The sequence below is a fragment of the Salvelinus fontinalis genome, chromosome 2, assembly GCF_029448725.1.
Source record: "Salvelinus fontinalis isolate EN_2023a chromosome 2, ASM2944872v1, whole genome shotgun sequence".
In the NCBI taxonomy this organism is placed as follows: Eukaryota; Metazoa; Chordata; class Actinopteri; order Salmoniformes; family Salmonidae; genus Salvelinus; species Salvelinus fontinalis.
In genome coordinates, this window is record NC_074666.1 from 84,671,492 (window position 1) to 84,731,527 (window position 60,036).

The 60,036-nt window shown below is 42.6% G+C and overlaps 2 protein-coding genes across 6 annotated transcripts; both read right to left on the minus strand.

Moving 5' to 3' along the window:
• Nucleotides 1–3,238: 3,238 nt before the first annotated feature.
• Nucleotides 3,239–30,879, minus strand: LOC129829668 (signal transducer and activator of transcription 3). Of its 4 annotated transcripts, none has more exons than XM_055891530.1 (23): nt 30,645–30,879; nt 20,244–20,393; nt 17,411–17,747; nt 17,229–17,310; nt 16,900–17,000; nt 15,898–16,049; nt 15,494–15,652; nt 15,164–15,256; nt 14,968–15,027; nt 14,820–14,849; nt 14,605–14,698; nt 14,470–14,517; nt 14,222–14,305; nt 13,069–13,167; nt 12,750–12,885; nt 12,514–12,566; nt 12,313–12,407; nt 8,053–8,192; nt 7,669–7,887; nt 7,446–7,488; nt 6,582–6,644; nt 5,188–5,285; nt 3,239–5,068 (listed from the first exon to the last, which is right to left on the minus strand). In XM_055891530.1, the coding sequence occupies exons 2-23, from the start codon at nt 20,369–20,371 to the stop codon at nt 5,016–5,018; spliced, it is 2,367 nt and encodes a 788-aa protein (XP_055747505.1). In that variant the 5' UTR covers nt 20,372–20,393; nt 30,645–30,879; the 3' UTR covers nt 3,239–5,015. The 4 variants fall into 4 exon arrangements, with proteins under 4 accessions (XP_055747505.1, XP_055747495.1, XP_055747517.1 ...); XM_055891520.1 differs by having other exon boundaries at nt 16,900–17,033; XM_055891542.1 differs by lacking the exon at nt 6,582–6,644.
• Nucleotides 30,880–32,247: 1,368 nt separating this feature from the next.
• Nucleotides 32,248–57,532, minus strand: LOC129829706 (caveolae-associated protein 1-like). 2 transcript variants are annotated; one of them, XM_055891578.1, is made up of 3 exons: nt 57,262–57,532; nt 56,637–57,221; nt 32,248–36,499 (listed from the first exon to the last, which is right to left on the minus strand). In XM_055891578.1, the coding sequence occupies exons 2-3, from the start codon at nt 57,144–57,146 to the stop codon at nt 35,648–35,650; spliced, it is 1,362 nt and encodes a 453-aa protein (XP_055747553.1). In that variant the 5' UTR covers nt 57,147–57,221; nt 57,262–57,532; the 3' UTR covers nt 32,248–35,647. The 2 variants fall into 2 exon arrangements, with proteins under 2 accessions (XP_055747553.1, XP_055747545.1); XM_055891570.1 differs by having other exon boundaries at nt 56,637–57,532.
• Between the last annotated feature and the right edge of the window lie 2,504 nt (nt 57,533–60,036).

Here is a 60,036-nt window from a genome sequence, read left to right on the forward strand (position 1 = left end):
GCAGCTAAACGATCACTGCAGCTGTACATAGCCCATCTGTAAATAGCCCACCTAATCTACCTACCTCATCCCCATATTGTTTTTATTTACTTTTCTGCTCTTTTGCACACCAGTATTTCTACTTGCACATCATCATCTGCTCATCTATCACTCCAGTGCTAAATTGTAATTACTCCGCTACTATGGCCTATTTATTGCCTTACCTCAAACCATTTGCACACACTGTATATAGACTTTCTTTATTTTCTATTGTGTTATTGACTGTGTGTTTATTTACTCCATGTGTAACTCTGTTGTTGTTTGTGTTGCACTGCTTTGCTTGGCCAGGTCGCAGTTGTAAATGAGAACTTGTTCTCAACTAGCCTACCTGGTTAAATAAAGGTGAAATAAAATATTTTTAAAAAACGAACGAGTGCACTCACATACTCCCTTAAAAGACCTTCGCGTAAAGAACGAGAAAAACGTGGCAATAGTACTGTTTGTCCTTTTTGAGACGCTGTAGCCACTTCCTCAAAATAGTTCGAATTAATCTAAGGTGATTCAATAAATCTGTAATTAATTGTTACTGTCGAGATCTTACTCGCGCAATTTTACATCTTACTAAAATATTTGCTGCAGTATTCATCAATGAAAAAATGTGCATGAAAACGAATCGTCTCTCGTTGAGTGACAACAAATACTACTGTTGACCAATCACCGACGAAGGGACGTAGATTCCGGCTCCGAACTTCGACTTGCCTCACCAACAAATGTGTGTGGCCAAACAGCTGAAAAACCCCTCACCGAAGTCCAAAACGTCACAAAATATCGTCATCATAATAATATGCACGAACTCTACCTTACTGTTTCGGCTGGGAAGCATGCGGACGCTTTAAGCATCAAGCAAGATGTGTTTTAATAGCTTGGTCATACTCAGCAGTGTTGCCAACTAATTTTCAGGGTATGTTGCTAGAGGCAGGTTGATTTGTTGCTAAAAGTTGCTAAATGACGTTGTGATGTCATTGCGTGATAACGTAAAACTGCGTCATTACGTTGAATACACATAACGTTACTCAAATTGGCTGTCATAAATATTATCCTGCCAACCACTATATGAAGAAGCTTAAGGAAAACATCAACTAAAATTGCTCCTTTTGTAATGACCACCCAGAAACAGTGTTGCATCTTTTTTTGGTATTGTATACATGTAAGAAAACTGTGGCAAGACATCAGTAGATTTATAATTGAACACATTTATGAAGATTTTACACTATTGTGGAGAGATGTACTGCTTGGATTCACATACGATAAAAAAATAAGCTGAAACAGTTATGTAATTCATTTCATTATTCTTTTGGCCAAATTTCATATACACAAATGTAAATTTACTAACAAAAAAAACACATTTTCTTACCCTACAAAAAAAATTGAACTGTATTTTAAGACTGTTAAATACTCTACTAACAGAAAAGCTGTTAGAATTGTAAGTGTATGTATGTCCCTTAAGGTCCTTGTGTAATTGTAATGTGATATTGTCCCCCCTAGCTCGATTGTCCATTATATATAATCTATAAATACTTGTGTTCCCTTATGTACTTTGTATTGATTTGTTGTTAATAAAAATAAAATTAAAATAATTACAAAAATACTCAAATTGACTGGCCAGCTCGGCGAAAAATATGATTTGACATTTGTTCAGGTACAGACTCCCACTCTTGTCTACAATTTTGATTGAGACATGTTGATTGATGTAAGTTCTGTTCAAGATCAAACATTCGTGAGCAACTATAGACATTGGGTTTGGCTCGTCGAACCAGTACTACTGCTGCTGCAGTCAGCCAACAATGATTTGCAATTTGCTGAAATTGCTGCTGGCCTGCAGCTGACGCCACTCACAATGCACTTTTGCAGCCAGGCACGTGTGTGTGACAGAGAACATCGTTTTTGTTCCATTTAGAGGGAAATTGCATGCATTTTAGCATTTGAGTCACTTTTCAAAAGTTCAATATACATTTTTAAAAGTAGCTAAATTTGTTGCTAGGTGCAGTTTGAAAAGAAAGTTGCCAAGGTAGTCTGAAAAGTTGCTAAATCTAGCAACAAAATTGCTAAGTTGGCATCACTGATACTCAGAGGATATGCAGTCAGGAGACAAATGATGTGTAGCTATATAATTGTCCTTCTGCATATTCATGACTTGCATGTTTCGTCACAATATTGTTTTGAATGTTTGTTTTTGGACTGATGGCTGACTGAGCATTCTACTCAATGCCTTGTCATAAGGTGAATGCACCAATTTGTAAGTCGCTCTGGATAAGAGCGTCTGCTAAATGACTTAAATGTAAATGTAAATGTTGTCAATGAGCACTGATGAAGATTCTGTCAAGTGCATTAGTGGCTTGGAAATACAATGGCATTCAAACTAATTAGTAGGAAAACCTTTTGTCATTGTGATGTCACCAGATTGACTTTAGATGCAGTATAATGTTAGCTAGCCAAAGTTGATGGGAGGCCACCGGATTCTAGCTAGCTAACGTTAGCATCATTGTTAGCTATTTTTTATCAACTACTAGCAAGTGACAACATTGCCTAAAGTAATGCTGGCAAAATATTAGACTACTTTTGCAATGTCATCATATTTTCAGACACTATAGCGTAATTTAGACTAAACAGTAGTTAGCCTCCGTCCAGAATGACTGGGCTTATCACCACTTTGGGGCACCACCAAAGATTTATTACAACTAAACCAAGATAGAAACGACAGGCTGTGGTCTAACAGGAACAAATGAGCCAGGGGGCAAAACAAGCAAGGTGGGCAGAGCTAAGCACGAGCTAGCGAGATCCTATTGGCGCGTTCTACCATCATCTGCATATTTCCTTTAGGGAACGCCTACTTTGTGAAGTGCTTGTGTGCAATTCACCTTTGCACTCTAAATAATTAGATCCATTTTTTTTTTTTTGGCAAAGGTTAAAGTCTAACCTTTGTTCAAAACAGATTTTAGTTTTGGGAACATCAAACTGTATTGAGATCAAATGTTTAATTGATGAGAAAACTTGCAGAACGTCATCCAAAATCCATCTCGTTCCATCTTCTCACTACCATATTCGACCAAGTGACAGAGCTTCAACGTATGAGAGCTTGTTTGCAAACACATAGGTAAATATACATTTAAAATATGCAACTGGCTCACGGGTTTAAAAAAAAAAATCACGAAGACCTCAATCACAGGGAAAATCAAATAACAAGATAGGCAAACATTAGTCCATGAGATATACATTTTTTTGTTTTTATGATTTTTAAACAAATAGAAGATTAATTACAGCATAATTTACAGAAATCTTTTTTCAAATAACATCTACAGAGTGAACTCAATTACCGATTCAACTGAGCACTTAAGTCAGGAAGGGATGGACAAGTGTGGTGGTGTGTGTGATGTGGCATCACATCATGCGCATATACAGTCAAACAGAATAGTGAAATATCACTTGAAACTGATACTAACATTATGCAAATTACAAAAAAAAAACAAGATCAACACATACAAGAAGTGTTAGCTTAAAATAAATCATTCATACGGTATGAGAAAGGCACTACATAAACCATTTAGGCAAAGACTAGTGCAGTACTGTGGCAATGATCATCTCTATTGTTATGGTTTACTGAAAACAACAAATGGTATTCTCATTATGACAAACTATGAAGGACAAGGGGGTATGTATGAATTCAAAACACCAAAGAATAATGTACATTTCTATCTACAATAACAGGTTGGCATTCATTGTCATCAATCTTGTCCTGGAGGGAGCTCTGCAGTGGTCACAAGCTGGCACAGCCAGTCATAAAATCAGATTTTAATCCCAACCCTAACCCACACTGATAACCCCAACCTTAAATTAAGGAAAAAAATTGAATTTTTCTTTTCATACATTTTTACGTCGCCAATTTTGAATTTGCAGCTGGTCCAGCTAGTGGAAATTGCTCAGGACAAGATTCATGACAAACGTCAACGTGCTCTTACAATCCAGGGAAGAAATCAGTATCTTCCCTTCAACTGAGACATGCTGCCTGCCAGCTGAGAGCAGGGCTGAGCCCAGGCTGAGACAGGAGAGAAGGTCAGAGAAATATCCTGCCATTATCAATGCCATTTCAGACACCTAAAACAAGTGCCATTCACAAACTACCTATATGAATGAATGTTCAATTAACAAATTCACTAGTCACCTTGGTTCTCATCTCCTTGGTTTTTACAAACACATATTACTGACTCGTGTTAGTGAGATTCTAGATGCAGGTTTTTTGTAATATGTAATAAGGAATAAGATACAAATCGGAAAGAATGGACCAGGATATTTCTCAATCAAATAAAAATAAAGATACAGGTGTCCCCTTCAATAGAGAATGACATGGGACACAGACGGACTACCAAAAAGGTTATCATATAATAGGTAATTGAGAACTATGAAGCTAACAAATAACTTATCTTTGAAAAGCTAGACAGCAATCTTCCTCTTTAGACATTCTTATAAAAACAAAAGCGCTGGTTCATAAATGAAGGTTGAGATCAAAACCATTTTAAAAGAAAGTCAAGGGAAAAAATATATACTTTTGTATAAAAAAAATTCTACAATTTAAATAAGGTACTTTGTGAAACACCCACAGGGACTGAGACGTGACTTTTCGAAACGTCATTGCATTTTGGTACACCTAAAGTACATTCCTTTCCAATGGAACGTTACATTTGCCTTTATCTAACATATGCATCAAACTGTATGCGTCGATGGCTTGACAGAAATGGTAGCAGAAGGTGAATGTTTAACTTTTGATGCACACATATCCAGATGATTCTGCGTACCATTTTGCGCAATGACACTAGGTGTGTTTTTAGGCGTTAAGGTGAAAGGTAAAGAACAAAACAAGTGGCTAAATGTAATGTATCTTGTTCCCTTTCACAATATGGGACAGAGGTACCTGTGGATTATATATATTTTTTAAAACGGGGAGTTAAAAGATTTAAAATTAGTCTAGCTCATTCGTCTCTTCACATGGGTGACGCCACATCAGAACTCAACTCCATGTCCAGAGTGAGGGAGTCTGGGAAGACAGAAAGCAAGAGGGCTGCCATTAAAACAAGTTAAACCTTGCCTCACATGCAAGCACAGTACGAGTATGTGCATGTGTGTGTGTTTGTGTGCGTGTGTGTTAGGACTTACCAAGTGGGCCAGGGTTGGCCTCAGCCTCATTGTGCATCAGCGAGTCCAGGGTGCGAGGGGACATGGGAAACAGGTCACTGGTGTTACCAGAGTTAGTGCTGCAACAAGACAATACAGGAGAAGAGAGAGACACCAAGACTACATGTTAACACACATACAGTCACACACAGACGTCATAGTGATTAGACCTCTATGTCCTTTTTACCACAAGCGATAAGCTAACTGTCAGTCTACTTCCAGTGCGCAAGTCATTTTCATCATAATCACTGCTGTTATGTCACCATAGAAAAGGACAATACTCCACATTATTACAGGTTTAAATACATGAATCAAGTAGTTCAGTGTTGACAGGTTAGGACAGTTCAGCCATGATGTGTCAATGTGCTTCCCAGTAGCAAACGAATGACTGAAGTTAGACTACAGTAGCAGAAAGAAAGGGGGAAAGGAGAGCAGTAGATGTGTGAATGAGAGAGAAACAACTTCTCCTCTTGGGGGCAGCACTGAGCACATTGTCACATAAGGATGCTGGGATTGTTAGTGGGAATGTTAATGACAAGTATTCTAGACAATCTAGTTTGTTAGAGCAGGCCAGTGGGCAGAAACACACCAAAACCAGAGGGTTTTCTGACAGACATTCCATTCTAAAAGTGCAATGACGTCTCACAACATATGTGGAGAACAGTGGAGGCTGCTGAGGGGAGGACGGCTCATCATAATGACTGGAACAGAGCGAATGGAATGGCATCAAACCATGTGTTTGACGTATTTAATACCATTCCACTGATTCGGCTCCAACCATTACCACGAGCCCGTCCTCCCCAATTAAGGGGACACCGACTTCCCGCGGTGGAGAACTAAAAGAAGGACCAACGTTAGGGCTTTAGGAGTTCATCTCCACTGAAGGCACTTCTAATGAGCCCTTCAGTCTACAGCCTATCAATCCACAGCCTCTTCTCCCCTCCTGCTGTTCTAGCCCGTTCATAATGACTGTGAAGTGGGGACCGTTTTGATACCATTATCAAGCAGTAAACTAAACATGGCCAGTGTGGACTGATTTTAATGGAGTGGTCATGACACCAGTACGTAGACTTAAAATGGAGTTTGAAAGGTGAATGATCTACTGAGGATGTGATTGGGAAAAGGAAGCCATCTTTGAGTAGAATGAACCCAACTCAAAATGGCTGCATATACTATGACTGGAAGATGCTGTGGTGTTAGAACCAAGGAGAGTGGCAGTGAGGTGGAAACAAAACGGTGGGGGGGAAGGGGGGGGTCTAAATGAGGAGGCCGAGAGACTTATTACTCCATTCCTTGTCTGAGTCTCACCCACCCTCTCACACACATACGTAGAGAAACACACACACAGCCCTACATGCCATCCCCCCACTGCCTACCCAGGGAATATCCCGTTCCCAAGCAGCTCGCTGTCCGGAAAGTCCATGAACACGGAAGGGCACCTACGGAGACAGGTCAGGATCTCACTGAGCAATTCTCTCCAACACCCCCCCTCCACCTCTACCTATGTAGTACACATACTCATCTAATCCTACAGAGACAGGTCAGGTTCTCACTGAGCAAACCTCTCCAACGCTGCTACACCCCCTGAAAACAGTACCTCCACCTCTGGGTTAGCCAGTATACACACCCTTCTGATCCCTCTGCTAAACTCATACACACCCTCTCCGTCCCGGAATAGAGAGCACTGCATGGGCTTCAGAACACCTCACACACACTCGGTCTGTTCCCTTAGATGTGCAAGGAAAGCTCTCTCTTTGGTTCTATTAGTGGTGTTGTGTTGAGCGATTCGTATCAGGGATCTGTATGCTTGTCTGGGGATCGTTACTTGCTTCCTCCACTCTGCTTTGTCTAGAGAGATGTGTACACTTTGCTCCTGCCTGCCTACAGTCCTGTGCTTCCTGTTCTACTGTCCCGAGGCCAGACCAATGACTGTATAAATAAGGGAAAGACACTGACTAATAGTGAATCCGTCTGTCAGTTTGTTGGTGATGACTATATAGGAACGATCTGGGAACCACTCTTCCAGGGTAAAACTCCCCCCCCCCTCTTACAAGAAGCCAACAAGGGGATGTTGTGGAGGACCCTCAAAACATTTCGTAGAAGAAAGAAGAGTTAAACATTTTGCAACATGACTGTCCCAGTTTCCATTACACAACCTAGTGTGAAGTCACTTAGGAGCATTAACTAACTCCTATGAGGGAATTGAACACTAACAGCTCTCAAGGAAAGTGGATACTTACGGGGTTACACAGATGAACTTTGTCTTTAAGTATGGTTGAATGGCTGTGGGAGAAAAACAAAACACCTTTTAAACTTACACACAGATCAAAAATATTCCCCATCTCACAAAGCACCAACCTCCAAAACGGTAAAGAAGTCTTCATTATGGAGGTACTTCCACATCTTCTTCCATTAACTCCCACAGTTTTCATGACAATACGTTCAACTTCCTGATTGACTTACTACTACACGGGTCTCCGAGTTCAGCCTCTGGAGCAGCTTCCGGTCGGCAGTACTTCCCGAAGGCGTCCTCCTTGGGGATCTCTGGGAAGAGGTAGACCAGCGGAGACACCAGGATGTTGGTGGCGTCCATGATCTTGTATCCCATAATGATCTCCGCAAAGGACATGCTGTTGAGCTGCTGCTTGGTGTAAGGCTCCACCGACTGGATCTGAGTCTTCCCTACAGACACACAGAGAGAATGAGAGGGATATGAAACCATGTCACGAGAGCAATAATGAGATTATGTTGCACATTATTTAGTTCAGACAAAGACCAAATGACATGCACAATAGAAAAGCGAGAAAGAGACAGAGCGCCAGCCAGCCCAACACACTGTCCTCTTACCACTGATGTCCTTCTCCACCCAGGTGAAGGTGATGCCTCCCTCCTTACTGCTCTCACTGAAGCGCAGAAGGAAGGTGCCAGGAGGCTTAGGGCTCAGGATGGCCCTCTCCCTCTCCTTACTGATAAAACCCAGAATATACCTGCAGAGAGAGAGAGAGAGCAGAGAAAAAAAAATATGATTTTTTTTTACTGTCACTTACAACGTATAAGTGACAATTTAACTGCATTACACTTGACACTTGCGCATTTACCCTAAAACCTGTACTCCTCCTCAATCCAGTTTCCCGCTATCTAGGTTTCAACGGCTCAGTATTACAGTTCTCAGTGTTAAATTCATGTTTTAAGTATCCCTATATTTCTGTTATTACGGGGCTATCACTCAGTTAAGAGTGCGCATGCGCAGGAAGTTTAGTCGTTGTTGGACCTAGCCTCGAGTGTGATGGCTACTTGTATTGTGTTCATATAGTATAGTAAACTTTGTTAAACTGGAACTTTGTCGTTGTGTCATTTCGAGTTAACATTGGTAGCAGAAGATGGCTTCTAACTACAACGTGCCACCTCGCTTCGACGAGAAGAGGTCGTACGAAAGTTGGAAAAATGAACTGGGAATCTGGATACGCGTTACTAATCTGGACGCGAAAAAGCAAGCACTTGCGGTGGTATTATCGCTCGAGGGAAGAGCGAGAGATACAGCACTGGAAATATCCATTGAGGATTTGAACAAGGATGACGTATGGGAACTTTGATCACAGCACTGGATTCTGTATTTCTCAAAGAAGATAAAGACCGTGCCTACGAGGCATATTCAAACTTTGACAGTGTTACGAGAGATTTTTCGGTTGCAATGGCGGACTACATCATTGATTTCGAACAGAGGTACAATAGGATGCACAAGTACGACATGGTTCTCCCAGATGCAGTGTTAGCGTTCAAGTTGCTAGAAACTGCTTGTCTAGATGGTAGGGAGAAACAGTTGGCTTTGACTGCTTGTACTGTGCTGACTTTTGCATCTATGAAGTCGGCACTAAAAAGAATATTTGGTGAGAAGACGTCTGTCGCGCCAATAACAGATGGAATGCAAGCGAGTGACGCAGCATATTACATCGAGCATTACAGAAAAGGCGCCAACAAGTCACGTTCTCAAGACAACCAGAAGAGGGCGCCATTTCCAGGCACAAATCCACTGGACAAAAATGGAAGGAGATCAAAATGTGCTATTTGTCAAAGCACTTACCATTGGGTTAAAGACTGTCCTCATAAAAATGAACAAGTTAAACTAACAGAGGAAAATGTAAACACAGAGATAGAGCAGTGTAACATTACACTGTTTTCAAATGAATCTGCTTTTGATACTGAGATTTTTATAGTTGAATCCTTAGGATCTGCTGTGATTGATACTGCATGTACACGGACAGTGTGTGGTGCAAAATGGCTTGATAGCTATGTCAGTGAACTAAATATGAAAGAAGTACAAAATATGATTGACACACCAAGCAACAGAGCTTTCAAATTTGGAGATGGGAGAATTGTCCATTCTACCAAGAGAGTTAAGATACCAGCAAACATTGGTCAGACTAAGTGTCACATTGAAACAGAGGTGGTCCCTACAGATATCCCCTTACTATTAAGCAAAGCTTCCCTCAAGAAGGCAGGGGCTGTACTAGACATAAAAAATGACCAGGCAGTGATGTTTAAACAACCAGTGACTCTTGAACTTACTACCTCAGGCCACTATTGTGTAAACATTTTAGACAAAGACATCACACAGACTCCATGCAAAAATGAGATTCTGACTGACACAGAGAACATGACCACTAAAGAAAAACACAAAGTATTGTTAAAGCTTTACAAACAGTTTGGACATGATACAGTTGACAGACTTCAGAAGTTACTCAGCAGTTCAGGGAATAATGATGATGAGAAGTACGAAACTGGAAACAAAGTGTACTACAAACGAGTTGACTGTCAAGAGTGGAAAGGACCGGGAGTAGTCATTGGTCAAGATGGTGTGGTGATATTTGTGAGGCACGGAGGCATGACTGTCAGGGTGCATCACTCAAGATTGCGGAAAGTAAATGATCAACAAGATAGAGGGGCTGTTGCTGAGAATCAGTCTCCTAATGAAAATGACAAAAAGGCCACAGTAACAGACACAAACCTACCAGATGTCGCATCCAATGATATGGACACTGAAACTGACACAAGAAATGGAGCAGAGACCTTCAACCATGCCACAGGTAATACTGTTGAGCGTTCAAATGAGGAAAACATTCAACAGCCACATGTGTTAAGAGAACATGGTTGTTCCAATCTGAAAACTGGACAAACTGTTAAATACACGGACAGAGAAAGTGGTATTCCACATACAGGAACCGTCATTGGACGAGCAGGAAATGCAAGACACAAGAGCTGGTACAACTTGCAGTACTCTGAACCAGCTACACTTTCTGGTACAACAGGGTCAGCTGACCTGCCACTTGTAGATAATATCAGAATTGAACCAATGGGAAATCGAGAAGAACAGCATGACATTCAAAATGATGATGTACTTGAAACAAAGGACGTGTCATTTGACTCAGCTAAGCTAGATGAGCTCAGTAATTGGAGGAGAAATGGAGTGTTTGAGGAAGTCAAAGACATTGGCCAAAAGTGTGTCTCAACAAGGTGGGTGTGTACCCTTAAAGAATCCTTAACTGGAATAGTGCCCAAAGCACGTCTAGTGGCTAGAGGTTTTGAGGAGCTGGCTGCTAAAGAACTCCCAAAAGACTCACCGACATGCACCTCAGAGTCACTCAGATTGCTGATGTCAGTGATCTGCCAGAAAAAATGGAAACTTAATTCCATAGACATCAAATCTGGATGTTTGCAGGGAACAGAGCTGTCAAGGGACATTCACATCCGACCTCCGCCTGAAGCTAAAAGCGAAGGAACACTGTGGAAACTAAAGAAGTGTGTGTATGGACTGGCAGATGGATCACTCTACTGGTACAACAAAGTCAAGGCAACAATGCTGAATACAGGTGGAAAAATGTCACAAGTGGATCCTGCAGTCTTCTATTGGCTTGAATGTGACTGGAGTACTTGCCTGTCATGTTGATGACTTTATCTGGGGTGGCTCACAGACCTTTGCTTCAACTGTGATTCCACACCTCAAAGCTGTTTTCTAGGTTGGCCGTGAGGAGCATGATCATTTTTGTTATGTTGGCATAGAGTTTATTACAGTTGATGGAAAAATACTGATGCAACAGGAAAGCTATATCAAGAATCTTCAACCTATCCACATGGATTCTTCAAGAGCCGTACAAAGGAATTCCCCTCTGTGGAATTGAAGCTGGTCAATTGAGGTCAAAGATAGGACAAATTTTATGGGCTGCGAGACAGAGTAGACCTGGTTTGATGGTTGCAAATTGGCATCTAACACAAAACACGCCACTGTACAAACCATTCATGAGGCAAACAAAGTTGTTCGTAAACTGAAATCACAAAAAGTGACTTTAAAGTTTCAGCATGTTGGAAAAGATGACTCTTTGAAACTAGTTGTCTTCAGTGATGCTTCGCTAGGTTAACACTGGTGGGACAAAACGGCACTTTCTACCTGTAGTTTGTGTCACTGTCAACTACTCATTAGTTGATGCTGTGAAGTCAACCAAGTCTGTCAGAGAAAAGACTTTGAGATTAGCAGCATCAAGGAACTTATTCAAGCACAGAGAATCCAGCGGATTCTGTGGTCAACCACAAAGGAAAAGCTTGCTGACTGTCTGACTAAAAAAGGAGCATCCGGTCTTGTGCTCCTACAGGCTCTCGCTCCTACAGCTCTCAGTAATGGAAAGTGGCAGCTTGAGTAATACAAATAAAAACTGTCACACAACCCATTTGTAATGGGGATCTTGAATAATACTTGGACATTTAATTATGTTGTTGATGTTTTATTTGTCTTTAAAGAAAAGGGGGAGATTGTTAAGTTCATGTTTTAAGTATCCCTATATTTCTGTTATTACGGGGCTATCACTCAGTCAAGAGTGCGCATGCGCAGGAAGTCTAGTCGTTGTTGGACCTAGCCTCGAGTGTGATGGCTACTTGTATTGTGTTCATATAGTATAGTAAACTTTGTTAAACTGGAACTTTGTCGTTGTGTCATTTCGAGTTAACACTCAGCAGTGCTCATATGAACTCAATGTCATGAACTCAACTCCCTTCAACTGGGATTTTGCCCAGCTGTTCCAGTAACAAGTCGGTAAACAAACAGAAGCGACCTCTCACCCTTCATTCCACAAAGCCAGGATGTACTTCTTGACCAGGTCAATGATGTTGTCCAGCCATACCCAGAAAGAGAAGCCTTTACCCGCCATGTTCTCCTGAAGGACAAAGGAGGAACTAATCAATTCAAACTGTGAAGTTTTTTTACGACAGATAGATAGCTATAACAACACATCAATAGAGACTGATTGGGCAAGGACATACTTTGCAGAACTTGGCCCAGGTGATCTGGCAGCCAGAGTAGTTCACACACGGCCCTAGACAAACAACACAAACACATTTAGTAGGCATTGACGCCATACAGACCATCCATAGAAATATATTTACTGGAGTTGGACACTCATTCCGACTCTCATTCAATGTTCTGTGATAGACATTCTATCGCTATGGAGCCATCCAATCCAGATGAAGGTAGAGTTGCAGACAGAAAGGTTCCTCGCCTAGTAGTTTCTCAGCCAGGGTGGTGAGCTGCTCGATGGTCAGGCCTCTCTTAGTGGTGGAGGAGAACTGCCAGCTCAGCACCTCCGCTACCTGATCCCACGTCCCCACCGGTGGCTTGGTGAAGAAGTTCACATTCTACAGGACATGACAACAGGAAGAGGAGGTCAAGCTGGATTTCACACACATTTTAACCCTCTTCAAGACAGATGCCAATGCAAAGAAGGCATGACACAGTAAAGATGATATCAATAAGACTTTATTTGGGGGACAGAAGTTACAGGACAGCGGTCTAACGCGAGGTGGCGCTAGCTGTCTTACCTTGGGGTGGTTGGTCAGCATGTTGTACCACAGGATGGAGGCCCAGGCGTTGGGCATCTGGCAGATGTTGGAGATGACCACCACTGGTAGAGAATGGGTCTAATGGACCATAGAGAAAACGCATGAAGAATGGTTAACCTGGACGTAGGCTCGATTAAGATATACGTATGGAGCAGAAGCACCTTTTGCCAGGCTTTCAAAACTAACCTAGGTTGTTTTGTCATTCTATTCAAGTCTGACATGAAATGCCATTTAATACATTCATTTAATACTATTATTCTTTGGATTGCTGTGACAAAGTAGTCGGCCGTACGGGAGGAAAAGCTGTCCGTGTCCTGAGTGAGATGGCAGAGACATGGAGTGCTTAGCCCCTCACTGAGAATTAAGTCTTCAATCACACAGCAGCACCCCTCGCCTCGCTAAATGGTGTCGTTTATAGAAGACGGAGTGTTGTGATCAATTATTTCACAACGTGGGAGTGCCAAACCCTCTCACTCAAACGCACGCACGCTAATTTCCCTCCATTTCTCAATGCTAATGTGTTAATTATCCTGGCTAATGCATTTCCACACTGCTGTGTTCAGGGCGGGGCATCGCCGCAGTGTTGAGCTCAACACAAAGCACTAAGCCCTGCAGGACATAACCATTAGATGAATGATTCCTGTGTCCCAGCAGGGGGCTTGGGCTAGCTACGGTGATATCAGAGGGAGGTGTAGAGCGGGCCAGAGACGGATTACCCCTGGACACGCTCCACCGGCCGGGGGTTGAGGGGAGGGATGATGGGGCGAGGAGAAGCAACAGTAGGGAAAGCATGGAGAACAAGTGTGATTACTGAATCAGCTCATTGGTCTTCTGTGCATGGGGAGAGCAGAGCCAGGCCCCTGGAAGCCTAGGGCACCATCAAGCTAATGATAATGACTATTTTTGTCTATTGGCTCGCGTGTGTGGCAGAGCTAACTCGTGGCCTTAAATATCTAATCTCCATGCAATTACCGCTGACGTAGGATTAAGGTGGAGTTAGGGGACTACGTGCTGAGTGTTTGGTGTCGCCATAATGAGACTTGACAAAGACCACCTGGGAGTCAGGAAGCACAACAGCAACTCCCCCAGGCCGCCTGTGTGCACACGGGTAGAGAGCGGAGCTAGGTCTCACCTCCAGGTCGATCTTCAAGCCCTGGTGGTAGACCTCGGTCTCAAAGGTGATGAGGTGGAGCTCCTCTGTAACGATCAGGGAGGCCTGGGGAGGAACAGGACAGTCAGGGTTATAGGTCGATTTGATGCTACTATCAATACTGATGACAATGGTACTATCAATTCCCCAAATGATAAGTTTAAGTTAACAGTATAGCCACATCAGTCACCATAAGAAAAGGAGCATTCAAGATTGAGTGTGGGACTCACATCACTGTTGGTCCTGCCACCATTGCCGCACCTCTGTTCCCTCAGGGTCTGAAAGAGAAGGGCAGTTATCAGTCAAGCCACATACTGTACAGTACCACACTAGACTCACCACTAGACTGACAGACAGCCACTCACCAGGTGTTTGAACTCTGCTGACAGACTGCCGTTGTTGGACTCCTCCATGTTCATCACCTTGGTGTTGGTACCTAGGATGTTGAACTTTCGGGACCTGGGAGAAGCAGGGTACAGCAGGTATGGTAGGTTATTCACAGGCTCCATGGCAAAAGGGACATTCTAATATTGATAGCGTAGGAGACAAAGGGTTTCAACGTAACATTAAAGTCACTTACCCTCGAATGGCAGCCACATCCCCAGATTCCCTGAGAAACAAACAAGAGAGGTCAATTCACAACTTCCCTGGGATTGAGTCGATCGTGGTGTTCTACGCAAATCGGACATGATCGTGGGAGTGATGGAGGCAAGGCATGTAAAACTCACTTATCAATAATAACTTTGATCTTCAGCTGGTAATTCAATTCTGGAAACTTCACCAGTAATCTGAAAAGAGAGAAAAGATTTGGAAATTAACATTTGGTGAGAGCACATAAAGCAAACGCCAAAGACATCAAATAAGGCAGTTTTGTATTCAACACCGTCATCAACTGGTGGCATTGAGTCCCGCAGCTCCTCTTACCTGACTTTGTTGGTGAACTGCACACCTGTCTTGATGACCAGTGGTCTGTCTGGATGCATGGGCATACAAGGCTGTCTTTCCACCACAAACGCACTGCAACACAACGACCAGATAAGAGGCGGTGCATTAGAGCACAATGGTGGAAGTCTGTGATAGACAAAACTCTGAAGCCTCATCTAATGCCCATCATAATAAAATATCTCCATATTTGCCAAAAGGCTATGCCATGTATCCAAAACATCTGAATATTATGCAAATTCGATCCTATAATAAATATCCAAACCATCTGGACATGTGATCGATATTGAAGCTAAAAGAGAAGCTCCCCACCTCTTCATGAGGTTTCTGAACAAGTCCACTATCTTCTCCTCCAGAGCGGGCCGGTGCTGGATGATGGGGTCTCCCTTATAGGACACCTTCTGCTGGAGCTCCTCCAGCTTCTTGATCTGCTGGCGGATCTGCAGCTGAGACTCAGCCAGGGAAGTAATCCTAGAGGTCACAAAGGTTAATCTAGGTCACTCATTATGGCAGTGCTACTTTGTTTGTTAAACACTTTTGGAAATACAATTTAATCTTATGGTATCTTGTATTGACTACCAATAACAGCAACTTCTCCTTCTTCGCCACTCAGACGTTTACTCTACATGAGTGTTGGGGGAGATAGTGTACGGTCATGGGGAGGGCACATAAAATGATTTTAACGTGGAAAGTAAAGGCTACTAATGGTAACTGACCATGTCTCCAAGCGGTCCAGGCAAATGTTGGGTGGTCCTCCGATGCAGGCAATCTGCTGCCTTCTCTTCCAGTCAGCCAGCTCGTCATCTGTCAGGTTCTTCTGGACAAAGTCCATGGCTGACAGCAGCCCTGCCATTTCAGTCACAATTTGCTACAACAGAGAGGGACAACGGCACATCCTTCAGACACTGATTTAACCAGTGTTAAAGTGATATTCAGGGGGCTCTGGAATCACTTTTAAGATACATTTTATTAATCCACGCGAGATGGACATCAGCCGCAGTTCAGCGTCGATGAGCAGTTTAGGGGGTTAAGTTCCTTGCACCAACCCTCCGGTTGCCAGCTCACTCCCTGCCAGCACTAGGATTCGAACCGACAACCCTCCGGTTGCTGGCCCGGTTCTCAAACATCGAGGCTACGATTATATATTGCACACGATTCTTAGGATGATTATCATGTTCGACAACATGATTAGTGAATTTTGTTTTACAATTTTGGCCTCAGGGAAATTTAAACTAAATAGTCTCCAGCCTCACATTCTCCAATATTAGACAGCTATTATCGCCCTCCTCATCTTGCTCATAAATATCTAGTGCCTGACAGCAGCATGAATATTAATTTAACTCAATTGAAAATGAAGGAACGAGCACACATTAATGTCAACACACATATCACAGATCTCTGCATGTGTAGTGAAAGGTACTGCTGCCGAGTCCAAACGTTTATGTCGGGGCTGCAACGGATAGGGAAGCAGGCTGCTTGGGGCAGACAGTTTGAGCTTGCTGCTGAGAATGACTAACCCAACTCTATAGCTTACTATTTAACAAGCAGGTTTATGTCATTTATTGCACACGTATGTGGTTCGAGCAGAATGTCAACTAGCCTAGCCTACTTATCGCAGACATTCTGACTATCCTGATTCAGGGTATTAGGACCCTCCAAGAAGATGTGTACGATGTAGGGTCAGATGGACACTAAGGAGGGGTGTATAAGGGCCCTACCCTTCTGAGCTGGTCCAGAGCACTCAGCATCTGTTCCAGCTGAGACATCTTCTGCCTGGTGGCTGCCGCCTGGCTGTTCCCATTCATGTCCTGGGACAACTCTGAGCAAATAGGAGAGGAGTTGGGTGGGTTATCTGTAGATTTAAGAGTCAGTGATATTTGGTAGTATTTGATGGTGGGTCAGAGTTTCAAAACAACAAGCAAAATAAATAGTAAGAGTGGAGTCTAAAATTAGAGCCTCTAACAGACTCATATCCTATCCATAAATTCTGATAAAATTCAATAAAAATAAATCTAGAATTGTATGTAATATTAAAAGTGAAACTTACCACCCTGACTTTTAAGGGTCTTGTAGTTGAAGTCAAAATCATCCTGGAGATTCTCAAGCATCTTCATCTTTTGTTCCATATCCTATAGCAAAGTAACAAGCAAAGCATGTCAATCAAATGAGGTATTAAATAATATGCCTGTGTAAAACCACATATTCTTTGGACTAAACATGCAGTCTCACCTGCACCCTCTTCCGGATGTCCTGCAGGTTGTGCTCCAGGATCTGTTGTTTCTCCGTCACCACAGTGCCAGACGGGTGAGACGCCGTTCCGTCCTGGGCGGCGGTGGTGGCGGTCTGCAGCAGCCTCTGCTCTTCCCAGAGGCAACGGGCTACAATGCGGGCGATCTCCATAGGTTTCTCCAGGTACTTGGACTGCAGGTGCTGCTTAATGCGCCTCAGGTTGTGCTGGTAGAGCACGTTGTTCTCCTGCAGGAAGCGGCTGTACTGCTGGTCGATCTCCCCCAGCAGGTTGTGGAACACCAGCGTGGCGTGGGACTCCTTGTTCGCTGCGTACGCCCTGCAGAGAGCATACAGAGAGTGGTTTAGCGAAAGCTTTTTTTCTTTTATTATCTTTATTTAATTAACCAGGTAGGGTATTGAGAACAACCTATAGTAACAACCTAGCCTCTAATAATGTTCATATCTCTAGTTATTAGTCAAACAAATTGTAAAAAATAAATCCATAGATAAGATATGATATGCTTTCCGAATGCAATGCATTCAGACCACATTACAGCCTAATTCTAAAATGGATTCAATTGTCCCCCCCCCCCCTCTCAATCTACACACAATAGCCCATAATGACAAAGCAAAAACAGGTTTTAGAAAGGTTTGCAAAAGTATATATATTTAAAAAAAAACTGAAATATCACATTACATAAGTATTCAGACCCTTTACTCAGTACTTTGTTGAAGCACCTTTGGCTGTGATTACAGCCTTGAGTCTTCTTGGGTATGACACTACAAGCTTGGCACACCTGTATTTGGGAAGATTCTCACATTCTTCTCTGCAGATCCTCTCAAGCTCTGTCAGGTTGGATGGGGAGCATGTAGATTGCTGAGGACATGTTTTAATTGAATCCATTTTAGAATAAGGCTGTAACATAACAAAATGTGGAAAAAGGGGCCGGACTACTTTCCCTGAATGCACTGATATCCATGATATAGCTCTCTCTCTCTATATATGAAAATATGACCCACTGAATCTAATTTGCTTTGGTATGAAACTAAGAACCATTGAAAGATATTTGCATAAGGAGCACAGACTTTTACGGTAACAAGGAAGTTTGGGAACTGAAATAGCCTTGGGTAAATCCATTTGAAGTCACTTTTTGACAGCATCACTTTTGCTTTAAACAAAACTTTCCATTCATGTCTGCCAATGGAAGAAGCTGTCAGAAAGTGACTTTTTGGACCTGAATGCCAAAACATGCTCAAAGTTGAACCATTTGGCATTCCCCAACACACCATGAGACATCCATATCTTCACCAATGGAAAATATCAACGGTTGAGTTTGATATAATTTAAAAGTGTTGTCAAACGATTGTTTATTTGATTTGTTTTATTAATAAAAACATAAATATATATTTTTATCTTTAACGTCAATGATCTAAAAACGTGTAAACTCCGATTTTGTTCATACGTTGTAGCTTAGACCCTACTTTAGATCCTCTGAGGTTTTTGTGTCGTGCCGCCATCGGTTGAGACACAACGTGCTGTTGAATACAGGGTGGGTGTCATTTCAATCCTAGAAATAGAATTAATAGTATGGCCTGATCAACTCTATGTGAAGGAGATGTGCCGCGCTGCATGAGGTAAATGCTGGTCACATCAAATACTGACTGGTTTTCTGATCCACGCCCCTACCTTTTTTTTAAGGTGTCTACGACCAACAAATGCATATCACTATTCCCAGTCATGTGAAATCAATTGATTGAAATAAATTCATTTGTCCCTAATTGACTGATTTCCTCATATGAACTGTAACTCAGAAAAATCTTTGAAATTGTTGCATGTTGCATTTATATTTTTGTTCAGTGTAATTACTACCACAAAGATTACTGCCGGTCCACCCACCAACGAATGTCAACTTAAAAATGGTAATGTCTATTCTATTATGTATATTTCAATAGGTTTCCTATGGATGATTGACAGTATAATTGAAAACATATTCCCATTAAGTCAAGATTCTCTATGTGTGGACCTACAACCATCTTTGTGGTACGATTTGAAAGTTTCCCATTTTAGTACATTTATCAGCCAAAACATGACTCCCACCCTGTATTCAAGAGCATGTTGTGTCTCAACCGATGGCGGGCACAACACAAAAACCTTAGATCATGTAAAAATAGGTTCTTAGCCGCAACATATGCGAATATGAAAAAACACTGGAGTTTACGTGTTTTTTTGATAATTGACATTAAAAAGGTAAAAAAATAAAATTATAAAATAGTTTGACAACCCTGTTCGTAAGCTTCTAAATGATATTAATCTCCGCCGTTTATGTTTTCCAGTGATGAAGACATGTCTCGTGGTATGGTGGGGTATGCAATATAGGTCAACTTTGAGCACCTTTATCTCTTGAAGGTTTTGGTATTCAGGTCCAAAAGGTCACTTTCGGAGCACTTCCACAATGGGCAAATGTATATGGAAGGTTTTGTTCGAATCAAAAGGGGTGCTATCAAAAAGTTATTGAATTCATATGGAAGTACCCTTTTCCCTGGCAGAACAGACAACTTGCCATCATGAGATGCCAATTAGGACAATCATTTCCTGTGTGTTGTTCCCTGACGTTCCCTGCTAACAGTCTAGCTGGAAAGTTGTTGATGCTACTTCAAAATAAATCAAAACGACTGTAGAGGGAAATCAATACCACACTGATGACTAAAGTCAACATTTGAGCCATGTCATCCTGCCGAGTGTTGCCAGCAGCAGTGGTACTAGTGAACTGTAGGTACTAGGTACCCATTCTGTAGTGATGTTGTGAACCACAGGAACTAGGAAAGTACACACCAATCCTGGCTTTCGATCCAGGGGGCGAGGAACTGCCGGAGCTCCATGGGGAAGCTGTCGCTGTACAGGTGGTACAGCTGCTCCAGGTACCTGGTCTCCAGCTGCTGCAACTGGTTCCACTGGGCCATGCTGCCGGCTGCCTCCACAACCCTGTATAGGACACACAGGAGGAAACAGTGTGAGAGAGAAATGGAAGGCAAGGAAGACACAAGGAAACTAGATACTAATGAGGGGAACAGCTGTGGTCTCGTGATACATAAGATCGGCTCTTGAGAGCTTGCCAATGCAGGACGAAACCTTGAGGCCACCGTACAGTATGTCTCTACTTTGAAACATTTCCAATACCTTGATCAATTGATTTGCTCTAACTCTGATTGTCTTGAATCTGATGAGAGCATGTATAGACACGTCATATTCGCACTGACAGGAAAACCTCAGAAACCGAAGACAAAGTATTTGATGGTACCTCAGCCAGCTTCCTATAAAACACACAGAGACATCCTGTTCAGCTCAACACACAGCCTGCACCGAGAAACAGACCAAAATAAACCCTGAACTTTGGCATCCCTGTTGGGCGAGGTGAGCCAGACAGAGACCCTGTGATCTCCCTCCAGCCCAGGTCTGATACTAGAAGATTTATTCAGCATTACAAGAAAACTATTCAGACTTCAAAGTAAACAGGAACCACATCATTGATATTCATCACCAGTAGAATATAATGTCACTGTTGTCCTCGTCAACAAACCATTGAATTATGTAGGCCATGTAATGCAGACAACATAGCACAGAAATGTTGCTGCTCCTCATTCCTTCCGTAACAGTGCACTTATATTTTCAAAATGAGTGATTTTCCACTAACAGCGGTCATGACTTCAGTTAGTTAGAGCAGCCATGCTAACCCAGGCCTGGTTTTCTTCCTACATTACAGTGTACTTGCTAAAAGCCTTGACAAAATCCTAATTACCACCAGGGAAAGGTAGAGAACTACAGAGCATCCCCCAGCCCTGAGAGATCATACAGTTATCAGCAAACATCTGCCACCCTTCTCATTTTACTGGACACAGGAAGGAACACAATGTTCTCCTAGTAGCTCCAATGCACAATAATATGCAATGTGATGGTTAGGCTACAACTGTCCTGATAACAAGTCCCTATGCAGTAGCAAGACCATGTTGTACTGTAGGCCAGATGTACGGACATCCAGAAGAGAGAAACAGGAGCAAACTGTTTAGTCAGGGTAACATTTTAAAATCACGGGATTTGAGATTTCTTCCATTCTTTGCGTCATCATATCCTGATATGCTCCATTGACAGATTCAGATAACAGAACTTATCCAAGGAATTGGGTCTTTGTGATTGGATAACAGGTGAACAAACATGCTCCAACCGCATTTTGCTTTGCAGAGAAACCTAGGGTTGCGTCCTAAATGGTAAGATTTTCCTGTGCCTTGGTCAAAAGTAGTACACTATAGAGAAGAGGTTGCCATTTGGGATGAATCCTCATTTATAAAATGTCACTTCCTCTTGTCCTACACAGGTGAAACAAGGAGTTTAAATTGCCTGTGACCTTTACTGCTCGTATTGCCGTTGAAATTGGTAGATTTGATTGCAATCTTGGTTTACTTCCCCTGTACTTTTCTTGCCATGTCCACTTCCTGTCAGACTGGAGTAAGGACAAAAAATACCATTTTATAATTCCAGTCGATTCCACAGATATGATGAAGTCAGTCAAATCATTTGTCTAATGCAAGCAGAAGTTATGAGTAGAGGTCGACCGATTATGATTTTTCAACGCCGATACCGATTATTGGAGGACCAAAAAAGCCGATACAGATTAAATCGTCAAATTAAAGCCTCAAATAAATAATGAAACATGTTCAATTTGGTTTAAATAATGCAAAAACAACCAGGAACACATTGACAACAGCCACCCTCGAAGCAGCGTTACCCATGCAGAGCAAGGGGAACAACTACTCCAAGTCTCAGAGCGAGTGACGTTTGAAACGCTATTAGTGCGCACCCCGCTAACTAGTTAGCCATTTCACATCGGTTACACCAGCCTAATCTCGGGAGTTGATAGGCTTGAAGTCATAAACAGTGCAATGCTTGAAGCATTGCGAAGAGCTGCTGGCAAAACGCACGGAAGTGCTGTTTGAATGAATGCTTACGAGCCTGCTGGTGCCTACCATCGCTCAGTCAGACTGCTCTATCAAATCATAGACTTAATTATAACATAATAACACACAGAAATACGAGCCTTAGGTCATTAATATGGTCGAATCTGGAAACTATCATCTCAAAAACAAAACGTTTATTCTTTCAGTGAAATACGGAACCGTTCCGTATTTTATCTAACAGGTAGCATCCATAAGTCTAAATATTCCTTTTACATTGCACAACCTTCAATGTTATGTCCCAATTACGTAAAATTCTGGCAAATTAGTTCGCAACAGGCCAGGCGGCCCAAACTGTTGCAATGTTCCAACCGGAGAATTCCTTTGTCTTCAGAAATGCAATGGAACGCAAGCTAACTCTCACGTGAACGCACGTGGCCAGCTCGTGGCTCTCTGGCAGACCTCTGACTCATTCCCCTCTTATTCGCCCCCACTTCACAGTAGAAGCATCAAACAAGGTTCTAAAGACCGTTGACTAGTGGAAGCCTTAGGAAGTGCAATATGACCCCATAGACACTGTGTATTCGATAGGCAAAGAGTTGAAAAACTACAAACCTCAGATTACCTCTTCTTGGTTGGATTTTTTCTCAGGATTTTACCTGCCATATGAGTTCTGTTATACTCACAGACATCATTCAAACAGTTTTAAAAACACCTGAGTGTTTTCTATCCAAATCTACTAATTATATGCATATTCTAGCTTTTATGGCTGAGTAGCAGGCTGTTTAATTTGGGCATGCTTTTCATCTAAAATTCCCAATGCTGCCCCCTACCCGCCCGCTTATCCCGGAAGCCAGCTGCACCAATGTGTCGGAGGAAACACCGTCCAACTGACGACCGAAGTCAGCCTGCAGCCAATGCTCTCTAGCAGATATCCACAGACTTCCAGTCCTTGCGCTAACGCTAGTTATCAATTGCGCTACAGCTAGTTAGCAACTTCCTTCAAACTGCATGCAGAGACATAATAATGGTATCCACGAGTTCATCTGACTCTGGAGAAGAAGATACATTGACAAAGTATCCCTTGAAGTCAATCAAAAGTATTACTGTGCGTGAAGTTTTAAATGCATTCTGTCATTACTAAAAGTTTCATGTGATAGACATTTGAACATTACTATTTTTATTTTATTTTTTACATACAGAACTGCTTTAACATTTGTGAGTTTTCAAACCCTGCCACAACATCTCAATTGGGATTAGGTCTGGAATTTGACTATTCCAAAACTTTTTAACCCTTTTCATGTAGACTTGATTGTGTGTTTTGGATCATTGTCTTGCTGCATGACCCAGCTGCGCTTCAGCTTACAGACGGATGGACATTCTCCTGTAGAATTCTCTGATACAGAGCAGAATTCATGGTTCCTTCTATTAAGGCAAGTCGTCCAAGTGCTGAGGCAGCAAAGCATTCCAAACCACATGAGGTTGAGGTTCTTACCGTGGAAGGCAGTGTTTGGTTTTCACCAGACATAATGGGACTCATCCAAAAAGTTGACTCAAGTTTTCCAAAAAGCATCTGGTTGATCATCAAGACTCGCGGAAGAATGTTCTGTGGACAGATGAGTCAAAGTATAACTGTCTGTGAGCTGAAGCTGAAGCGCAGCTGGGTCATGCAGCAAGACAATGATCCAAAACACACAATCAAGTCTACATGAAGATTGCTAAAAAGCTACAAATGTTAAGTTTTGAAATGGCCTAATCCACACCTAATCCAAATTGAGATGTTGTGGCAGGACTTGAAATGAGCAGTTCATGCTTGAAAACCCACAAATGTAGCTGAGTTACAGCAGTTCTGCATGAAAGAGTGGGACAAAATTCCTCCACAGCAACGTCAGAGACTGATCAACAACTACAGGAAGTGCTTGGTTGGAGTCATTGCAGTTAAAAGGTGGCACAAACAGTTATTGAGTGTAAGGGGGCAATTACATTTTCACACAGAAGCATTGGCTGTTGCACAACTTTGTTTATGAAATAAATTAAATATGTAATTGTTGTTATTTGTTCACTCAGGTTCCCTTTATCTAATATTAGGATTTGGTTGAAGATCTGATAACATTCAGTATCAAAAATTTGCAAAAGTAGAGAATTAGAAAGGGGACAAATACCTTTTTTTTTTTTTTTTTTTTAATCAGGCGCAGTGCTGTGAAAAAGTGAGCCACTTTCGTGGTACTGGTTATCCCGAGTTGAACCTAGTTGACCAAAGTTCTCGCTAACTCCTCAAACCAGATACGTAGTATAGGGCTCTGAACTCACCACCGCGGGTTCAGACTAGCGCGACCGGGTCGGTCACGTCTGCATATATACCTAGCAGGTTGGCATGCTCAGTAATTAGTATGTCCTATGTTGAGCGGCGTTTTCCTATGTGTGTCCTGATATGTTAAAATATATTATGTATTGGCCATTGATGTTTAAACTATTGAGATGTATTGATTATGGAGTGACATATTCATATTGGTTGAATACGTGCTCAAGGGCTTGCTCATTTCGAGAGAGCTTAGACTAGAGTGCCATGTTGTCCCTGGGCTCTACTAAACTCTGCTGGGAGGGTCCACTACATTTCAAGGTTATTTGAGAAAAGGAAAGCTTGGAAAGTTAGAGGGCACCCCTACTCATTTCACGTTAGACATGTCACCTTCCCCTTTCCTCTTTCACTACACTGATGGAAACAGGTGCATCACCCTGCCTGGGGTGTATTCATTACGCTAATTCTGTTGCAAAAACGTTTTGTTTGCTTCCGTTTGGTTCTTAAACGGTAAATGGCTTCCATTGCAAGGCATAATGAATACACTAGAGGTTGACCGATTTAATTAGGGCCTATTTCAAGTTTTCATAACAAATCGGTAATCGGCATTTTTGGACACCAATTATGGCCGATTACATTGCACTCCACGAGGAGACCGTGGCAGGCTGACTATCTGTTACGCGAGTGCAGCAAGGAGCCAAAGTAATAAAAAACAATCTTAACATAATCACTAGTTAACTACACATGGTTGATGATATTACTAGGTTAACTAGCTTGTCCTGCGTTGCATATAAATCGATGCGGTGCCTGTTAATTTATCATCGAATCACAGCCTACTTCACCAAACGGGTGATGATTTAACAAGCGCATTCGCGAAAAAAAGCACTGTCACTGCACCAGTGTACCTAACCATAAACATCAATGCATCGACTTTTTAAAAATCAATACACAAGTATATATTTTTAAACCTGCATATTTAGTTAATATTGCCTGCAACATGAATTTATTTTAACTAGGGAAATTGTGCCACTTCTCTTGCGTTCTGTGCAAGCAGAGTCAGGGTATATGCAGCAGTTAAAATACGTAACGTTTCCGCATTTCACTGAAAGAATAAACGTTTTGTTTTCGAAATCATACTTTCCGGATTTGACCATATTAATGACCTAAGGCTCGTTTTCTGTGTGTTATTATATTATAATTAAGTCTATGATTTGATGTTTGATAGAGCAGTCTGACTGAGCGGTGGTAGGCAGCTCGTAAGCATTCATTCAAACAGCACTTTCCTGCATTTGCCAGCAGCTCTTCGCTGTGCTTCAAGCATTGCGCTGTTTATGACTAAAAGCCTATCAACTCCTGAGATTAGGCTGGCAATACTATAGTGCCTATAACATCCAATAGTCAAAGGTATATGAAATACAAATGGTAGAGAGAAAGAGTCCTATAATTCCTATAATAACTACAACCTAAAACTTCTTACCTGGGAATATTGAAGACTCATTTTAAAAGCAACCACCAGCTTTCATATGTTCTCATGTTCTGAGCAAGGAACTTAAACGTTAGCTTTTTTACATGGCAAATATTGCACTTTTATTTTCTTCTCCAACACTTTGTTTTTGCATTATTTAAACAAAATGGAACATGTTTCATTATTTGAGACTAAATTTATTTTATTGCTGTAATATATTAAGTTAAAATAAAAGTGTTCATTCAGTATTGTTGTAATTGTCATTATTACAAATAAATAATATATATATATATATATATATATATATATATATATATATAAATAAAAAAAATGTAATCAACCGATTAATCGGTATTGGCTTTTTTTGGTCCTCCAATAATCGGTATCGGTATTGAAAAATTAAAATCGGTGGACCTCTAGAATACACCCCTGGTATGAGATCATGCTACGTACAAAAACTAGACTCAAACCACAACGCAAAGCAGCTGAACTGACTCATCATCATGTGTCAAAACTCAAACTGTCACCTTCCCATTCAATTACTTGTTGTTTTCTTTCAACTTCCTCTTACTGGAGTTTCTCAAGTCATACAAAGTGCATGGGCTTAAATGGATCCCATGTTAGTCAATCAACAGCTAAGCTTGTAATTTACAGTACCACAAAACAGACAACTCTTTGGCAACAGGTGACAACCCAGTCAAAACCCATAAAATATAGGTGACAAGATAGATGAACTACTAAAAAGCAGAAACTTCCTTTGTTCAACCGGACCCTGCATCCATGGGTAGCTTTTTGCAATTTTGGGGGGATTTCTCATGTCTTACTCATTAGTAGGAAGAAGTTTGGTGTTGGGTACTATATTTGACTATTATCTGAATCTTGTATATAAAAAAAAAAAAAAAAAAAAAGCCAATTTGGGTGCAAAAAAATTGATTAAATTCTCAGAGATCAACAAAATTAACAAAATTATTTTACTTTACCAAAATTATTTTTTAGAAATGCTAAATCGTATCTTTTACTAACTACAGAAATGCTTTCAGAACGATACGAGATGGTGGGTGTCGAAATCCTCTCGCTTTTTTACTCAGTCACACTCAGAGAATGAAAAGGACACCACTTGATTCAGATCATATCCAAAGTGGGCATTACCAGTGCCTATAAAGATTGCTGGCTTCGCTATAGTTCTCCATACACAACTGAAAAGAGCAGAGCTTTTGTCTGTGCAGCACTTGTCCCATAATTCACATTACAGAGTGGGGTGGAATGCACAGGCAGACCAGAGAGCCACAGAAGCACAGAGCTCCACCAGGGTTAACAACACAGCTTTGTGAACAGTGGCACGACACCAGACAGACCAAGAGATCTATACAGCCTTGGCCTACAGAAGCAAGTCAACATGAACTGACTTTCACTGAGCCTGTGTTGAGAGAACTGTAGGTCTCAAGAACAGGAAACAAACATTCTGTACTGCAGCAAGGCAGCACTCATTTAAAATCACCAGTCTCTCTCTGCAGCCACTATGGGTAGGCTACACCATAAAAACATTGTTTAGACATGCGACAACCGCTTGTCTTAAAGAGCGTGGTGAGACAAAGACAATATTACAGCATGGTACAGCATGGGATGTGCAATCAGCCTCTCAAGGAATCTAGTCTGTTGTTCAGCTAAAGATAATTTTACTAGAAAGCGTCAGTCATGAGGGCCATGAAAGCAGCCACATCCTCTTGCCCTGTACATAACTTGGCATGGGCCTAGTGCTTTCTATGTAACAGAAATAATAATGTTACTGTGGCTTTCTAAAAACCAGCATTGTCATTCTACTATTGTTGTGCAGTGAACTGTTAAACCCCATATTTCTCTAACTCAGGCAGGGAGTAAGTACAACACATTTCTACACCTCACTACAATATCAACGTCTGACTCAATGCAGTAAGCAGTTGCTTTTCTTTTAAGTCACCACGGCGCAGTTTTTCCAGATCAACATGATCCTGTGTTTTGCTCCCCCTTCCGATGTGGTCCGTCCTCATTTTTGGATGTAGTTTTAAGAGACAATGGTAACAAATCTCTAACCACATCATGTGCTACGACACAGATCATGTTATATGATGCCATAACATTTGGTTGAAATATTGTCTTTGTCTTTTTAAACAGGGAACACAACACAGGATAATTTTGTTCTGGATGAAATGTTTAGATAATCTGGGCCCAGGTAAAAAAAAAAAACACAAAAAACACAGCAATTTAAACTATGATATTTAGACATAAAATATTCAGGAAACACCTTTCAGTTATCATAAAAGCACCGCAAAAGCTGAAACAATAACATTGGACAATGGAAACATTATTTGAGGAAGAGATTCCAGGAAAATGTATTACTTTATTCCAGTAAGTGTATCCTGGTGCAGTGTCAGTAGAGCATGGGACAAGTAAGGAACAACATCAGCGATAACTTTGCAGTTTTATAGTCACTCGCAAATGCTATGTAAACAACTAATGACAAATAGGTGGATTGTATGCTATTTGGCACATGGGTTATCTTACATGTGCTGCTGCCCATCATCAAGAAAAAGGGGCCCGCAGGGGCCAGAGTGTGCAAAGCTGTCATCAAGGCAAAGGGTGACTACTTTGAAGAATCTCAAATATAAAATAGATTTTGATTTGTTTAACACTTTTGTGGTTACTACATGATTCGATGTGTGTTATTTCATAGTTTTGATGCCTTTACTATTATTGTAGAAAATAGTAAAAAATAAAGAAAAACCCTGGAATGAGTAGGTGTCCAAACTTTTGACTGGTACTGTAGGCCCAAAGGCAGAGACAATAGAAGACACAGTGGCAGAATAAATTCAACCACACCTTTGTTTTATCACAAAACCGGATAGCTACCTCTGTCCAGTGAAGTCCACAAAGCATATTGCATGTAACAAACAGCTACATGACTTACAGCATGGTCAAGCAAGTTAATGTTTGACATTTTCAGACCACTAAACAACTATTGATTTAAAACCACAGAGTTACTGCAAATCACAAAGAAAACAGTAGCTGCCTCCACTATTCCAACACCATTTCAACTTCAACATCATCAGTGACAACTAAAATATACCAAAAACAATTTAGTCCAATCAACGTAAGCTAAATATGATGTGGCTGTCCATGGTTCTGATTTCTCTGTGTGTGTGAGAGCACGCCTTCGTGCAAGTAGATTGTTTTTTTTTTGACTCACCCCACCCTTGAAGATAAACGCCAATGCCATCCTCCTCTCTCATGTTGACGAAACAGTCCATCACTGTCATACAGAACACGCTTTTATTTTAGGCTACCTGGCTAAAATGCTTGCTCCCTAGCCTAACTTCCATTCATGGGCAACGTTAGCTAGTTAACATTAACCTTCTACATCTAGCTACATACTGAGTTTCCATCCTCTAAGGCCAGGGGCACAACAATGTATGAATTAATAGTTGGATCAGAATCAGCATAATCATCATTGGCCAGTGCTGAGAATGAAGTAAAACCACAAGTCCAAATCCCTATCTCCATCCATGGCTAATTTAGGCAAGGGTCAATTTTAGCTTGCTGACTAACCACAGGAGGACAACAACCTAACGATATGCAACAATTCAAGTTTTTCAGTCAATGATTTATGGGATTTGATAGGAGTGATTCCTAATCCAACGTGGCTTCCCATTACACTTTTTTTGGTGCGCCAGGCCCATTCACAGTTGAGCTCATCGCTGATTGGCTAATTGATTATACTTTTTTTGTCAAGCGAGGCCAGACTGTTTTGATCGCGCTTTTGCATTCTTCCATTTAGATTCAATTCGCAAGAGGCTGAGCGTAGGACAATTATGAAACAGACGAAATACATGTTTTATTATTTTTCATTTTTGGGCTTCCCTTGGCATCCATTAATACACACCACTGGTTGTGTGTGTTTATAATCCCTCAAACTGTAGACTGGTTGTTGCAAACCTGGAGGCACGCATGGTTCACGTGATGACTTTCCCAAGCACCGTTTGATGGATCAAATGGCCGTGACATGCCCACGTGAGAGTGGTCATCACAACCTGCACCACTGGATGTGGCTTTGACCGAAGTCAGCATCCCATCATGGTTGCACTTGCAACTTCAGAAAATGTGCAATATCATCTTTGAAGAAATGGCCAGCACATCATCACAATAATTAGGCATAAACGGTCGGCGTATGCTATCCTTTGAAAGCAAACGTAGAACCAACAACCGCTGCAGCGATTGGAAGGCCTAATCTATTTGCGAAACAGTGTGATTAAACTTTTGGCGACTTATGTAATAATAACATGGAGGACGTAGCTCCAGTTACTTTGTGTCGAGTGAGATTCACCGATTGGCAGTGTATCCTCAATCTGATAATACATTGATGCTGCTCGCCCACCACACACAACTACAATGTGTTGTGTAACACATTTTTAGAACTTTACTCTCATGGCCCAACCAGAATATGATGTATAAAGAATACAAAGCAAAGGGTTCTGCGACCGCCTACTTACCCCGCTGTCCACGAGAAAGTGTGTTAGAAAAATGATCCCGTCAAATTGTAGCCAGACACCAGCCTTAAACCACCAGAACGAAATGTCTTATTGTACAGGACAATCGAGAACTTTTAACCAAACTGTATTTCTAACAATCGGAACTACAGTAACGTTGGCCTACTTCAATGTCGCAATACTATACACACTGACAGCTAGTTGTCCAATTCCACCCGGAGTGCAGGCAAACTTCAAGAAAGCGTTGATTGACATACCTAGGATGCAACAGATGACGAGTACACAATTTCGTCCAATCTTTGTGTGGGATATTGCAAGAGGGCGGGATTAACGCTAAAGGGAGGTTGTGGGCGTAGTGTTTATTGCGCTCGACACGGAGGCTGTTCCGTGTATAACACACTCCCTCCGTTTGTAGGGAAAATTGCATGTACAAGCATGACCTTGCAGCGGGAGAAGAAATAACCCCAACAGAACAGCTGAACTGGAAGTCATCTGAATTACTGGCAGTCACTACGTCATCAGAAGTGTAATAAGAAGAAATGTGAACAACGTTGATATTTCTGTCTTACCCAAATCAATATATATTCGCCATCGACAAATGCTAACCAAGGGTTTGAAAATAGTTTTATTCTAGTATTTGAAATATAGCATATTAATTATTACACTGAGAAAAATTGGGTCTAGTCTTCTTCTTCATCATCATCTATGTAGGCGAAAGCAAAACACTTCAGCAATAATTAAATATTTGATCAACATGTTTACTTGGTTTCATGGGACCTAAGAATTACAGGGTTCTATGCTCCTAAACGTTCACATTTTTCTTGTGTGGCATTGCCCGTCAATTTGAGAGTGGTCATCTGTCAGGTAGCTAACCTTATAGGCCTAGGTCATTATAGTACATTGTGAGACTAATAGCATAATTTGAGTGTCCCTTTTCAGCAGGGAAATAACAAGAGTAGAAACATTACTGAGGTTATCATAATCGTAGCAGGTCAGGTCACATGCTGTGAAAACCAAATTAATATGACCGGTGTCCTGAGATTAGGACTAAACCTATACTAAAATGCATGCTCGATGGAGTTAATCTCACTGTAGCTACAACTCTGGATCCTCTTCCACTCCCAGATTTTCCATTGTTTGTTGTAATCTACGGAGGCAAAGAAACACTGTTGACAATGTTTACTTTCATTACAAACTCACTCACACATTGAAGCAGCATGACTCAAATCTCTATCCCTAATGACCAATAGCTCAAGCACTCTTCTCTTTCATTTACGGTGTTTCACATCATTAGTCAGTGTTTATTATGGAGTAACATCGGCCTATGGAGCAATGTCATTATTTACAATGTGTAGGTTTGAATGGTTTTCAAGGAAAAGTGAACATGTTGGTTTCTTCTTTATGATGCAAATTCATTCAAAGAAAATGAAACGGACTCTGTTTACCCCGGGTGACTAATCTGTTTACCCCGGGTGACTAATCTGTTTACCCCGGGTGACTAATCTGTTTACCCCGGGTGACTAATCTATAATACAGCTGTACTGGGTGCAATTCACATAGCATTGGGTTGAACTTTGACCCATTCAATCATCACAGTGGTAAAGTCTGGTGTAAATCATATATCTTTATTGATATATAAGTGGTTAGACAAAAATAGTAATTTAATTCAACAGAAAAAGCAAGCTTCATTTTTTGATCTGTCATAACAATAGGGAGAGATCATCATCTCGGTTCAGGTGAAAATGGCAGTGCTACGTTCTCTATACTTGTAATCAGGATATGTACAGTATCCTGCAGGGTTGAGCTCAGTTGTCTTTCAAATCCAGACAATTTAGGAAGTACGCTGAAATTCAAATGATCTTAAATGCTTTTCAATTAGGAACATTTGGAATTGTAATTTGGTTTACTTTCTGAATTTACTGGAATTTAAATGCAATTGGCCCCAAACTTGGTAACCTGCAGTAGTTTGTCTGATCATTTTACAAAGAGCTGCATATTGACTGACAATGCTGTGAGACTACACTACTGCTTGTATCTCCATTCTCTCCCGAAGAAGGCAGGAAATGCTATTAATCTCCCTGGTTAATTGGGGGAGATGAGGGATGTTTAGAGATGGTGGTAAACTTAGCTCGTGTTTGACAAAAACTTAGTCAATCTTTAATGTATCTGTGTGTTCAGTATTGGCCTTGGCATTTATGTAATGAGAATCCATTTCAGCCTTGAAAAACATTAAGTAAACACAAAATATGAACTGCACAAAGACTTACAGATGTTTGGAGGAATATCTTTGGTTGCTTTTTGACTGGATCATCTCTCCTTCTCTCTGCACTGACTTCTCCATCCACATGATCACCAACTCTGTCACTCTGTCTCACACACACACACACATACACACACACACACACACACACACATCCTCTCTCTGTGCTCCGTCTCACTCTCCTCAGAGAAAGCACTCTCCTTAATCAGATTCCTGGCTCATTGATTATCCTAATGGTGTTCCACAGAGACCTCCCCTCCCTACCACGGCCCCATCATCAAGGTCGGTCAGACACAGATGGCTATGGAGACATGTAGAAAAGCCTTCTGTAGCACTGTCTTCGAGCCAGGCCCTGTGTGCTTTCAGTCCTTCTGTGCATAGTCTCACTACTTTGTTTTCCAGAGGCATGTCTTGTAGGTAGAGAAAGAACACGAGACAACAGCTTTTAGCTTGTATTGCATTTACTGGTCTTACTTCACGTCAAACTCAAATAATCTATTCTAATCACCATCATCTCCCTATATCAGACCCTTGCCAGACCACACAGGCACAAAAAGCTGACAAGTAATTCAAATAGACAGAGACTGAGGTCCAGGAACGGACATGTATTTTTTTGTTCACCTTTGTAACATTGCCACGTCATTCACAATCCCTTGTAATTTGCTGCCGGCACAAACAAAATTGGATAGCACTTACATTTCTGTATGTCACTATAGACTTTCATTTAACTGTCACCTGGCACATTGACATGTGCTGGAGGGGTTCCTACAAGATTCTCTCCTTTTTCTCCCCACAATTACAGCACCCAATGCAGTCCAGGTGAAGTGCTGGATATATCCTGTCGTTAGCTGTGGCCATGGTGATTAATTCAATAAGCAAGGCTCTGTCAATCTCAGACAGACTCCTCTTCCAGGAGAGAAGCCTCTGGAGTAACAGTAATGTGGCAGGTTAACACAGTTATGTGTGTCCTTATTACAGCATATATGTACAGTACATGTATGATTCTTGTAGCACTGTGAGCATACATGCATACATTTGTACAATGTGTGTCAGTACAATTAAAAATGTTTATTTTTTATTTTTTTAATGAACATTATCATGTAAAAACAGTGAAAAGAGTTAACTTCTACAGAACGATGGCACGAGGAACCTTTGATTAAAAGACTGCTCAAAATGTCATTCTCCTGTCATCAGTGACCAGCCCTAGTAACAACCAGGTAGTTTGGTGGTTACACTGGTAACTAAAAACTGAGAGAAAGATAACTATTTTCCAGATATCACAATATAGTACAACTTAGAAACTTGATGAAACATTCTTTAAAAAAAAGGAAGGTAAAACTATGCAACTAAATTCAGATCTCTTTCAAGTCGTCACTAATCCTTCACCCTTCTCGTTCTCCGTTTCAAAACCAAAAAATAGAATCGGTTGCGATCCTGTTTTTTACGTGAAAAAGTTTAGAAATAATTAAAGAGAAGGATTACTTTACACGCCTGGTATCCATCCACCCCATAACATCCTTTAAAGGTACACTAGTTTTTCCCTGATTGGCTCAAGATTGTGGCTGAAACGTTACACACACACAAAAATAGTTCCATTCATGCCAATCAGTGAGTCTTTTCCTCTTCTTTTTAATATTGCATTTGCCGTGACCCTCCCTCTCAGTCCTCCAAAATGAAAACAATTAACCATTAGGGCCACACTGTTGATCAGAAATAAAAGCTTCATAGTGCTCCTTTAAGAAAAGTGAAAACTAGCTTAATCTTTATCCTTATCTTATCTATCTTGCCCTTTCTAAACCTTGACATGTTGACAGAGCTTGTATGCCCTCTCATACAGTAGAAATCTGGCTGCTCAAAATGGCTGTGAGCATTTGTTTAACCGATCTGTAAACTCTTCAGTCAAGGAAAAGACGGTCCCCTGTGTCTCTCCCCATGCACGTTGAAACCATCTTTAGGTGTTTCCAGTGTGTGCTCTTACTCTTCATTTGTCAAAACTTAAATTCTCTGACCTGCACATCACATGACCAGCGACCATCAAATCAGAAAATCTCAAGACACCCCAACACTGGGCACACACTGGTTGAATCAACTTTGTTTCCACATCATTTCAATGAAATGACGTTGAACCAACGTGGAATAGATGTTGAATTGACGTCTGTGCCCAGGGGGGATATTTCCATATACACTGTTATGTACTGTATATCCTACGTTAGCAATTATTGGACATCAAATCACAATAGCAACTATTATTCATTCCATTAGCATTGTGGTTATTCTATTTCAAAACAAAAAAATGAACAAAATTATATCAACGAGCAATATCCCAGAATAGATCAACCAGAGTCATTCACAAACTAAAAGACAAGAAAATATGTAAGGAAGAAACAAAAATGCCTGGGTTAAACGCTTTTTTTGTTTGTTTTTTGTCTAGAACAGCAAATACTACATTGAAAGTAATTCCAGATGAGTAATACTTTTTTTCTCTCAAACAATATGTATTTGGGCACATATGACTGTAAGTCGCTTTGGATAAAAGCGTCTGCTAAATGGCATATTATGTTATTATTATTTTTATTAAAAGATTAATAGATTGTGAACATTGTCCCGACCATCCTTATCATGCATGCTGTGTCACTGTCGTCATCAAAATATAGTATGTTTCTCTCCTCTTCTTTACTCTCCTCCTCTGTCTCCTCATCCCTCTATCATATCATTCTTCCAATCCCGCTGGGCCCTGTAGACAGAGTTATTTGCTGCTTGTCTTCATGCTTGTCTTCACCACAGGGAGCTTATTCTCCAGCCTGATCAGATGCTCTGCCACCTGGTCCTCTGCCACCTCCAGGAAAGCTGCCATCTCTGGGGTGTCTACTCTCACCAGCTCCTCCTCCTCTTCATCCAACTCCAGGACAGCAGCCATCTCTGGAGTGTCTACTACTCTCACCAGCTCCTCCACCTCCACGTCTCCCTCTCCCGCCTGCAGGGCCTCATTCTCGGCCACCTCCACCATCTCTGTGCCCTCTGTGTGCACCACTTCCACGTCTCCATCACGGAACTTCTTCACGTGGAAGGTGAAGGGCGGCACACGGTACACGGTCGTCTTGGAGCGGGCGTAGACGGTGTGGTCGGGGGTCAGAGACTTCTTCAACATCTCCTTGGAGCCCTTTAGCTTCTCCTTCCGCTCCATGTTGGGGGTCATCTTGTTGCCCAGCTTGCCCATCTTCTTTTCCAGGCTATGCTTGGTCTTCTCTAGCTTGTCGTGGGTCTTCTGCCTGGTCTTCTCCAGGTTATCCCTGGTCTTCTGCTTGGTCTTTTCTAGGTTGTCCTTGGTCTTCTGCGCTCTCTTCTCCCTCTGCTCTTTGGAGAAGGCCTTCTTGATGTTGTCCACGCGCGCCTTGCTGGAGCGTTTTATCTTCTCCGCCCGGGACTCTTCGATGATCTCCTCGATCTCCACCTCTTCGTCTGAGTTGAAGCCAGTGAGAGCCGCCTCGCCCCCCTCCTCAGGGATCTGCTCCAGCCCCCCTTCCACAGAGCAGCCCTCAGCTACATTCTCTGCCACCTTGGATGACTTTAGAGAGGCTTTAGCGGCCTTATTCTCATCCTGTGAAGACACAAAGGAGAGAGTGGATGAGGTTAGACAACAGGAAGAGTCAACATACAAGATAAGTATGAACGTTTATGTTCGAGGCTCCAGTTAGGGTCATAAAAACTGCAGCAGATCCTGTTTTGCAGCCAGCTGATAGACTAGGACATTATTACATATTTTTTTATTCTGTTTTACCATTTATATTTGATTTGCTTTCAAGCATAAGTTTGCAAAGAGTATTAAATCTACCTCGTTATATATCAGTACTCTGAGTGAGATAAGATGTTCCCATCCTAATGTGTTCATTCATAGGGAACAATGTGTTCACAGAATGGGATTTGTCCAATATATATATACACACATTTTCAAATTGACTGCATGATTATAGAGATTATATTGAAGTGTCACGTAAAAGCCTGAGGCATAGAAAATGAATGAATATCAATTCATATGAATGTGGGCTCTGAGATGGAAAAGAAATTTGACATTTATGTGTATGATAAATTATTCATCTTCATGGCTTGCCTCAGATATGTATCTTTACATTTATCAGTCGCATAAAAAAATATATGAAACATGACTGCTACTGGTGGCCAGCCCCATCTAGTGGTCATGCAATATAAACTGACCAAGACTCCAAAATCAGCACAGACAATGAAATACTGTCCAGCTAATAGCACAGACTTTCCATATGTACACCAGAATGAATGACTACAATACTTTAAATAAAGTCTGCCTGAAACCTCTGTTTGTATATGAACCTGCAGACTGTGACTGATGTAACATTTAAAAGTGAGAGACTTTAGTCAGATTGAAAATCACACTTCGTCAGCAGTGGGTTGTGGGAAAATAAGTTTAATGGTTAAGTCAAATGTCTAGTTATGCGTTTCCCTACCGGTTGTGTGAGAACCACATCAAAGGGTTAGGTTATGTAATATGCTTCCTGAGATGAGCTTTAAAGAGGTAGGACTACCAGTGACATTTGAAAGGTTGTAGGTATCCAACCTTACACTCACAAAGACTGAAAAGCCTATTAGAGAGAAAGAGAGACAGAGAGAGGGAGAGAGTGTGTGTATGCATGAGATACACCAGAAGAACATTTACCACAGTTATCGCAATGATTCAACGAGGTAAGAGTGAGCAGTGAGGTAGTTTACCAATAGCAGGAAAGGCTTTTGTGTCTAGTTGGCTCAGTATGCTAGTTTCATTATTTGACACCATACAAACCTGTATGACATGCTCTTTCATAAGCTGTTGGTGATTACACTTATTTTGTGTACTGAACATTTACCAATTACTTTGGCTGAGAAGACCCTGACACTAGTGTCTAGTATAATGGCAGGGTAGCCTAGTGGTTAGAGTGTTGGACTAGTACCCGAAAGTTTACAAGTTCAAATCCCCAAGGTACAAATCTGTCATTTTTCCCCGGAACAGGCAGTTAACCCACTGTTCCTAAGCTGTCATTGAAAATAAGAATTTGTTCTTAACTGACAAACTGAGTGTATGTATAACTGCAAATGTTCTCAATATTTCCAATGGACTGGTTCATACAATCTTGCACCTCCTCCTATGGGACAAGAAAGTTCTAGCAGCCTGTAAGGGGACGCTACATCAGATATGGCATTGTCTGTTCATAAAACCAGTACTTCACACTGAGATTCACAAATACTCACACACAACCCATCTGTCCAAAACATCACTTGACACCTATGCTTCTCTGACAGCTGCCACTCACTCAATGTCTCAGTGATGATGTTTTCACAATGTTAGAGAAATGTTGTATTATTGAATATCCACTGAGGGAGACCAGGAATATGCAGAGGATGTTATCCCTCCCAATTCCCTATGCTAATCCTAGCATACCCCTCTGACCCTGCATCCCATAGAGACAGCTATGTCTTTGTTGTCACTGCCCCGCCCTGTCCCATCGTAGCACTGCTCACATATAACACATACCATGTTGCACTGACTCTATGCACACTCATAAGACTATGTACACTACACTACACTACACTACACACACACCCTTTTACATCCAACATATGCTGCTGCTACTCTGTTCTTTAAATTACTCTTAATATCTATCCTGATGCTTAGTCACTTTACCCTGCCTTCATGTACATATCTACCTCAATTACCTTGTTGATCCAGTACTGGTACTCCCTCTATATAGCTCCATTCTTGTGTATTTTATTTTATTGCTTGTATTACTGTGCCTCGTGTTACCATGTGACTTATAAGATTGTATTTACATTTGACTTTCACTCATTCAGAAAAATTATATAGTATCACTTATCTCTTCAAGTGTCTCTTGCTTCTCTATCGCTCGCTCTCTCTGTCTCTCTCTCTCTCTCTCTAAACTCTTTCACCCTGTCTCTCTCAACACTCTCTCTGTCTCTGTACACACTGTTCAGATTTAATGTTGGGAAACTGGCCCAGTCCTGAGTGTCTGAACTGAGTCACATTCCCCTCTCCCCTGCCATGTGTCTGTGATCTCACATTGAGAGCATTGTGGGGAATGGGGATAGGTCGGCTTGTAATCAGGGAGTGAAACAATCACAACTGAGTCTGTGTTATGACACTGAGGGTTGGGGAGCTCATCTCTGATGTGGTTTTATGAGGTGTGTGTGAGGCATGTTTGCTTTGTTTTTTACTTATAAAAATTGTTTTACCCCAATTTTGTGGTATCCAATTGGTAGTTACAGTCTTGTCTCATCGCTGCAACTGCCGTACGGACTCGGGAGAGGCGAAGGTCGAGAGCCGTGCGTCCTCCAAAACACAACCCAGCCAAGCCGCACTGCGTCTTGACACAATGTCCACTTTACCCGGAAGCCGCACCAATGTGCCTCACCAATGTGTCGGAGGAAACACCGTACACCTGGCGGCCGTGTCAGCGTGCACTGCGCCCGGCCCACCACAGGAGTCACTAGTGCGCAATAGGACAAGGACATCCCTGCCGGCCAAACCCTCCTCTAACCCGGACGACGCTGGGCCAATTGTGCACCGCCCCATGGGTCTCCCGGTCGCGGCCAGCTGCGACAGAGCCTGGACTCGAACCCAAAATCTCTAGTGGCACAGCTAGAGTAACGGATGTGAAATGGCTAGCTAGTTAGCGGGTACGCGCTAGTAGCGTTTCAATCAGTTACGTCACTTGCTCTGAAACCTACTAGTAGTGTTGCCCCTTGCTCTGCAAGGGCAGCGGCTTTTGTGGAGCGATGGGTAACGACGCTTCGTGGGTGACTGTTGTTGATGTGTGCAGAGGGTCCCTGGTTCGTTCCCGTGTCGGGGTGAGGGGACGGTTTAAAGTTATACTGTTACACTAGCACTGCGATGCAGTGTCTTAGACCACTGCGCCACTCGCGAGGCCCTATGTTTGCTTTGTGTGTTCTCCATTTCTCTTCCTCTGCCTAAAAATAAAACACTCATCTCCACTGCCTTTCGCCTTTCCCCTTTCCCTGTCTACTTTGCAATGTGTTGCGTAATCACACTGCTTATTGATTCCTGAGGCGATGGCTGGGGGAGATAATCCGTCCGTTAGCTGGGTTTGGCCTGTTGACAGAGTTGGGCATAATTTGAGGCACTGCGATGGAACAGATCTGTATGCTTTATTCAACTAATTCGGTCAGGAACTGCCGATGTAAAAACAATGCCATGGTAACCTGTCACAGTAATAAGGTTAAAGGTGGAGTTTTGCATTATTGTGACACATGTAAGCAGGTTTGTAATGTTTTACATCTCATTAAAGGTGTACTCATTATCCTTTCCTACCACTCCACCCTGCTGTTACCTCATATTAAATCGTTCTTTATCATTTGTTCCTTCCTGTGTAGGTGTACTCCCAGAGCATCTAGCCCTCCTCCACCTCAATTAGTACCACTTTCCTTTTTTCCCTTGTTATCGTCAAGGCAACAATCCCCTGACACTTTCTATTTGTTTCATCACAGTTCAAACAAGCAGCTCGGGATCACAGCTCATGCAAAGCCAAAGGCTTTTTGTGATGGCTTTCATTACTCTTGTACCGGGGGAGATGTAAGTGTTTTTTGCAATGATGAAATACATTTAAAAAGTACTTGACTGGAGCAGCGTGCACTGTTAAACAGGATAATGTGATGTTCAAGCCTGCAACATATGTTCTGAGACAAATCCTTTGTGATTTTGAATTCCGTACTTTGGTTTATTCTGGCATACTGAACATCATATCTCCTCACTGCCAGGCAGATATTGTGTTCATACGTTTCATATACTGTATCCATCCTTACACTCACTAAGACTGAAAAGCCTATTAGAGAGAAAGAGAGACAGAGAGAGGGAGAGAGTGTGTGTATGCATGAGATACACCAGAAGAACATTTACCACAGTTATCGCAATGATTCAGTGAGGTAAGAGTGAGCAGTGAGGTAGTTTACCAATAGCAGGAAATGCTTTTGTGTCTAGTTGGCTCAGTATGCTAGTTTCTAGTTTGCTAGTTTCTTTATTTGACACCATACAAACCTGTATGACATGCTCTTTCACAAGCTGTTGGTGATTACACTTATTTTGTGTACTGAACATTTACCAATTAGTTTGGCTGAGAAGACCCTGACACTAGTTTCTAGTATAACCAAAATAACTGCAAATGTTCTCAATATTTCCAATGGACTGGTTCATACAATCTTGCACTCCATCTATGGGACAAGAAAGTTCTAGCAGCCTGTAAGGGGACGCTACATCAGATATGGCATTGTTTCATATACTGTATTTTTGCATCAGCATTAACCAATACCCCATCCTTCCCCTTATTAATCCTTGTGCTGGTCTGACGTTCACAATGGTACTGGTGGAACCTATCATAAAATGACCATCGCTTCCTTATCTGGTGCTGTGTCCTACTCGGCTTGCAGTGTGTGTGTTTATTTCGGGCTTGCCTTTCCCTCTCTCCGGATTCCATCCACCATTCCCTGGCTACTAGCCACTGTAACATTCTGCCCCCTCGCCTCCTAGCCTCTCCTCCCAGTCCTCAACAGGGCAACAGATAAACATAGGATCATGTCACCGCGGCAACCACCATTGTGGAATATCGCCCCTGGTGGGGTGTGAAGATTAGCCTGATAAATGACTATGGAGGATGATGACCCCCCCCCCCCAGCGACACCATCGGAGGAACTACTGTACTAAAACGCTACTGTACGGCGTTCTATGGGACAGATTAGATTCAGAACATAACTGTCATCATCATACTAATATCAACAATGTTGCTACAGCTAAACAGTACATTATATGACCCCTAAGCAGCATGTTGGCCTGGCCTACCACTGATTCCATTGGGGTGATGTAATAAGATGATGGGTGCCTCGCCCACCTCGGTACAATGCCACATAGAAACTGAGAGAACAAATTGAGAGGGCAGAGTCCTCTGATGCCAGCCAGCCACTATGTCTAGACTAGGCCCCATTAAAAAGCTCTTTCCCCCAACCAGCCCTTGGTTCTTCCAGAGTCAGACCCTGTTGACTCTCAAAACCTTCACTCAGAGCCTCACTGCAGAATAACAATCAGGAGCTGTGAAGTCTGGAACAGGAAGAGGCTACAGGCAATGGAAAAACTGCTCAGCCGGGCATTCTGGGAAAGGCTGAAGTCATACAAACGTAGGACGCTACATCATTGAGGGCATCGCCATGTCCTGTGTCGAGGTGGTGCCCCGACGCAGCCTGATTAAAATCATGTAGGAAAGGAAATGCACGTCTTCGCGGCCATCAGTAGCTCTCCCTGTGTGTGATTAATGAGAGAGATAGGGAATGGACGGAGGGAAAGAGAGGACGGAAATGGAAACTCCATGAGTGTCCCTGTGTTACCCTCCTCTCTCCTCCCACTCTAGCCGTGGAAAAGTCTGGTCTACATGTGAGTGTGTACGCTACCATGCTTGAAGGAGTGCCTGTGGAGAATGTGGTTGGTTGAGTGTGTGTGAGTCTTCACAGAAAGAAAGAGGGAGCTCTGTTTGTTAGTGTCTCTTTCTTTGCTCGGCTCGAAAGGGAGAGTGGCCTGGGGGGGGGCTGAATTACAGCTCATGGAAAAGCTGGCAGACGGAGGAGATTTAGCACTGGTTACAGTGTGTGTGTGTGTGTGTGTGTGTGTGTGTGTGTGTGTGTGTGTGTGTGTGTGTGTGTGTGTGTGTGTGTGTGTGTGTGTGTGTGTGTGTGTGTGTGTGTGTGTGTGTGTGTGTGTGTGTGTGTGTGTGTGTGTGTGTGTGTGTGTGTGTGCGTGTGTGTGTGTGTGCGCGCATGTGGCACACGCATGGTTGTGTGTAATGTGGAACAAGCGTGTCTGTAAATCTCTATATGCAATACTGTGTGTGTTTGTGTACAGTGTGTGTTGGCTATGACAGTGTATCCTATGCAGGGTGCTGAGTCCAGGCAAGTCGACATCTGTCTATTGCTCATGAGGGAAACACACCCTAGGAGGTATTCTGAAAAAACACAAACCAGCCTGAGGCCCAGAGAACACAGTAAACAAGTCATGCATTCTGCGGACTGAGAATGAAATAACAGAGAGAGAGTGTGTATATATGTATTAGAGCGAGAGAGCGAGAGCGAGAGAGAGAGAGAGAGAGAGCGAGAGAGAGCGAGAGAGAGCGAGAGAGAGCGAGAGAGAGAGAGAGAGAGAGAGAGAGAGAGAGGGAGGGAGAGAGAGATAGAGAGAGAGAGATAGAGAGAGAGAGAGAGAGAGAGAGAGAGAGAGAGAGAGGGAGATAGAGAGAGAGAGGGAGGGAGGGAGGGGGAGAGAGAGAGAGAGAGAGAGAGAGAGAGAGAGAGGGAGGGAGGGGGAGAGAGAGAGAGAGAGAGAGAGAGAGAGAGAGAGAGAGAGAGAGAGAGAGAGAGAGAGAGGGAGAGGGAGAGGGAGAGAGAGGGAGAGAGAGAGGGAGAGAGGTATGAGAAGGAAAGTAAAAGGTACAGTGGTAAACAGCCCTCTTAACATTTAAAGTCTTGCAGTCCCCAACGATGCTACATGAGGCCTATCCTGTTTTGGCATCTGAATGCAGCATTTTACTACTAAAACCTTAAAAGGCTTTCTAGTTGGTTATTTTTCTCTGAGTTTGAGTGTTCTGCCTCTGACTCATAGGCACTGGGGATCATTATTAACCACAAACTAGTTGCCATGGACGACAACAGAGCAAACAGTTGTCCAAACCACAGCTAAAAACTACAGCAGCTATGGCTATAAGGGCACTATGGCGTCTCTTTCTTCTCCTAGCCAGCCCAGGGCCCCTTTTCTGCAACACAAAGCCACACTCTCAGACTCTCTCTCCTTGGATATCAGTCACAGTCCTATGACATCAGCATTTTATAACATGAATTAAATAAACCTAATATTAATGTCTGTCTTTCTTTCATGACCTTATCAAAAATGTCATGTGGATTTGATAATTGTTGTAGATAAGGAATGTCACAGACCAAATTGTTTTGTAAATTACCGTCCATGCCCTTTTGGATGGAGCTGAAAGTTTTCAAAACAAAAGTGTAGGGAATGTAGATTAGGACATGCTTGGATGACATTAGGATTGATGCCAACCCTTTACTCTGGTACTCTCCCACACGCATCAGATATTTCACAAGAACAGGTGAACAAGAGATGAAGCCTAGTGAGGTAAGAAGTGCTACTTGGGTTTTACTAGGCAATGGACATCTACCGACAGATGTAGGATCTTAATATGAGCCAGTTCACTACAGCAGGAAAATAATCCAACAGCAACAGTAAATGTGAATTATTATATGGATTATTATGAATTTAATTTTTTTTGTAGGGGTTGATACATTTTTCGTTAGAGAAAATCAAGTCTGACATTTTAAAATGAAAATTACAAGCCTTATTAAACCTTGAATATACTACAAGTTTGCATTTCATGCTGTGCAGGAAAATTCTCAGTAACAAAAGAGCGATCAAATTAAGATCCTACATCTGTATAAATTACATCTACTCCCATCTTAATCAGATGCCCATGACCTCCCTCCACCATTCCTCCTGGGGCAGAGATGAGAGGCATGCCTCGTGAGTCACCCTGGCAGCTGTCTGATCCTGTCTAGCCCCAGTCTGCAGTATGCAGCTGTGCCTTCAGCTTTCACAATGACCCATCTGGGCCCCTTCTGGGACCGGAGCAGAGGGTGGAGGGGCCTGGCAGTTATAAACATGGTGCTAGCAGCTGATGTACTATAGGCTACTGTACATTTCCATTGCTTAAGCCTCCTTCTATAGGTATAGTATTTTGGGGCTCAACACATTTAACACACGACTATAATGAGAATCTTTATTGACAAGAAGCTATTACAGAAGGGGGTGGGGTAGTCTATGCATCCAGCTCACTATTTTAGTTCAATTAGACACAGCCAAGGCACAGAGATCGGGTTCTCGTTCCATCTACCTCGAGGATCCTGGGGAATCCTGATGACCACCATCATGATGCAGTGGAGGAGTACAAAGGCATTTCTGGATAATGACCCACGGCATCTCTGATCTCACCATCCCACGATGGCAAACAATGTAACATAGCCCAACTGTTATGGCTTCACATGAAATGAAGCAGTGGAAATACACTCTACACCTTTGCCACCAGGACCTCTCTCTTTCCAAACTGAATTCCAGGTCGAAAAAGTTCCCTGTATTCTATTTGGACACAATTGTGGTGTAATGGTACATCCTGTTTGACACCGGAAGGGAGTTCCTTGGGGTTTTCTTTCAGAGCTATGTGTGACCTCACCACACAGGAGTCTGGCGGGGATATATCCCTTTCCAGGGCTCAGCCAATCCCCTCAACCTCTCTCCATGACTACAACCACTGGAAACCCTACAACTACAACCACTGTCAACATTGCATCACCAGCCATCATGGAACCTTAGCTTTTCCACACGTTTTTCTGTATGACTGGCACGTCTAACTCTCTAACGTAGTGATTCTGTAATGTCTGTACTAAGATCTGCTCCCAGCGTCTAACATTAATGCCAGGTTGACAGTTTAGATCTAAAGTCTGTATCAGATCGCATCGGGCTGTAGTAATGATTAATGGAGCCATCATTCCTGCCTAATAACATAAGACACACATCAAGCCATTAAATGCTACGTCATGTCAGTCTGCCTTTTGTTCTAACTCTCTCCCCTGCGTAACTGATTCTGCTTTATCTAAAGGGCACATCCTTGGGATGTTTTATGGGAAAAGTTTGACATTCGAGGAAGAGCTTTCGTTCTCAGCCTTTGTCTCCTCGACAGGTGTGCAGCAGCCTCTGTTTTGGTTTACACTATCAGACTATCCCTGGAGTTTATTGGGACCAACACAATCCAACGTGTTCTCCTTCCCCTCATCCACCTCTGGTGGAAGTTTATGCCACCTGAGACGACTGATTAATGTCCTATTATGAGATATGCCAGAGTTGTCCGAATCTCTACCACTGAAGTTCATATCTTATAGTTGACATCAACATACCTGGGTGGGAGGCACTAGTTCTATTACCCGCACTTAAATGTCTTCCCTTTCATGGAGAGAGGTGTTAAGTAGTTCCAGGCAGTGGTGTGTCTTAATAAGGGTGACATGTAGGAAGAGTAATAACAACTAAAGCCAGTGTCAAACCCTCCATCCACCCATGAAAGCTCCTTGATAAGAAACCATTTTCAAAGCTTGATCAGTCTAATGCCCTCTGTGTGCAGTCTGCTAGGTTAATAATCAGAGTTATGAGTGGCCATAACCCACCCAGTGCCCTGCCTAGATCTCAGTGACAGGATATAACTCACAGGCCAGTGCCAGGAACACACAGTCCGAGCAGCAGGCATCAGTATTGGGGACATGTCACCAGCTAACACAGCTGCACCTGGAACTGCAGGACACACTCTCTGAATACAAATATGTTATGCACTGTGTTTAGATGTTGACATCTGAATAGCCACACACAATCGCAAAGACACAGGTGTGCACACACAGAGATGCAGAAACACAGAGGCACATCCACACACATACACTGACACCATCGTTCTGTGCTGCTGCCGGTGGCTAAATCCAGTCTCACTCTATGAAACAGGACCCTCCACCATTCCATTCCACATCGTTGCAAGAGTATTTATAATCAAAGCACCAGAGCAGATTTTCTTTTACACGGTTTCTGAAAAATTTGGCTGAGTTATTACTATCTTGGCAGTGGCCTTTGAAGTAACGGCTAGAGCGTAGGCTACAACGTACAGTAAGTAACATGTTGCCCCAGCTCCCACAATTCTGTTGACTGGAATTGGAACAAAATATCTGTTGACCAACCCAGGAACGTTGAGTGGCGGGTGGACAGGTGCCCTGACCTTTAGCTTGCCTGGCAAATCATGTCTTCTGTTGTGGGAGCGAGGTCTGTAAGCCAAGAGGGCAGTGGGTGGTTGAGCCCAGTGCAGACGTCTGGGTCATACGAGTAGTTCATGTTTGCATATCTTAATAAGTATAGCTCACAGTGACTTCATCTGGTCTCCTTAATTCGGTCCTCAAGTGCAAGAGTAAAGGCTTTGACCCATACACTCGCACAAAGGTCCACACACATGCAATCATTGACAGGATGAGAGCTGAATTAGCTAACGGGTAGCAGGAAATAACAGTCTTGTGGGTCGGCGAGTCAGACGACACAACAACAAGTGATGCTGTTTCCCAACAGGACCCCACCTCTCGCCCCCAACAGCATCAAAATGAGCCCAGCGGGAACCAGGCACTTTGTTAACAATGCTGCATGTGCTCCAGCTGTAAAGCCTACTGCTAATATATAAATAGGCATGGACAAAGAGACACACACTACAGTGGTTTCAGGTTAATATACTGTGTCCAGGTTGGCAGTGTCTGAGGGCCACTGGCCTTCAGCCTCAGGAATAGCAGGGGTCCTCTTTCTGCTGCACATATCCCACCGGCAGTGATATAAAAGCCTGTACGCAAGAGTAACACTGTCTATCAGCCAATCTCTTATCAAGCCTTCACACAGCCATGAGAGGTGGATAGAACCACCGCCGCTGGGGGGCATATGTAGTCAGGTTTTAGCGGCACTACCACCAGACCAGACCACGGCAAAGCCCTCCTAGATCTGACAGAACTGTGTAAGCAATATGGCTGAAACTCTACCAAGCTCTCGGAGTTATTAGGTGGAGCTAAATGAATGAACCTATCCAGTCATGTCTGGTATATCTGTTTCTACATCTGTGTCTTGTGTTAGGGGCCAGGGGTTGATTTGAAATCAGGCATACATTGCATTCTTTAGGACATAAACTCCATGAATACTGTGACAAGAGAATAGAAAAACCTGAAAATAACTATTCTGTGATTTTGAAACATTAAGTTACAGGACGAAGAACCAAAACAAAGGAAGGCATACACCCCTTTTGTCAAGAGTGGAACCACATTGTTAAAATAATACCCAATCCTTTTACACAAGTTAGATCAAAGGCAGAGAGAATCTTTTCAAGCCAGGTAATGATACTGTGATGTGAAACCTATTCAAGCGCACCTTTCACAGCGCTTTTTGATCTTTCCCAAGTATAAAAAGGAAAGAAAAACAAAATGAATGACGGCTCAGTGCTCTTGGCTGAACTCTTCCTGAAGCCAGAACAGATATGAGAGAAGAGGGAGATAATCAGTAGAGGAGCACAGACTGCTACACTTTGCCAATAGATACAGTCCATGTAGCTAGCTGGCTCCAGGCTGTTCCAGTCTGTTCCTGTGCCATGATAAAGATGGTGATGATGGGAGGGAGAGCCAACAGAGAGAGCCTGTGGTTTGGAGTGAACTCAGGATGTTCAAGGAAAACCCACACCGGAGGAAAGAAGAGGAACATTTTATTTGACGCTAACCTACAAGAATGTAGGATCTCCTTGTCAAAGCGAGGGCTCCCCCTTTTTCCTGGCATGTTATGGCTGTAGCCTTCCTTCTGTTCTGTCCATACAACTTTTAGGATCCCATGAATACTCAGGCAGACATCTTAAAACGAAAATAACAATAAAGTGAGGTGAACGGGCGTGAAGGGATACACTTCAAATAAACTGTACATGATCGGTGTCAGGATTTGGCCAGGATTGTTCCGGTTTTGGTCACTAGATGCCCCCATTGGGCTTTTTTGACCCTTTTGTTTTCCCTTATTTCCAGTTATTATTTGCACCTGTGCCTCGTTTCCCTTGTATGTATTTAAACCCTTAGTTTTCCTCAGTTCTTTGCTCTGTGTTTGAATGTTAGCACCCAGCCCCAGCCATGCTGTGAACTTTTGTTACTCCAGTTGGATTCTCTTGAGGTACTCTGTTTTTGTTCTCATTTATTTATTATGATATTTCTTTTGAGGTTTTTTCCCTGCTGTACTTACCACTTTTGTGGATTTACCTTGTGGAGGATATACCTTTTTCTCTTGGAATTACTTTTGACGTTGTGGATTTATATTTTTGCCTGAATTACTTTCCTTTCTATTTTATTAAAACACTGTATCAAGTACTGCTGTGTCTGCCTCATCTTCTGGGTTCTATTCCACTATTAGTGGCTCAGTTTGCTAAGTGACTGTTTCTCTCACCGGAGACCCGAGTTCGTAACCGGGTCCTGACAATCGGCTTACCAAAACTGATATAATACAACTTCTGAATTTGCACTCAACATAGAACATAACGCCATGTCAGTGTGTCGTTCAGAAATGTGAACAGTGCGGGAGAGCGGCAGTCAACTGACGTTTCACACACGCAAACACACAATGACCCTAGTATTGAATCTCTCGGCCAGTGTTCCACAGAAGAGCTGACACGCAACAGTGAAATGTAGAGCCTGCCAGACATCTCTCCCCAAGCTGCAGGAACCGGAGGGTGGGGAGAGGGGAGGGGGGAGTGTAGGAGTATGGATGACAGGAGAGGTTGACCCAGAGGGGAGTGAGAGACAGGAGAGGTTGACCCAGAGGGGAGTGAGAGACAGAGTGAGGGAAGGTGGGAGATTCCAAGGGGATGAATCAGTGCCAACTTGGTCTGCTGTCTACCTCTCCATTCCTCTCTCTCTCCACCCTACTGTACGTTATCATCACACCCCTCCCCGGTTCCCCCACAGTGATCACAGTGAGTCTGGGAGGACAGGTTAGTCCCCGACTAGACCATAGAGGGGTCACAAGCTTGAGGTAATTGGTTCTGAAGTGCTGCCAGGTTTGCCTGGGGTTGGGGACAGAGACTGGGGGAGACAAGCTGTAACTGAAAAGTTGGATGTCCCCTGTGATAGAGTCAGAGACAGGACTGTCACTGTCCCCTCCCCTGACTCCATGCCAGAGCAGTACAGGGATGCTGAAGAGACTCATCCACCATAGACACACATATCCTCACAAAGTATGATGATCTTGAGTCTTCAATAAGAGATGAATGAGTGGACTGACAGCCCATGCTACACCCTCAATGCAATGATCAGATGGGCGGAAGGCCTTGGTCCACAGACACCTCTGAAGCATCCCGGGAGGAGTAGAGGAGGAGGAGAGAGGGGGGGGGGGGTGATAGAAGATGGGTCAAGGGACATTTGAAGTTGAGAGAGGGCCATGAGATGTAGCTTTGCCCTAGGCTGCCACAACACTGCCAGCTGCTGCTGGGACCCTCAGAGAGAAAGAGAGAGAGAGATTGTGTGTTCTCCCGTTGATCCAGGTTAAATTATGAAGCATCCCTGTCAATGTGTTTCCCTGATGCTAGTTATATGAAAGGATGTGGCTATTCTCAGAGTGCACTCACGCGAGAGAAGAACAGCTGTGGTTGACGCCAGCACAAACTCACACAGGCGAAACACGGAACATACACGGACAGAACATGGAACACTTGACTTGACACTTGACACTATCAGCAGTTGAAAACGCAAGGTTATTTGCGTAACCCCAGTTCTCTGATGATGGACATGAGATGTATCACATGTGGGGTTCGCTAGGACCGCCTACTCTCACGAAGGTACCTATCAAATGTGTCTGTTGGGGACAGACAAGTAGAGTGGAAAATGTGGTGAGAGACCATAAAAGGAGCCAGTCTGGTTATTCTCAAGCATAATTATCTTCCTCACACTCTTGCGAGCAGGGAAAACGCAATGATATAGTCACTGCTCCACGTCAAAAACTGCAAAAACATAGAGCGTCCATAAGTAGCTGGCAGGCCTGTTTTTTCTTCTCTCTCACTGGCTATGCCTCGCTCTCCAAGTGAGGATGGATAATTGCTGTTATGTTAAGCCAGCAGCATACCACCCTGCATACCACTACTGGCTTGCTTCTGAAGCTAAGCAGGGTTGGTCCTGGATGGGAGACTAGATGCTGCTGGAAGTGGTGTTGGAGGGCCAGTAGTAGGCCCCCTTTCCTTGGGTTGACTTTAAAAAAATCCCAGGGCAGTGATTGGGGACATTGCCCTGTGTAGGGTGCTGTCTTTTGAACGGGACGTTAAACAGGTGTCCTGACTCTCTGTGGTCACTAAAGATCCCATTGCATGGGTGTTAACCCTGGTGTCCTGGCTAAATTCCCATATGGCCTTCATACCATTATGTCCATCTAATCACCCCCAGCTTACAATTGACTCATTCATCCCCTGTAACTATTCCCCATGTCATTGCTGTAAATGATAATGTGTTTCCAGTCAATTTACCAGGTAAAATAAAAAAAATAAAAAATAAGCCCTGCCTGACAATAGCTGCCAGGACTAGTCATTAACAGGATTGCAACTGCCGACCGGAAAATCACTGGTCATCAATGGGCTCGAAGATGAAGAGGGAAAGGATTGGTGTCGCTCGGGCATCCAGGAGGTCCACTTTTTCTTCGTGTGTTCAGCTGGATATTCTCAGCCAAAGTGTCATTTCTCCCACCACCACTAGGCTCATGGTACGACCACATCCTTGGATGACACTACAGGGAGCATGGATGCTATGGTCTGTAATCATGCAGATCTCCTCCCAAGCATCTGGGTCTTGGGTCTCCAAGTTCAGTTTCTTCCTCACCTCCACCAGTAACTCAGCCGGATATTACTCAACAATAAAGAGGTCAGGTTGAGAGCTCTAAATGCTTGGGCCAAGACCAGGTTCGTTTTCTGAAAAACGGAGTCAGTGAGGCGCTGGTGCTGTTAATAACACAGCACATGGGGCTGAGATGGTGAGCCAGTGACGGCTGCACCATGGGAGAGAGGCCAAAACTATATTGTGTATGTCCAGGCTTGGGGTACCCTTAGCAAGAATCCTGCTAGTGAGGGGGTTTTCCCACAAGCCCTTTCCTTCCCTGAGGCAAGCTGGTACCGCAGGGAGCAATTCCTTTATCGGGGCTAAATGGGACTGGCTGTATGGGATCTTTCCTGCTTGACCTATGTCACCCAAACACACACACACACACACACACACACACACACACACACACACACACACACACACACACACACACACACACACACACACACACACACACACACACACACACACACACACACACACACACACACACACACACACACACACACACACACACACACACCAACGAGCTGAGAGCGTTTGCCACAGAGACAGTGGAAAGGAGTGAAACCTGACTAAGAGCCAGTGTTGATTCACCATGCTGTCACTCTCTGGCCGAGCTCCTCCGATATCCTTTAACCCGACACCATGCAGTCGCTGGCAATAAATAGAGCTTGGACTGAACCGTGTAGGACTACGGCAACATGAAAGCCACAGTTCATACGACTGACTACTGGTGGAGTCACAGTTCAGACAGTTACAGTGGTGTGGAGTGGAGTCACAGTTGACAGTTCAGACAGTAACAGTGGTGTGGAGTGGAGTCACAGTTGACAGTTCAGACAGTAACAGTGGTGTGGAGTGGAGTCACAGTTGACAGTTCAGACAGTAACAGCAGTGGCATTCAGTCAGTCACCATTCTGAAAGTCAGAAAGTACATTCAGTAACATAGGGGTCAAAGTTCATAGGGTAATATGGGAGTCAAGGTTAACACAGTCACAGTTCAACAGTAAGTATTAGTTAGTTGTTTTGAATGGCAAAGCACAGGTGATGGAGAGGATGAGGAACTAAATGTGACAGGAATTCTCAGCTCCATCCATGGCTTTTTTGGAACTTGATTAAGCATGAATTTGGGGAAATGACAAGGCATCAGTAAACAGAGAAACCAAAAAGTATTGTAATACTTTTCACTTCACATTGGGTTGCTCGCACGCACACAGATTGTAAAAGGAGTCAGAATGCCTCAGACAGAATCCAGGACAGGGCGATAGGAGCAGTGTGTCAAACAGCAGGGGGCCCCTCCTTTACTGAGATAATTTATTAAGACCGGCCGTCTCTGATTGGGTTCCTGCTAAATGCCAATAGTGTAACCTAGTGCCACAGTGGACATTCCAGGACGGGGATCTGAAAATAAGACCGCAAGCCAATGCAGACAGTCTAGAATAAACTGATCAAGATGGCCTCCAACAGCCAGCTACCAGATATTTACGTACCTTTAATATTGACACACCTTTAACTCTCTTCTATTGAATTATGTTCAAAAGCAGACAGTGTGAAAATATGTCAATGTTTTATAAGGCATTATACTGACCTCCTCTATAGGCATTTCTAAAGATTGAAAGACAAAATATATAATTTAGGCATTAGGCTAAATGTATTTTCCAAATAGGTCCTTCCTCTGCTTTCTTCTCCTCTGGTTGATATACTGTACTGTAATCATGCCAGCTAATAAGAGCAGAACTGGATTCAAATACAATTTCAAATATCTCAATTACTTTCACATACATTCAAAGTAAGTATTCAGATATATTTTCTTTGAAAAGACAAGTAGTTTAATATTTTAATGCATTTGGAGATTTATACTTGGAAAGTATTTGAAATACTGAAAAACACTCACATGCATTTAACACAGGTATTTGAAAATAGTATTTGAAATAAGTATTTGAAAACGATGTCAAATACAATTTGGCAGACTATTTGGTTTTAACAAATAACCATTAAAATACTCAAATAAAAGTACTTGCTTTTGGCTGTGTATCGGAAAATACTCAAATACACAGAAAAATTATTTTAAATACCAAATACTCAAAGGCACATGTATTTGTACCCAGGTCTGAACAGGAGACAAGACATCACAGAACTTGCCTCCAGCCAGGTTGCAAACTACCCAAAGTCTCGCCCTGCCATGAGGCTGCCAGCTGCAAGCCATTAGACAGACATTGCAGCACGCAAGGCTAAAAAACCACCAGCCCATGGAGTAGCAGGCTGCCACAGAGAGGGGGGCTGTTCAGACTCAACTCTCTGCCACTCATTCACACTCTCTCCCTTCCCTTTCCCTCACTCATCATAACGGAATCCCTCTGCTTGACTAGGACTTTATGTATGTACACTGGAGTGGTGTGACTGGGAGGTATACAGCCTGGTACTCTGTAATTAGGCAACTCTGTATTGAGACACAGGGGAAAAAGTACCCCCGCTTGTTGCTATGGAGAGGGCAATACAAAGAGACAGCCATACATGTGAGGGAGGAATGTAGGAATACATACCAGTGCATACTCAAGTTTATATTGAGCATGAAACAATATATGTACTGTATCTTCACTCACTGTATACGCTCAGGTAAAACGAAGATAAATACCCCCAAGCGCATACTGTAAACAAATAAATTATAACTCTGGAAATCAATGGTAATGCAGAAAGTGAGTACAAAAATACGCTGAATTAAAAGATACGCTTTGAAAGCAGCTTGGTTAGCCCTGCGAGGAGCATATAGTTGTAGGCTACAACTACTTATAGTAGAGTAGAGTTGACTCTTTCCACAGTTCTATATTCACACAGAGTTATTGTGGGTTTTCCAGCCAGATAGGCCATGATAAATAGGCAGCATGGCATCGCTTCAAGACTAAAATTACGTCTTCATCTTACACTGTGTTGAGGCTTTCAACTATCTGTCACAATCAGTCGTCATAGGTAGGGCGTTGGTTTAATCACATTTGGACCACTGGTACTACTGTGTTTATGGTGTCATCTTGTGATTTCGTCCGACAGGTCTGGCTTTATATAGCATTAGTCGCATTGGTCAACCATGAGACACTATGGTCTGGGAAAGGTCAATGAACTCACTCCATGTATCATTCTTCATACAAACTACCGCACCGGGCAGACGTCAGTTCAACATGTATTCCACGTTGGTTCAACGTCATTTCATTGAAACGATGTGGAAACAATGTTGATTCAACCAGTATGTGTCCAGTGGGACTAAGATGAGTATCACTACTAACTAACACACTTAACATGGAGAGCCAATCTGTGCAATATAATTTCCTGTTGGTAGACAGTGTTTGGAGTTTTTCAGAAAGGGCTGAATGCTAAGTTGAGATACATGCACGTAACTCCAATGTTGAAAACTTTGACATTATGTTTTAGAAGAAAGTATAAGTTACACACACATCTCAAATGATAAATTACAACATCGCGTCAGCATTTGGCTCTCAAGCAAGAGCTTCCTCTCCTGTAGTCTAAATGAGTGTTTCTCTACTCCAGTCCTCGAGTACACCCTTACACATTTGTATTGTTGCCCCGGACAAGCACACCTGATTCAACTTGTCAACTAATCATCAAGCCCTCTAATGAGTTGAATCAGATGTTTTTGTCTAGGCCTACAGCAAAAATGTGTACGGTTGGACCTCGAGGTCCGGAGCTGAGAAACACTGGTCTAAATATCTCACTGGTCTAAATATCTCACTGGTCTAAGTAACTCACTGGTCTAAGTAACTCACTGGTCTAAGTAACTCACTGGTCTAAATACCTCACTGGTCTAAGTAACTCACTGGTCTAAGTAACTCACTGGTCTAAGTAACTCACTGGTCTAAGTAACTCACTGGTTTAAATACCTCACTGGTTTAAATACCTCACTGGTCTAAATAACTCACTGGTCTAAATACCTCACTGGTCTAAATAACTCACTGGTCTAAGTAACTCACTGGTCTAAGTAACTCACTGGTCTAAGTAACTCACTGGTTTAAATACCTCACTGGTTTAAATACCTCACTGGTCTAAATAACTCACTGGTCTAAATAACTCACTGGTCAAATAACTCACTGGTCTAAGTATCTCACTGGTCTAAGTATCTCACTGGTCTAAGTAACTCACTGGTTTAAATACCTCACTGGTTTAAATAACTCACTGGTCTAAATAACTCACTGGTCTAAATAACTCACTGGTCTAAATACCTCACTGGTCTAAATACCTCACTGGTCTAAATACCTCACTGGTTTAAATAACTCACTGGTCTAAATAACTCACTGGTCTAAGTAACTCACTGGTCTAAATACCTCACTGGTCTAAATACCTCACTGGTTTAAATAACTCACTGGTCTAAATAACTCACTGGTCTAAATAACTCACTGGTCTAAATAACTCACTGGTCTAAATAACTCACTGGTCTAAATAACTCACTGGTCTAAATAACTCACTGGTCTAAATAACTCACCGGTCATGGAAAGCCTGAGGCCTAATAGCTTTGGCCAAGTATACCAGCTAGAGCAGTACCAGTTTAGGGTAAACTCATCCTTGAGTGAGGAGTCACTCACTCTGGTGAGAGAACGTTAAAACAGTTGCTGTAACTTTATAATAAAGTTCAGAGTGTATTTCGCACCAGCTCATGATTTTCCCATGCATTATGGAGAATTCACCCAACCCTGTGGTGGAATCTAGTGGTCTTGTACAAGGTTTCTCCACCTCACATCTGAAGCAGCCTACCGCAACCCACTGTTACAATCTACCATACACAAGTGGCTGTGTATCCATCTTTCGATCCACTCAATCACTGATACACTGCTAACACTTTCTAATAACTTTCATGAATAAGCATTACTAAACTACATATATGCTACCCTCATTTTTCCACTCTGTTGCCGCAGATCATTTTCCTGCGCAGCAGAATTTTTCTACTGTTTTGTGTTCAATATTTTTTTTAAAGTTTGTAATTTCCACAAAAAAAATGTCAGACTTGATTTATCCTAACTAAAAATGTATCAACCCCTACACAAATGTCCATTAATTATAATCCACATATTAATTCACATTTCCTGTTGCAGCAGCATTATTTTCCTGCTGTAGCAAACTGGTCCAAAAAAGATAGCACACCTGTATTCAGCCTTGCCTCAGAGCCTGTTGGTATGAATACACACCCCTCAGTTTCCCACTCTCACCTGGTAGATGAGAACCTTGAAGTGTCGTCTCTTGAGCAGCTCGTTCTCGTTGCTCTCCAGATTCTTGATCTGGCCCGCCTGCTTCTCCAGGTTGGTGCGGACCGTCTTCACGTTGACGCTGACCTTGCGCACCTTGTCCAGCATCTTGTTGACGGTGTTGGCCGTGCCAGTGTGGCTCTTGGACAGCTTGGCCAGCTCTCCCTGGATGCAAGAAACGGACTTCTCCATGTCCTGCTGTCTGGCCTCCAGCCCGTTCTGGGTCTGTTGGATCTGGTCAACCACCCCGATGATCTTGTCTAGCAGAGTCAGCACCATGACCCCGTTTACCTGTGCCTCACTCTTGGTGCCCGAGCCCGTGGCCAGCACCAGGTCCACTTCTTCTGAAAGGTCGTCTTCATCGCTGTCGGTGGCGGGCTGGACCGCTGCGGCCACCAGGGACACCTCCTCGTCGTCGTCAGACACCTCGGTCAGAGCCACTCGCTCCTTCTGCAAGCCTGCTGGATCCGCCATGGCTGTCACGTCCAAACACACACCGCTCAGCTCTCACGCTCACTCAGGATAAAAATACACTACCGGGAGAACAAACTTTAAGGGGCCACCCTGACCAAAATTCAAATCCAAATACTTTTCCTTTCTATGAAGGGACACTTCCACTTCCACTTCTTTGGCGCTTTTCCTCTTCCCACTTTCTAGTCTACTTGTCTTCTTGCTGTCTTTCTTTTCCTCCTTTTTCTCTTATTCTCAGCCTTCTCAGTCTTTCTCTCTCTCTCTCTGTCTTTGCGTCTGCCCTGGGATGCTGGCCAACCAACGGGAGTGGAGCCTCTCACTGCTGAGGCATGTGTGTCCTGACTCAAATGACGGGACTCCCTGTGATACCACCCGGTCAAACTTTTCCTTTCCTACAGCCGGCCCCCAGTCCACCCCACCCGGCCCCCTGCTCCTGGGGCTCCGCCCCATCCCCTGCCCAGCCTGAGGGTATAACAACCCCAAGCCTCTGTCTCCACCCCCAGTGGTTGGGCAGAGCCTGGCAGACCCCGCCCCCATGGTAGGGACTTCCAGAGGGGAGGCAGGGGAAGGAGCCAAACATGCACACAATGGCACAGATTAAGTGCAAAGTTTAAAGCTCCAGTCACTTGCGTCATTCATTTAATCAAATCTGTAATTTCAAATAGCATACCACATGGTTTAGTCAGAATAGAGTTTTGGCTAGACATGTTCTATAACTGGGAATAGAGCCTGACAGTGGAGGTGTCATAATAGCCATAAAACCTAGCGGTCAAACAGGGAAATGGTTCCAATTGTTTTTCCACCATACATTTTTCCCATAGGGAATTTTAGTAACATTTAAAAAGCCGTGCTTCGTGTAGGCTTACCCTGGCGTGATGTTTCGCTAACCATATAAATCTCTCTCGGACAAGGTGAATTCATCAATATATTCTATTTACTCTCAGATTTGAAAATGCTAATTAATATCAAAGTGGACATCATGCAAGACTACAAATCCCTGCAAGCTGCTGCACGTCATCTCTAGCTGACACCTTTGCTAACACGTATTGTGTCAATTTAAAACTTGGACAAGACAGTTCACAGAATTGTCAATTTAAATACATTTTGCCAATTTATTCATTGTTAAATTTGGATAGTTAATTCAGAGATTTTTTACCTTTGCCTTGATTAGGCAGTCTCGTCCAGATCATCATGGCATTTGTAGTTCTTTATGAGAGCCACATTAGCAGCTAATTAGTATTTCATTTTTGAGGGGGTATATATTGATAAAGGTCACCTTGTCCTAGAGAGATTTACTCGGTTATCAAAACGTCACGCCAAGGTAAGCCTACACGAGACACAGACCTAATTTTAATTGTTTCTAAAATTCCCTATGGGAAAAATGAATGGTGGAAAAACGATTGGAACCATTTTCTTGTTTGACTGCTAGGTTTTATGGGTAATATGATTCATACTGTGGTATTCTATAGTCAAAGTCCAACCTGTAAATGACAAAAATGTAATTGATATAGAGAATAGGGAGAGAATCTCAGAGTAAGGTAATTTAAAAAAGTATGTTTTATCTATTTAATATACCAGTACACACACTGAGACTTTTATCCGCTATATTTGTCCAAGTGTTATTTATGTTTCTGCTGTAGGCGGTGGTAGACACACCAAACCAACCCCACCTTAATATCGTCTCCTTATAGACATCTATTCGCAAGCAATGTGGACTCTCTTTCTTGGGATTCTACATGTCTTGCATAAAGAGGATGAAAAGTATGGTGATTTACACTGTCGTATAGATCTCCAGCAGAGGGCATATTGTCTTCATGGGCCCTCCACGTTGTACAATGTCATTTTTCAGCAATCAATTCCAATGACAGTAAGCTAACACATTCTTGCCAGGTCAATGCTAGTCAGTCACTCAACTTTACATTTATGGCTATTCCTGTTTCCAAATATACATTTTCTTCATTACAGGGTCCGTGGTACATTTTTTGACCAGTCACAATTAGGCAGGCCAGCAATCACACATGTATGGGCACACCGGAGACCAACTTACATCACACAGGACAGGCCCATCTACACACTCTAGCAACAAGCTGTTAAAAGAGAAAATGAAATATGTCAGTATCTAGTCTTCTAAGTGCACTTATTCAATTGAGGGCCACATCACAATCACAGACACTACTAGGTGTTGGTATAGTTGCCCCCAGAGCTATATATTTAGAATGAATACATGGCTCCGTTTGCCCCTAACCTCTGGTTCATGGTCAGTTACAGTGCCTTCAGAAAGTATTCACACCAATTGACTTTTTCCACATTTTGTTGTGTTACAACCTGAATTTAAAATGTGTTACATTTAGATTTTTCTGTCACTGGCCTACACACAATACTGTATAATGTAGGATTATGTTTTTAGACATTTTTAGAAATGAATGAAAGATGAAAAGCTTAAATGTCTTAAGTAAACAAGTATTCAACCCCTTTGTTATGGCAAGCCTAAATAAGTCCAGGAGGAAAAATGTGTTTAACAAGTGACATAAGTTGCATGGACTCACTCTGTGTGCAATAATAGGGTTTACATGATTTTTTGAATGACTACCTCATCTCTGAACCCCACACATACAAGTATAGTTGACGGATGTCTTGAGATGCTGCTTCAATAGATCCACATAATTGCCCCCACCTCATGATGCCATCTATTTTGTGAAGTGTACCAGTCCCTACTGCAGCAAAGCACCCCCAAAACATGATGCTGCCACCCCCGTGCTTCACGGTTGGGATGGTGTTATTCGGCTTGCAAGTCTCCCCATTTTTCCTCCAAACATAACAATGGTCATTAGGGCCAAGCAGTTCTATTTCTGTTTCCTTAGACCAGATTACATTTATCCAAAAAGTACAATCT

What these genes read in the sequence shown, in the direction of transcription:
- LOC129829668 (XM_055891520.1), bottom strand. Translation starts at nt 20,371, where the DNA reads ATGGCCCAGTGGAACCAGTTGCAGCAGCTGGAGACCAGGTACCTGGAG. An exon ending in TGGATCGAAAGCCAGGATTG is followed by an intron (nt 17,748 to 20,243) that starts GTGTGTACTTTC and finishes TGCTCTCTGCAG; the next exon opens with GGCGTACGCAGCGAACAAGG. An exon ending in ACTCGGAGACCCGTGTAGTA is followed by an intron (nt 7,489 to 7,668) that starts GTAAGTCAATCA and finishes TTTCTCCCACAG; the next exon opens with CCATTCAACCATACTTAAAG.
- LOC129829706 (XM_055891578.1), bottom strand. Translation starts at nt 57,146, where the DNA reads ATGGCGGATCCAGCAGGCTTGCAGAAGGAGCGAGTGGCTCTGACCGAG. An exon ending in TCAAGGTTCTCATCTACCAG is followed by an intron (nt 36,500 to 56,636) that starts GTGAGAGTGGGA and finishes GTGTCTTCACAG; the next exon opens with GATGAGAATAAGGCCGCTAA.